This window comes from Papio anubis, chromosome 7 (assembly GCF_008728515.1).
Source record: "Papio anubis isolate 15944 chromosome 7, Panubis1.0, whole genome shotgun sequence".
Lineage (NCBI taxonomy): Eukaryota > Metazoa > Chordata > Mammalia > Primates > Cercopithecidae > Papio > Papio anubis.
This window is the reverse complement of record NC_044982.1, coordinates 49,328,198-49,400,286: the sequence shown is the minus strand read 5'-3', so window position 1 is coordinate 49,400,286 and position 72,089 is coordinate 49,328,198. Positions and strand designations below refer to the sequence as shown.

Below are 72,089 nucleotides of genomic sequence, written 5' to 3'. Positions count from 1 at the left end.
AATATCTTGTTAGTTTCCTTTAGAAATCCATCTGACTTCTGTATGCAGAAGAAGCCTGACATGTTGTTCTTTATCAAAACAAAAGTCTCTGAAGATGATCGTATTTGCTATGTGACTTCATTTTATTGATTGTTTTAATTACTATATTGAAACAGTGATAAACACGGAGCTAATAAATATTTTTGAAGCCAGTTGATGTCTATGTGACACCCAATGCAGTTTATTGCAAAAACTTCAGGACGTACTTTTCTTAGGTTGTCTATAAACCTTTATGTTTTCCAGTCATGGAATTAGCTCCACCAGAAGCACAAGACACCTAAGTCTCCAACGGTACTTGTATTTCATTCATCACACCAAATTTTTAGAGTAGCAAAAGTAGTTGCTCTAATAGAGTTACTTTCTAAAGATTTTACAAACAACATCTCATCTTGCAATCTACACTCACCATTGAAATAAACATATGTCATTAGAAGGGCCTTACTGTCATTAACTGCGATTTTGCCAATCTGAAAAAGAAATTCTTGTTTTTAGTTTGCCAATTCGCTAGTTTTCAGTAACATCTTTGTATTGAATCATTGCTCAATGGTGATGTTCTTCAAGCACTGGAAGGATTTTGCTGCATCATTTTTGAAATTTCAATCTCTCTGTTCATAGGACAGTCTCAGCCACTGTTTGAATACTACCAATTTTTGCAATGATGTCTGCAGTTTTCTAAGACTAAATCATTCCATTGTCATTTGTTGGCTTAAATAAGGAAATTGTCATTTGTCTTTAAATAAGGAAGTAACAGTGTTACATTGCTCAAAATTCTGTTTAGCTAAGAAACTTTTGCCTACACTCAGGTTGCAAAATATTATACTATAATTCTTGAAAATTTTAAAAGTTCTAACTTTTACAATCAGGTTTACTCTTTATCTTGAATTGATTTTTGTGTGTGTTGCGATGTAGAATCAAGATTCTTATTTTTCTCCCATAAGAATATCCAGTTATTTCAGCACCATTTGTTGAAAAGACTTTCTTTCTCCCATTGGACTGCTTTGGTGCCTTTATCAAAAATCAAATGATGACAAATGTGAGGCTTTCTCTTCTGTTCCACTGTCTATTTATCTGTCCAAATGCCAATACCATACTGTCTTGATCACTGTAGCTTTGTAGTAAGTCATGAAAACAGATGACGAAGTCTTACAAATTTGTTCTTCCTTTCCAAGATCTTATTAGATATTCTAGGTTTTTTACATTTTCACACAAATTTTAGAATAAAAATCTCTTCATATACTCTTAAAACCTGAAGTTTAAATGGCTCGATATAACCATGCATCCAAGTAGAGTTCCATGCATCCTAGCCGAGTTTTATGTATTCATGTCCCTGTGCAGATTAAGATACTAATTTCCTGGGATCACATATTCCATCATGGAAATCAATTTTTCTTACCATTTGTATAACTACCTTAAAATCATGTGTTATATTGCCTCTACCAGTGAGCCATTTGTTCTTAGCCAGCAGTTCTGCACTCTTAGGACTGGATTGACTAACCGGGTCCTATCATATCATAAACACAACCAACCACCACAAAGTAATTCATTATTTTGACTAAAACCAAGTGAACTCAAATATCAAAATTTTCACTACTGTATAAAAAGATAATGGCTTGTTTATTTCAAATAAATGATATTGAACAAGTTCAAACAGTATTTGTAATTTCTAAAACATTCAAAAACATTGATTCAACTATTCTCTGAACTAAACCGTCAGAACAAAATTTTGTTTAGATTGCTGAATTGAGTTTTAAATAAAGATTTTCATGAAGAACAGCTTATCACGATTTAAATATTCTTTCTGCAAGGTGTCATAGAGTGATAGTTTGCAAAGCCAACTTATTCTACTCATCCCATGGTAATTAATAACAAAGGGGTAGCAGGGCTTCTCTTTTTAAATTCTAGTCAATTCTACCCTTTCCCAAAGAGTTTTTTCTATCTTGAGAAAATGGTTTTTGAAAAAAAAATAACTGGAGGAAGGGAAAAGAGGGGGAAAAAGTCTCTTACACAATTAAATCTTTCTTTAGCAGAGACTGGCATGTTCTTAACATATTCACAGAAGTATCCCCTCCAGTTATGTTGCAAAGGCATGCAAATAATAATTGTGGCTAAGTGCACTGCATTGACCGTCAATATTGTATTTTCCAAGCTTGTACTCATTATTCTTTATAGTAGTCATGTATTATGTGAAAGATCAAAAGATTTACATATCATATGGAGTGCTTTAGGGAATAACTTGCTGAGTACTTTAAATGCACAATGTTCCACAGCCTTTTAAATACAAATTTCACTTCTCTCTTCTTTGTGATAAAGAAATAACAAGATAGAGCTAGATGTTTTTTCTTAATAAAACGTCTATTTTAAAATATAAGATAAAAGTTTGATATTTTTATCTGTAGTTCTAAACACAAGTTTTTGATCCAAAATAATAAATTGTAACTTTCCTTTAATATGTGTGTTGAAAAAAAATACATACGACTTGCCTCCAACGGATTCTCAAGAAATCCATGACAAAAACATGCAGCGACTTTCATTGAAGTTACTAAGTGATAGGACTGAGTCATCTGCCTGAAGACACTGATAGTGTAGCCTTTCTGGACACTTAGAACAGGACTCCATGGCCTTTATTCCACAAAGCTGTAATATAAAAATATGGTGGGAGGGGCTAGCAACAGTCATTTTTACACTTAGCATGGATGTAAAAATGTAAGGAAGAAAATTATTAAGAGAGAAGGAATCTGGTTTCTTGCCTCCAAATTTTCCTTACCTGAGAGGGACCAAATTAGAGGTTGAAAGGCTTAGCATTCCAGGACTCTCCATTTGCTGATTGATATTTCTTCCACTAATCAGATTATGACCAATAGTAACATGAACAACAGGCATTTATTGACACAAACAAGACCAGCTGAAAGACACTGCTGCTCAAACAACTGCTTTTAAGAAAAAACATTATTTATCTCTGAAAAGTCTGTGAAAAAAAAAAAGAAAAAACATCATCTATGCCAATGTCAAACACATCAGAAATACAAGTTATCCAACACCCTTAAAAATGTTAGTGATCAAGTACCATGCATGCATATGTTCATTGCAGCACTATTCACAATAGCAAAGACATGGAATCAACGTAAATGCTCATCAGTGATAGTCTGGATAAAGACAATGTATATACCATAGAATACTATGCAGCCATGAAAAAGAATGCAATCATGTCCTTTGCAGGGACATGGATGGAGCTGAGGCCATCATCCTTAGCAAACTAACACAGGAACAGAAAACCAAATATCACATATTCTTACTTATAAGTGGGAGCTAAATGATGAGAACACATGGATACATAGAGGGGAACAACACACACTGGGGACTTTTGGAGGGTAGAAGGTGAGAGGAGGGAGAGGATTAAGAAAAACAACCAATGGGTACTAGGCTTAATACCTGGGCGATGAAATAATCTGTACAACAAACCCCCATGACACGTGTTTACCTAGGTAACAAACCTTTACTTGTACCCCTGAACTTAAAATAAAGGTTAAAAAAAAGTTAGTGATTAAATACTTTAGGAACACTTCTTAGAGTTTTTGCATTAATTCACACCAGTTTATTAGACCAACACAGCTTATTCATATCAATAATTTCAATAGCCAAGTTTTTTTTTTTTTTTACAGTCTTTTTACACCTGGTGCTCTCTATACCATGTACATGTTCCATGTACATTCAGCTAAGGAGTAAATAGGAACAACCAAGGTAGAAGAAAGAAGGAAAGACTCTATGACTTACTATCAGAGTCTTGGCACTATATTGCCTTAGAATACTGCACAGATGTACTCTACTTTTATGCTTTCTAATCCAGTCAAATAGCCAAATACGTCTGCAGCATAAGAAAGCACATAAGGTGGAAGTTGAGTGTTGAGTGGCCAATCCAAAGTATATGCTTTGGCAAATGGTAGAATAATGTCACTCATATTTAACCACCTTGTGTAAGTGTGTACACAAACTACACTGCTATACTACCTTTCAGACACAGTGTTTTACTGCCACAGACCAAATTCTGATAGAGGGGCATGGATAAGAGATGAGAACTTATCATCATAAAACCTTTCTTCCTGAGAAGCCCTTGTCTTCCTACTGTGGAAAAAAAATGCTGGGGAACACCGGAGAGTACATTTATTTGGAGCATTTCACTTTACTTCAGAACAAACTGAATGAAAACTCTTTTTTAATGAAGCATAACAGTGTAGAGAATTCTGCTTAAATATTTGCTCAGATAATATTTTCTTACTCTGGAGCTATGAATCTGGCAACAGAGACAGATTAATAATAGCAATGAGCCCTGTGGTTGTTTGAAGAGAGACTTCGTGTATCCAGATGTAGCAATCAAATAAGCTCTGATAACTTATAGCGCAGACACAGACCATATGCAGATTGCCAGGGAGCAGCCATCCATGAGCCACGTTTAAGGGTGTGACGCTAGCCCCTTCTATTTCTAAGAGTGTCACTATAGCAAATGCTACAGAAATTACAGTCAAAACATACCTGAAACGCACCATCTGATTCAGTTTCAGCCTCAGAAACATCTCAAAACACTTGAAGAATAACTACAGCTTGAAACTTTTTTTTTTTTAGATTCAGGGGGTACATGTGCAGGTTTGTTACATGGATACATTGCATGATGCTGAAGTTTGGGCTTCTATTGATCTCATCACCCAAATAGTGAACATAGTACCCAAGAGGTAGCTTTTCCCCACTTCTTTTGAAATTCCCGGTGTCTATTGTTTCCATTTTTGTGTCTGTGTGTAGCCAGTGTTTAGCTCTCACTTATAAGTGAGAACATGTGGTATATTGTTTCTGTGTCAGTTCACTTAGGATAATGGTCTCCAGCTGCATCCATGTTGCTGCAAAGGACATAATTTTTTTCCTTTTAAGGCTAACTGCAGCTTTAAATCCATATTTACATTTAACACCATGATAAGGAACATGTGTGGATAATAATCCTGAACTAAAGAAACCAAAAGAATAAAATAGTAATCTTTTGGGTGAAGATAAAATATATATATATATATATATTTTATATATATATGTGTGTGTGTGTATATATATACACACAACTAAAACAATAGTTTGGGTAGGCTTTGTTTTCTTGTTTTCTTGTCTTTTTGTTTTGTGTGTTAGTTCATTTTCATTAACTCATTTGTGTTGTTGTAACAGAATACCTGAGACTGGGTAATTTATAATAAGTAGAAATTTACTGGCTCATTGTTTTGGAGACTGGAAAATCTGAGATCAAGGAGCCAAAATTGGTGAGGGCCTTCTTGCTGTGTTATCCCACAGTAGAAGGTGAGAGGGTGGGAGAAGGGGAGAGAGGGCCAAACTCCTCCCTTAATAATGGCATCAATCCCACCCATAGGGTTGAGCCGCCTTCATACTGTTACAATGGCAATTAAATTTTAACATGAGTTTTGGAGGGGGCAAACATTCAAACCATAGCAGTTTGTTTGCTTATTTTAATGAGAAGGAAAAGGAGAGGAAGAGAAGAACAACACAAAATGAGATACTGGGTTTCCCCATCAGATTATTGGGACCATTTTACATACAGAGTTGCTGACATGCAACGTAAGGGACACTAGCATGGCTGCTGGTGACCTTGACCACACCTACAATCTTTGCCAGGGACAATCTGGCAATACATACCAAAAACCTTGGAAGTGGACTTAGAAATTCTGCTACTATAAATTTACACTAACAAAATAAGTCAAAAAAGCAAGAATATTTATAAAAATGTTTATTTTGGCTTTGTCCATACCAGGTGAAAATTAATACAACTTGCATATTCAATATAGGGGATAAGCTATAAATATAAATATGATATATTCATAATATCAGGTGAAAAGTATATTGCAGAGCAATATTTTTATTTTCTTTTATTTTCTAAAATATGTGCATTATAAATGTCCAGGCATAGAAAAAGAATGGAGATTATCTCAGGTAAACGGTTTGTAAATAAACTTTTGCCTTCCTTCTTATTCCTTTTTTTTTGACATTTTTATTATGAGCCCAAGTTTATTTCATTTTAAAAACAAAAGCTATAAATCTGTTTCCGTTTTGAATGAAGAAAAAAGTAGTACATTTTATTTTTGAGTGCTTAGTATGCAATTCTATTTTTACCACATAAATTCATACTTAAGTGATATTATTATATTGAAAAAATAAAATCCAGAAACTTTGTCCAAAGGTAGCTATGTTGGTCAGAGTTTAGTTACAGGGAACAGAATCTACTCCGGTTCCTTGAGGTAGAAAAGGATTTATTACACTGCACAGAATGGCCTATAGAATAGAAGTGCTAAGGAAACAGATTCTAGATGGAATTCTTAGGGACAGAACCAAAGCAGCGGAGCTCTTATTTCTTCTTAACTCGTTTTATATTAATGTCTTTGGCAAACAGATCTCATTGGTGAAACCAAATTACATTTCAGTCTCTAGCTTAAAGAGAGTCTAGGAAATGTACAGCTTTCAGATGTTTAGTTTCCATAATACAGGAAAACACACAAGAAGGAGGTTGAAGATTGAGGGGCCCAATTCCAAGTATATGCTTCTGCAAGGGAGGAGAATGTTACTTAACGTTTTGAAAGATTCTTATTATTATTTTGCCAACTGACTATTGTAAACCCTTTGTGCAGAGTTTCTATTCACATACCAAGGCTAACAGAGGGAAAGAAACATGGTGGACCACATATGTCCAAAACCCAAACAGGTCAAAAAGAAGAGTTGATAAACTCATTAATTATCCTTCTCTTTATACTTCAGCTTGTTTTTATATAAATCTTTTAAGTTTTAATGAGTTTCTAAAAGTAATTTAAACTCCTTAATACAATATGTATATTTAATAAAATTTGAACATGCTTTTCAAATTCAAACATAATTTCATTTGTTAATAGCCTTTAATCAAAGTGAGTATTCTTAGCTAAATAATTATCTTTCTTTTTTAACATTATTTTTTAATTTTTATTTTTTGGAGACAGAGTTTTACGCTGTCACCCAGGCTGGAGTGCAATGACACAATCTCAGCTCACTGCAACCTCTGCCTCCCAGGTTCAAGCGATTCTCCTGCCTCAGCTACTCAAGTAGCTGGGATTACAGGTTTATGCCACCACACCTGGATAATTTTTGTATTATTAATAGAGATGGGGTTTTGCCATCTTGGCCAGGCTGGTCTCAAACTCCTGACCTCAGGTGATCCACCTGCCTCGGCCTCCCAAAGTGCTGGGACTACAAGCGTGAGCCACTGTGCCTGGCCAAATAATTATCTTTCTAAATTGAGTAGCACTAGATGGTTAGTTTATGGATTTTTCTGACTTTCAGGGTAATTTCAGACCACGGCACACATAATCTTCATGTTTTTCCATATGTCTTTTAACATATGGATGTGGGTATCTGTTCTTAATCTTTCACTGGCAGTAATAATGACTTACTGTCCTCTCCATTTTCTCCACTAGAAGAAATTACTCAGCCTTCAAGAGTCAACCTAAATATCACTTTCTGGGGAAGGCTTTCCAACTTCCTTGTCAGAATCTTATTATTTTCACTCTCATTCTTCATACTATCACCACTAGAAGACTTAACATAGTATACTGTAGTGAGTATAATACCTGACTCCACTCCTGCCTCTGCACTCTCACATGGAGAGGAAATTGAGAACAGGTCTTGGTCATGTGACCATCCCAGGAGAATGGGGTTGTGGGTATGTTCATGAGTAGACTGAGAATGGAGAAAGAGGGATCCTCCAGAGGAAAATTAGGATGCTTTTATCAAAAGGAGAAGGAAAACCAGTGAATGTCTACATTGCACAATAAAGAAAGGATCCTAACTGGATCTCAAAGGTATTATACTGAATGAAAAAAAAACCCAAAAACCTGAAACCTTGCATACTGTGTGATTCCATTTATATAAATTTTTGAAATTTATTCTCAAAATGACAAAATTATAGAGATGGAGAATAGTCTAGTGGCTGTCAGGGGTTAGGGATGGAGGTGGAAAAGAAATATGGGTATGACCATGAAGAGCCAGCACAAACGGGATCTTTGATGATGATGTAGTTCTATATCTATATGGCAGTGGTTACACAAATCTGCTCATACAGATCAAAGTTCCGAAGAAAAGAAAATGCAATCTAAGAAAATCATCTCTAAGGAGCCAAATGTTCTTGTATGAAAGCTACCAGTAGATATTCTCAAACTAGAAAAAAAAAAATCCTCAGAAATGCAGCATTCATACACCCTTGTTAGAAAAAAACTACTTGACAATTCAATCTATCCTATTATGAGATTAATCAAAATGTATAACTTAGAGTGGAGATGCTGTTGTAAAAGGACTGAAGTGAGCATAATATTTATTTGCATGTATTAAATGAATTAATATGATGCATTCTCAAAGATCAGAATCTCAATATTATAAACATGGGCTTTGTACCAATAAAAACATAAAGATTGGGAGGTGAAAGAAGAGATGAGAGTACATGTAAGAGTGCTAATATCCTCTTATTTCACAGCAAAAGTTTAATTGATAATATCTGATACTAAAACATACATAACTCCGATTCGAAGTTTGTTATAACCATTTCTGAAAATATTAAACCTTTTTTTTTTTTTGAGTCACCTAGGCTGGTGCGTAGTGGTGCAATCTCAGCTCACTGCAACCCTCCCAGGTTCAAGCAATTCTCCTGCCTCAGCCTTCAGAGTAGCTGAGACTACAGGGTGCACCACCACGCCCAGCTAATTTTTGTATTTTTAGTAGAGATGAGGTTTCACCATGTTGGCCAGGCTGGTCTTGAACTCCTGACCTCAAGTGATCAATCTGCCTCAGCCTTCCAAAATGCTGGGATTACAGGCCTGAGCCACTGTGCCTGGCTGCAAAATATTAAATCTTAAAGTGAAAAAACAGGTTCAATAATTCCTGAAGTCTCTTTTTTCTTCCATTAAATAAAGGGAAAATTACATGTAGTTTGTTTTTATTTTATTAAAAATAAATTCTAGATATAGTCCCAGTTATCTGAAAGCATTTCACTCTCTCTCTGTCTTCCTCTCTCTGTATGTTGTGTGTATATACAGAAAGATATCTGAAAATATTTATCCAATGTAACCTTAACACTACTACTCTTGGGTGATTGAATTTAGGGTGATTTTATATATTCAGCATTTTTTTCTTATTTAAAAATATTAATAGCAAATATGCCACTAAGTCAACAATTGCTATTTCTAGACAGTGAATTTATATATTTTTTCTTTTTGGTACTTTAGTATTGTTTAATTTTCAAAAATAAATTAAATACTATTTTAGTTTTTAAAAAGATTAGAAGGAAGTGAACAGCAATGGAAGATTTACAATGTCTAAAATTTAACATTGAAATTAAGGCTAAGGAACAATGACTGAGAACAAGAAGATGAAGAAGCTCTGGGACCCATTTTTAGGTTTTTTCTCTGCACTGCTCCAAATCACTTAACATTTTTCATTTCTCAGTAGTCAGAACTTCATGCTGACAGATTGACCATGTGACTACCATCTCAATGATCTGGATTTTCAACAAGCAATGTGGTGCTGGAGAGTTTTTCAACCTTATTGATTTGAGGGGTGTCTGTGAGTGCTTCAGTTCACATGGTATCACTTCATGCCCTGGAGAGGGACTGGGCAGATCTCCCATCCAAATAGAAGCCCCTCCAGGATTGGGAGATGAGCAAGAAGATGTGGAAAGAGCTGAAAATATCATGGAGATCTTACTACAGAAAAATGATTTGAGAGTAGGATTCAGAGCAAGAAAATTTACCTCAGACATCACCTAAGGGGAGTAGGCATCAAAGCCCTTTGGTGTAAAATGCTCTGATTTCTTTTTTTAAATTATTATTATACTTTAAGTTCCAGGGTACATGTGCACAACATGCAGGTTTGTTACATATGTATACATGTGCCATGTTGGTGTGCTGCACCCGTTAACTCACCATTTACATTAGGTATATCTCCTAATGCCAACCCTCCCCACTCCCCCCACCCCACAACAGAAAATATGGCACAAAAACACCATGGAATACTATGCAGCCATAAAAAAGGATGAGTTCATGTCCTTTGTAGGGACATGGATGAAGCTGGAAACCATCATTCTGAGCAAACTATCGCAAGGACAGAAAACCAAACACCGCATGTTCTCACTCATAGGTGGGAATTGAACAATGAGATCACTTGGACACAGGGTGGGGAACAAAATGTTCTGATTTCTAAGAAAGTCCCATGGCTTGAAACCCAAGCTTCACATTACAATGAGCCTCCTGCTAAATGCTGTTGCTACTCAAACACAACCCACTATTAGATTTCTTGCAAGTACAGTTGGCCGCTTGCATCTGCTAGCCCTGCAACTGCAGATTCAACAAACAGTGGATCAAAAATATTGGGGAAAAATGATTTAAAAATACAACGACAAAAAATAATACAAATTTTAAAAGAATACAGTATAACAACTATTTACATAGCACTTACATTGTATTGAGTATTATAAGTAATCTAGAAGCCTGCCCAACATGGTGAAACCCCGTCTCTACCAAAAAATACAAAAAATTAGCCAGTCTGAGGCACGAGAATTGCTTGAACCTGGGAAGCAGAGGTTGCAGTGAGCCAAGATCACGCCACTGTACTCTGGCCTGGGTGATAGAGCAAAACTCTGTTTCAAAAAAAAAAAAAAAAAAGTAATCTGGAATAATTTAAAGTATATGGGAGGATGTGAAGTAGGTTATATGCAAACACTACACCATTTTATATCAGGGACTTGAACATCCACAGGTTTTAGAGTCCACTGGGGTCCTAGAACCAATCCCCCATACAGAGGGATGCGTGCACTTCCAAAGATCCTACCTTACCATTGGTTTACATTCACGGACAGATTTGTGTGGGTTCTTCCACCAAATGAAGGTAGAGAGAATCACAGGCACACTTTCCATGATCTGTATCCAGAGAAGTGGCTAGAGTTGGAGAGCAGAGTCATCCTTTCTGGGAATCAAGTTACGACTTAGCAGAGCATCTGCTAATCAGAACAGCTAACACTTATTATTATTATTATTATTTTGAGACAGGGTCTTGCTCTGTTACCCAGGCTGGAGTGCAGTGGCACGATCTCAGCTCACTGCAACCTCCATCTCCTGGGTTCAAGTGATTCTCCTGCCTCAGCCTCCCAAGTAGCTGGGACTACAGGTGTGCGCCACCACACCCAGCTAATTTTTGTATTTTTAGTAGAGATGGGGTTTCACCATGTTGGCCAGGATGGTCTCGAACTCCTGACCTCAAGTGATCTACCCGCCTCAGCTTCCCAAAGTGCTGAGATTACAGGTGTGAGCCACTGTGCCCAGCCTATTATTATTATTATTTTTTGTAGAAACAGGGTTGCACTTTATGGCCCAGGCTGGAGTGCAGCAGTGCCATCATAGCTCACTGCAGCCTTGAACTCCTGGGCAAAATTTCTCCTCCTGCCTCAGCCTCCTGAGTGGCTGGGACTACAGGCACACACCACCAGGACCAGTTAATTTATTATTATGATTATTTTGTAGAGATGAGGTCTTACTATTTTACTCAGGCTGGTCTCAAACTCCCGGCATCAAGTGATCCTCCTTCCTCACTCTCCCAAAGTGCTAGGATTATAGGCCTGAGCCACCACAACCAGCCCAGCTAATGTTCATCAAGTATTTCCTGTGCATCCAGAAATGTACTAAGTATTTAACATTCATTATCTTACTTAATCCTCATGATCTCTATTATCTTCATTTTATAGATGAGGAAATTGAAGAATACAAAGTTAAGAAACTTGCCCAGGGTTGCGTGGTCACATAACTGGGTAGCAAAGGATTCAAACCCAGGTCTGACATCCGGTACATTGTACATCCTTGTAGAAACCTGCTGCTGGAAGAGGGGCTGGGAAGAAGATACAAGATCTGACCAACTTCAATAAAGGAAGACAGGACAACTTCCTTATGTTATAGCCAAAAGGAATAATACTAAAAGTGAAACACAAATTGAAAATAACAATAAAAATAATGCCTATTATAAAACTACATCTAGCCACCTTCAAACCCTCTGGGCCAGGCACAGTGGTTCATGCCTGTAATCTCAGCACTTTAGGAGGCCAAGGCAGGCGAATCACCTGAGGTCAGGAGTTCGAGACCAGCCTAGCCAACATGGCAAAACCCATGTCTACTAAAAACACAAAAATTGGACAGGTATGGTAGCGCATGTCTGTAGTACCAGCTACTTGGGGGGCTGAGGCAGGAGAATCACTTGAACCCAGGAGGCGGAGGTTGCAGTGAACCGAGATCACGCCACTGCACTCCAGCTTGGGAGACAGAGGGACACTCCATCTCAAAAACAACAACTACAAAACAACAATGACAAAAATCTCTCTGGATTTGCCAGACTATAATGAAAAGAATTAAAGCACTTTATAAAAATGCATAAAGCTATACCAAACCAACCAATTTCTCCTGTGAGACAAGACAATTGATTTTCTTTTTTTTTCTTCGAGACAGGGTCTCATTCTGTCACCCAGGCTGGAGTGCAGTGGCACAATCATGGCTCACTATAGCCTTGAAGTCCTGGGCTCAAGTAATCTATTTAACATTTCTAAAGTCATGGATGTTTGGAATCTATTGGGAAATATTGCATCTTCATAATGAATGTAATGATTTCTATTCTAGAACAGCAGATAATGGATAATGCAAAAACCACTTGTATTTCCTTTAATGTACATTTTGTTATTTCTGTAGCAACAGATTTACCTTCCTATTGACTGTTGCTTATTCAGTCTAGTGAATCAGTTTGTTTGCCCTGAGTGCAAACCAAAGGAGCAAGTTGGGGAGTGTTCGAACATTCAGAAGTATGAATGTGCCAAGTGACAATAAACACATACTTCCTGCATAGATTATTTAGTGCAGAAGACTGGACTTGGTATTCTCTGGGGACACTGAAGAAGTCCCAGCCCTCATGGAATTAATGGTCTAGTTATAGAGACAGAATATGCACATATAAAATACCTTACATTTTTGAGGCAACATATTAAGAAAAACAAAAAAAGATAAAATATGAAATATAAATACAAAAGCTTTAAGTATATGCAAATAACAGAATGATTAGAACGAAGATATAACTAGTAGGTGAAGATTTTTGAATCAACTTTATATGACACCTTCCTAAGATGAAAAGCTTATGAAAGATAATTCCTAACACCTAGTCTAAGTTAAATAAAGATTGCCACTTGATTTTTTTTTTCATGTTAAATATACCACGAGACATACATGGTCGTCTATCAGAAGAGTTACAAAGTGAGCTCTGCTTTTTCCTTTAGCAAGCAGAAAAGACTTTCAATAGTTCTTGGTTTCTCTTTGTGAAATAAATATTCCAATGCTTTTCTTAAACACTGCAGACTAACAATGCCATATGTAAATTGCCTTTCGGTCTATACACATTTGAATTTACTTGAGCAGAGGAGCACAGAACATAAAAAATCTTAATTTAATATGCATTTTAGGATAAATAGCTATTAATTCTATTATATTACATCAAATAAGAAGTTGGATGACTTATGGCCGGAGATGGAAATGTCATTATATAATGACATGCAAAAAAATGGAAACATACAATATAAAATAAGTTCCTTTAACTGCAGAATAAACTGAACATATCATAGTGTTTTTCAATATAGAGTGGCTTTCACTTCTTTGTACATAGAAGTTCAGAAATCAACTACTGTAACAGCCACCTGCTTTTTTTTTTTTTTTTTTTTTTTTTTTTTTTGCTGTGAGCCTCTCAACCCAGTCATTGCAAATTCTCCTGTATTTTCTATTATAAATGTCTTCAAATCCCAAACTTTGTAATCCTGGCATGATTCATAATGACCAGAGAACTGTAAAAGAAATCCCACAGGATACATTTCTGTCTCCTGAATTTCCACTCAGCTCTTTTTTTAAATATCTGTGCAAGATAGAGAGGTGGATCTAACTCATTATTATAGTGCAGCCTCAGCGTAAGGATCTCACGTCATGAGAATACTCTTCTCATTTCACTGGCCATTAATGGAAACAGTCACAAGTGAGCAGTGGAAAAGGGTCAGCCCAAGGGTGTAAGCTGACCTCCACACCCTTTAAAGAAACATGCGCGCGCCATCCCTCCCTCACTCCAGCTCCACTTTTGCCCTTTTAACATATTGGATATTTGTGTACTATTTCCTTTGAACAAAGTATTCCATCACTTAAGGAGATATATATATATATGACAGATATATATATAAATATTTTAGACATATGTAAAAATATATATATTTTAGACAGATACATATGTATTTTTAGACATATATAAATATATATTTAGACAGATATACATAAATACGTATATTTTAGACAGACATACATAAATGCGTATATTTTAGACAGATATATAAATATTCTTTTTAGACATATATAAATATATATATTTTTAGGCAGATATATATATAAATATATGTATTTTAGATGGATATATAAATATATATATTTCAGACAGATATGTATTTTTAGACAGATATAAATATACATTTTTTAGACAGATATATATATAATACATATTTTAGAACAGATATATATAAATATATATATTTTAGACAGATATATATGTATATTTTAGACAGAATTTCACTCTTGTTGCCCGGGCTGGAGTGTAATGGTGCGATCTCGGTTCACTGCAGTCTCCACCTACTGGGTTCAAGCGATTCTCCTGCCTCAGCATCCTAAGTAGCTGGGATTTCAGGCATACGCCACCACACCTGGCTAATTTGTTGTATTTAGTAGAGACGGGGTTTCACCATGTTGGTCGGCTGATCTCGAACTCCTGACCTCAGGTGATCCACTCACCTCAATCTCCCAAAGTACCGGGATTACAGGTGTGTGCCACTGCACCTGGCCAAGAAAATATTTTTTAAAACCATTGTTCTGAAAGATAGGGTATAATGACTTAGAAGCATCCTAACTCAAAACCACTGCTTTTAAAGTCAAATGTGGCCAGGAATGGTGGCTCACACCCGTAAATCCAGCTCTTTGGGAGGCTGAGGTGAGCAGAACACTTGAGTCCAGGAGCTCAAGACCAGGCTGGGCAATATGGTAAAACCCCATCTCTACTAAAAATACAAAAATTAGCCAGGTGTGGTGATACATGCCTATAGTTCCAGCTACTCAGGAGGCTGACGCAGGAGGGTCGCTTGAGTCCAAAAGGTTGAGGCTGCAGTGCGCCGAGATCAAGCCACTGCATTCCAACCTGGGCAACAGAGCGAGACCCTGTCTCAAAAAAAAAAAAAAAAATGTTAGGCAGAAAAATACTGTAGATGAAATGAGAGCAATATAAATTAGGAATTGGTGGTTTATCAAGTAAAATGCCAAACAAATGAAATTAAAGGGTGGTGTTTAATGAGTCATAAATCTTAATCTTTATTTCTGAAAAAGAAGAAAGACAATCAAGGGACTCCACTTACAACTTAATTTGCCTAAATCAAAATTGTTTGAATGAATTTAAGATTTTGAAAGCATAAAATTGTCACCTCATCAAATTTATTTGTACTTTCCAGGATTGTACCCTTGTGCACATGTAAACCCACCACAACAAGCTCAGTCCAGTTTTCTAAGCATTGTCTCCATCAAGTATCATGTTTCATTTTTCAGGCTCACTCTGATTGGATGTTACCGCGGTACCAGTTCTCTTAGGAGAAGGCCCTTGTCAAAGGCAGACATACAGATTAACTTGAAAATACTGAAACCTTTCATTCTAAGCATTGTACAGAAATTGAATTCAGCAGAAGAACTTTGAAACAATCTATTTTTTACCCAAAATATTTGTGATATTTTATAAAAATAGCTAATAGAGCATTACAGTTCCAAAGGGCTCTATCATTAGCCATTAGCTCATTTGATCCTCCCATCAGTCCCACAGATGGACAGACACCATTATATTACAAACTGAAACTAGGAGAATCAGGAGGTTAATTTGACAGAAACTCAGATTTTCTGACCCCAAATCCCCCAAAGGGAACAAGCTTACCTCTGATTTAAAGTTCCACATACTTTGATTCAAGAACAGTATTATAATTTTGATATCTTACTAACTCGATGGGCAAAACTTCCCCTCTCTCAATGTATTTATTTGACTTGCTTTCTGTGGAGTGAAAGGTGGAAGGGAGAGGGAGACAAAAGAGAGCATTTTGCTGGGAAGGTAGATAAATATGACAAGTGTGTCCCTAAGTCCATGAAAATTTTCACCAGTCCTCCCATTATTTATTAGAAATGGAGTCAGGTGGGTATATATGTATAAGAATAAGGCAAGCTGAAAGCATTAAAATGCTTTCAAAATTCAATATAAGGATTTGGAGGCCTTGTATGGTTTGGCTTCGTGTCTCCAACCAAATCTCATGTTGAATTGTAATCCCCAATGTTGGGGGAAGAATCTGGTGGGAGGTGATTGAATCATGGGGGTGGATTTCCCCTTTTCTGTTCTCATAATAGTGAGTTCTCACAAGATCTGGTTGTTTGAAAGTGTGTAGCACTTCCTCTTCACTCTCTCTCTCTATCCTGCCAGCCATGTGAAGATGTGCCTGCTTCCCCTTCACTTCCCACCATAACTGTAAGTTGTCTGAGGCCTCCCCAGAAGCAGAAGCCTGTACAGCCCACAGAACCATGAGCTAATTAAAACCTCTTTTCTTACAAGTTACCCAGTCTCAGGTATGTATGTATAGCGGTGTGAGAATGGACTAACACAGCGCCCAAATGCTATTGCAGAATTATGGCAATTAAGTCCTTAAAAGCCATCTTATTTCATTGACAGTGAGCAACAATGTATCTGAGCTGATTTATGTGACTAAGGAAAAAAAATCATCTCAATTTATGCTCAGAATGGATCTTTTGACTACAGTGGCTCGTATTTTCTAATCAGTCACCAACCAGGCAAATTCAATGAATCAAGTTACTAATATGTAGTAATAGCCAATGGTGTGTGACATCATACACAACTAGTTTAAAAACAAAAGAACTTAGAAATTAAAAATTCTAATATTCAATTTAGAGCTTAGGAATAAATTTTATTAGTTTACTTTTAAAAATTATTTTGAAAATGTGACACATTACATGGTAATAGAAAAAATTCAAACAGTACAAAAACATAAACAGTAAAATTTTGGTCTCCCACCTCCCATCACTGGGCTCGCATTCCCAGAGGTAACTGCCTATTAGGTGCTTCTTGTTCATTCTTCCAGAATGAGTCAATGTGGATATGCATAGATGTATATTTTCTTTTTATTTACATAAATATGATAGCATGCTGCACACATTATTCTACACCTTACATTTTGCCCTTAATATGTCTTGGAGGTTAGCCCATGTCTACACATATGAAACCAACTCACTCTTTTTAACCAGTTGCATAGTAGTGTTTGTATGGCTGCACTATCAATAAAAAAATATGCTCTATGGATGAGCCATAGGTTATTCTGTAGACTTTTGCGGTAGTGAACTTGAAAAAAAATACTGTCGTGAATATTCTTCAACATGTGTCTTTATATACATATATGTGTATTTGTAAGATAAATTCCTAAAATAAATATTTTACTCAAAGCATGTTGTTTATCTGACAATTTCTAACATTACTTATTTCAACTAAAAGCTACTCCAAAAATATTTACATTGAAAAAGAAAGGAATGAGGAGTAAGTGTTGATTATCTTCTTTCACAAGGACAACATAGAAATGAAAGCCTTTTTCAAGAAATGTAATTGTTTGGTTTTGGAGTTTTTTCATGGGCAAGTTTGGAAGGTCACAAAGAAGAATGGGATAATTTCTATCATTTGAGGCCTAATCACTCATTAAGACCTCTGGGAGAAAGGCTATCAGAACAGTAATCCACAAAGCTTCTCTCTTCCTCAAGGCTTTATCTCTCTCGCCACCTCTAATGCATGCTGGCATGAAGTGGCTGAAATGATATATGCTATAATATAGAGAGAGAGAGATTTCTTTTCCAAATCACAAACAGTGGTCTGTGCAGAGAAAAACTTCCTCATCCAGATATGAGACTTCTTATTCCTCTAGGGTCTCCCTGGAGCCCTGAAAAAAGATAAGAAGAAATTAGACATATCTGACACTTCTCCATCTTAGGAAACAATTTTACAGGCAGAATCAAACTTTCCCAGTAACATTCCACTGCCATTGTAAAACTCTCCCAGCTTAGCTGAGAATTCCCCAGATTTCAAGGTGTTCAAATAAAGGAAGGGTCTGGGTGAGAATAATGTTTGCATAAGATAAAATATAAAACCCCATCTATTCTTCCTTTTTCACATACACAAAAAAATTAAAATTACCTAGCATATTTTTCTAGCCAACTGCCAAAAACCTGAGATGGAGCTTTTTGTCTTACTCTCGACTACTGATGCTGGCTTCCTTCGAGGCAATTCAGGACAGCATCTGCCTAACCTCATGTTTCACTGAAATACAGGTTCTGAAAAGCAGCCTGAAGATGACATTCTGGGAAGAAGAACGATGTTGCATGCGGCGGGGGAGGGATGGGAGGCAGGAGCAAGGGAGGTGGCTGAGCGGTGTTAATGCAAATGTATTCCCTGGGCTTATTCACTGGCAAACTCAGTGGACACCCAGCCATTTGAATCTGGGCCAGCGAGTTTGGCTCCTCTTCTGCTGGCAGAGCACGAGCCCAGCACAGCATCCTGCTGCTGTTGGCATGTAGACAGCTGTCTTTCTTCATCTCACCCTCCCCACCACCGCGGCACACTCAACAGGTGTTGCCAGGGACACAGTGTGTTTGGCAGCTGTCAACTTTCAATAATCATCTCTGTAGCATATCCCTTTCTGTTCTCTCACCCCAGTTCTTCCCTTGCTCCCCACTCTCTTAAAAACCCCAGAACCATTTGGGCCTTTGCAAAGGGCAGAGTTAGGCAAAGATGCTGATCAAGGCTCAACATGATCTGGAGAGAGAAGCTCTGTCTGGGCCCCAGCCTAAGTGTGGCTGGGATTGCTACAAGATGCAGGCCTTTGGGGTTGATCCAATTATTCTTTTTTATTCCCCCTTTTGAGGTAAACTTGTTCTGTTGTTTAGTTTTGCTTTTTATTTTTTTTTATTTAAGCCGATATTCCTTGAAGTTTATTTTGCAGCCAAACACAATCCGTTGGTGATGCAGATTTTCACCTTGTGGAAATTGTATTAACCATCATCGTCATCATCATCCTCATCATCTGTATTTATGACATGCACCCAGGATATTTATATGTGTGTTCTATTCTTTTTTCTTGCAGAGGGGTTAAATTTTTACTATTATTGTTTGACAAAGATAAATTGTATATGTTTATGGTGTACATGATGTTTCAAAATATGTCTAGATTGTGGGATGGCTAAATGAAGCTAATTAATGCATGTATTACCTCTGAGGTAAACTGTTAATCCATTTTTTTCCTGACCTTAAATCCTTCAATTTTTCATTAGTAATTTTGAATTCCAGCTCCTCCCCTTATAATCCATGTGCTCTTAATCACATTCTTTAACTTTTTTCTGTGTGTCTTTCCCCACCCCCCTTTTTGTGGAGAACAAGGTCTCGCTACATTGGGGAGGTCTCAAACACCTAGGCTCAAGCCATCCTCCCACCTCTGCCTCCGTAAGTGCTGGGAGGCGTGAGCCACCACACCCAGCCCATTCTTTAACTTATCAAGCCTCAATTTTCTCATCTGAAAAATGAAGACAATATGTGCCATCTATAGCAATGAGATAAAGTAGACAAAATACTTAAGACTAAGTGCCCAGTATATGTTGATGATCCCCTTCCTCCCCCATGTCCTTTTTTTTTTTTAAATTATACTTTAAGTTCTAGAGTACATGTGCACAACGTGCAGGTTTGTTACACATGTATACATGTGCCATGTTGGTGTGCTGCACCCATTAACTCGTCATTTATATTAGGTATATCTCCTAATGCTATCCCTCCCCGCTCCCCCCACCCCATGACAGGCCCCAGTGTGTGACGTTTCCCTTCCTGTGTCCAAGTGTTCTCATTGTTCAATTCCCATCTATGAGTGAGAACATGCGGTGTTTGGTTTTCTGTCCTTGCGATAGTTTGCGTGTCCTCTTGAGCTTCATCCTTAAAAGCCCCAGGCTTTAACTACTGCCCTTGAGCTCTCAAAGACATGAGGCCCTGCTCACGTTCAGCATGTGATGGACACTTGAAATGGTCCTTGTCTGGGGCTCCTTCCGGTTCTGGTTCTTATCACAGTCAGAGCCAAAAAATATGCCTGCCCCTGTAGGTCTGCAGGAGATGCCAAATAAATGTTTTCAAAAGGCAGGAATATACAGCTATTAATTACAGTCTTGTTTATAATTCTAAATATTGAAAACCCCTGAATGTTCATCAGTGGAGAAATGGATGAGGAAATATTCATTTGATGGCACCCTATGCAGCAGGTGAAGTTAGTCAGCTAGACCATTTACTTAGGCACATATATCTCTTACTATGTATAAGAAACTTCATAAATATTAATGCATTTCAACCTCTCAACAGCTCAGTGTGGTAGAGACCATTATTTTCATCACATTTGTTGATGAAGAAACTGAGACACAGAGAAGACGAGCCCTTTAATGTGTGCAACATGGGTAGGTCTCACAAACATGTTGCCAGAATAATACATGTGTCACAGAGAATTAATGTAAATTTCAAAAATCCACAAGAAAATAAGTTATTCATGTATATCGATGTATAGTAAAATTATAAAAACAAGGACAGGAAGATTACACTCCAAGTTCATGCTGTAGTTGCTTTGAATGAGGGGGAAGGAGGATGGGTCAAGGGAATGCATGGAGAAGAACTCATTGCATCTGTAGAATCCCATTTATTTTATTTTATTCTTTGTTTGTTTAGTTTTCATTTGTTTGTTTGTTTGTTTGAGATGGAGTCTCACTCTGTCACCCAGACTGGAGTGCAGTTGGCACAATTTCAGCTCACTGCAACCTCCACCTCCTGGGTTCAAGTGATTCTCCTGCCTCAGCCTCTTGAGTAGCTGGGAATACAGGCAGTCGCTACCATGCCCAGCTAATTTTTGTATTTTTAGTAGAGACAGAGTTTCACCATGTTGGCCAGGCTGGTCTCAAACTCCTGATCTCAACTGATTTGCCTGCCTCGGCTTCCCAAAGTGCTGGGATTACAGGCGTGAGTCACCGTGCCTGGCTCTATTTATTTTATTTTTAAAAGAACATGTTAAAATGAGATAGTTCTGGGTAACACAATACTCTGTTTTTAAGTATATTTTTCTCTATACCTCTCTTTTTTTACATTGTAAAACAATAGCCATACAGAAAAATATACACAATATATTTATAATATTGATAAAACAGTTATTAAACAAACAGCATGTAACCACCATCCAGGTCAAGAAAGAGAATGTGAGTGGGGGCCCTTCCCCAGTCGTAACCTCCTTCTGCACCATCCAGAAGCAAGCGTGCAAGTGTCGTCCTGAGTTCTGTGATGCTTATTTTCTTGTTTCTCCCTAGAGTCTCTCATGTCTCCATTCTAAACAATATAGTCCAGTATAGTTAAAAAAATTTTTTTTTATATTTTATGTATACTTAAAAAATGTTTTTTTGAGACAGGGTCTTTCTCCGTTGCCCAGGCTGGAGTGCAGTGACACTATCATAGCTCACTGCAAGCTTGAACTCCTGGCCTCAAGTGATCCTCCTATTTCAGCCTCCTGAGAAGCTGGGAACATGGGCACCTGCCCCCAGGCCCAGCTAATTTTTAAATTTTTTGTAGAGATGACATCTTGCTGTGTTGACCAGGCTGGTCTTGAACTCCTAGGCTCAAGCAATTCACCCACCTTGACCTCTCAACGTGCTGGAATTACAAGCATGAGCCACCAAAGGTAACCCATATAATATGTATGTGTGTATTTTTTGTGTTCTTTTTTTGAGACATGGTCTCACTCTGTTACCAAGGCTGGAGTGCAGTGAGGTGACCATGGCTCACTGCAGCCTCAACTTTCCAAGCTCAACTGATCCTCCCATCTCAGCCTCCTGAGTATCTGGAACTACAAGTGTACACCACCATCTCCAACTAACTTTGCATTTTTTGCAGAAATGGGGTTTCACCATGTTCCCCACGTTGTTCTTGAACTCATGGGCTCAAGCGATCCACCCTCCTCAGCCTCCCAAAGTTCTGGGATTACAGGCAGGAGCCACTGTGCCCAGCTCATATGGTGTGTATGTGTGTATTCTTTTGTGTCTTTCTTTTGCTCAACATTGTGAGATTTATCTGCATTGTTCCCTGCTCATTTTCATTGCCAAATAGATTTTCACATTTAGTTATCCTTGCCACTCTTCATTGACAGTTGAGTTGTCTGCTCTGTAATTTTCAAGCTTAAAAGAAAGGCAGGTATTTCCTCTAGCAGATACCCGGGAACAAATATCTTCAGATGACTCCTCAGCTCAGCTCTCAGAAATGATGAGAACAGCCTTAATTGTTTCGCCATGAAAAGAATTTGTGTTTGGACTTACCATTGATGTATTCTGTTTCTTATTCACTTCCCTGAGTCAACAGCTTGCTTTTCTCTGTTACTTTATTTGCCTTTACACAGTGAAGCTGTAGTTCAGAAAGGGATCCTCAAGGCTCTCATCTGGTTCACGCCCTGTGTCTTACACATAAGGAAACACACGTTGTGTCTTGCGGCTGACTTTTAAATACATTTTAGTAGCTCTGAGACCTATAGATGGTAACTTGGCGATTGGAATAGGAGTTTTAAATGTTCTGTTGTCTCTGGCAGCTGGTTAATCGTATGTTTAAGAATAAAGTGTTGCTAGCGTTTCTCTGCAGGGCAAATCTACTCCATATGAGACCCATACTGAGTGTCACAGAGATGTTGTCAAACGTCTAAATGAATTTTTCCCCTCCTCATTATTAATCTCTGTACAGCATTGCATTTAAAAAACCACCCCAGGCCTCAGTAGTGAGGAGGGAAGAGCCCACAAAGCAGCGTTATTCTCCCCAGCACATGCTAGTAATCAGGCCAAGCAGCAGAGACATTTCTGCATTGGAAGGACCTCAGCAATGCTGTAAAAGGCATCTTCCCACTCTCCAATGTTGCCATTAATATGTAAAAGCTTAAGCTTGCTAAAAGGATTACTGCACATTCTATCTGATGGTAAACTGGCACTGCAATGATTACATGTATCTTTTTGTCATTTTCTCGTAAAACATCTTACTCTTGAAGAGTATAATTGGCCTTTTATTAATGTTAAAGATTAAATTGGCATAAACGTAACACATTGCTTTAAATGAAAGGCATATTTGCAATCTTTAGGGTCTCGAATTCATGCTTTACAGCATGGCCATTATATATATATACACACACACACACTATATATATACACACACACACATTATATATACACACATTATATATATACACACACATATATAACATACACATATACATATTACATGTATAAATTATATATAATATATAATACAGTCAGTCCTCTGTATTCGCAGGTTCCACATCTGCAGATTCAACCAACTATGGTTCCAAAGTGTTCAGAAAAAGCAATAAAACATAACAATACAATAATGAAATAGTATAATTTTTAAAATACAGTATAACAACTATTTATATCACATTTACGTAGTATTAGGCATTGTAAGTAAGCTAGACATGACTTAAAGTATACAGGAAGGTGTGAGTAGATTATGTACAAATGCTACACCATTTTGTATAAGGGATGAACACCGTGGATTCTGGTATCCTTGGGTATCCAGGAATTGAGGGACAGCTGTATATGTCATATGTTCTGCTAACAAGAACACAAATTTCACAAGAGGGTCATTAAGTGTGGCCCTAGTGGAAATGCCCCAACCTCCACCCTTACTTCTCATATATTCTAGCTATTGGAGATAAAGTACCATATACCATCCCATTGTTCAATATATATACCATTTCCCAGAAGACAGTGCCACAACCATGCAAAGTATCCCCAGTTTAACCCACACCTTAGATGAACCTTCCAAAGATTCATCTACCATTTAATCACAGACTCTGTGATTAAAGAAACGCTGGCAACACTTTATTCTGTATTTCTGGGTGATGAGGCATACCATTATTCTTTGGTCATGAGTCTATTTTCATATCTCTTTTGCCAGAAAATGGGTCACTTGGCCTAAGACCATTTATGGGAGAAATGACAACATTCAAAGTATGTACTCATTACAATAAGGCTGAATTCCACCCCTCCCAGGTAAAGAGGTCAAATGCAGGTAACCTACCACCAAGTGGCTGGCTGGTTTCTCTGAGGAATAGTGGCAGATGGAGGGCTCATTGTCTGTCTCCATTGCTGGCAGTTTGGACTCAGCAGTGGCAGCAGCTAGATGAGCTTTAATGAGAGAGACTCATGTTACTGGGCCAGGTACAACTTCAATTCCTTCTACGATGGCCACTGAATTCACGGGGCCACTAAGCAAGCATGAAGATGGCTAGGGGAAAAGGCTAGCTGGCCTCTACTGGATGGGTAGACTCCTCACCTGTTTGTGAAGAGCCTCCTCCATGATAGGTGCCCTCTGGATGATATTCACAAGGACTCGAAGGTACACACACTTTGTGCCACTTCCACAGGGTTTTCACCTGCCTCTTACCCAGACTGACCTATTGCCAGTCTTCCAGTCCTGTTCCTTCTGGACCACTCACTAGTCAACCAAACTATTTTCCATGGCCCATGAGCCTATGTACATACCCTGAATATATGTCAGGTTACTCCTCCCCTAACACAGAGTGCAATTAGGAGGCCATAACTACTACGTATCATCCCCTTCTTCCATCATCCATTTTGAATTCCCTTCACCTTTCTGTTGATCTAGGCACACCACGCCCCTCACCAATTCTGTTGGCCTAAGCAGTTGTCTGGTGAGATGATCCCGACTCTCATCTTTAAGGCTACAACTACTGTATTTGTCTATTTATTGTTAAAATTAGGCATAGAAGCATCCAGAGCCAGGGCCAGGTAGGTGCCTCATGCCTATCATCCAGCACTTTGGGAAGCCAAGGTGGGTATATCGCTTGAGCCCAGGAATCCAAGACCAGCCTGGGCAACATCAGGAATCCACTCCCCCCACACACCATCTCTACAAAAAATACAAAAAAATTAGCTGGGCATGGTGGTGCATGCCTGTGGTCTCAGCTACTTGGGAGGCTGAAGTGGGAGGATCGCCTGATCGTGCTGAGATCATGCCATTGCACTCCCGCCTGGGTGACGGAGTGAGATCCCACTTCGGAAAAAAAAAAAAAAAAATCCAGAGCCACACCAGTGGTTATACTGAGCACCAACCATATTTTTCCCTTGCACGATTATATGCAACAGTGCCACCTGCTCCTGCTATTTAGCTATCTCATAGCTTCCTGCAAGTTAGACCTCCCTTGGCACGACTCTGGCCTTACCGCTAATTTCAGTAAGTGCACCTCCCTTGCTTCTGATGTTTAACCACTGCTAACCAAAACTGCATTGCTTGCAGACAGCCTGGTTCTGTAATAGCATGTCCACCATCATCCCTGACCCAAGCTGGGTAAGAGGATAGTCACCACTGAGTATCTCAAGGATTCTGATGCCCCTTACCTTCCAGTGGAAGGTAACATAAATATGTTAGTGGGAGTTTTTAAACTTATGGTGTATCCATTTCAGCATTCTCCCTTATTTATGTCCTTCAGTTCTTTCCTCCACTACCTACCATGGCACCTCTGGTACTTCTTCACTTAGTGTGGCCATCGAGATTCCAGGAAGCTTCCAGGAGCTCTCATTAGCACCAGTTCTGGGGTTCTTGACAGGTTATTAAATCCTGAATCACAAAAAGATTGCTACCATTTCAATAAACTATCTATTTTTCAACTTTGTGTTCTATCCCCTTGATTTAGCACACTCAGGAACCAATCCCAAGCATACTCTCCAAGCCATATCTTCCCTTCTGTATTTAGTCTCCTTCCTTAGCTGGCCTAGCACATTCCCAGTGTGCTATGCTGAGATTTGATCTTTAATATTGGTATGGTTATAGAAAGGGAGGTTGCGGGTGGGGTAGGTGGGCAGGTAAGAGATAAGCTTGGTCTTTAAAGGCACCTGCATGATCTAAGTTTTCATCATGCCCTTCAATAAAGGGGTTCCATTATCTTCTGACAAAAAGGAGGGATCCCTTCTGTCAATCCAGTAGTTTCAGGGAATTTGGGAGTTCAAGGTTTTTATATACATACACCCAGATAGTCTCATCTCAAATCATGGGGCTCCACATTGATTTTGACTGGAAGTTTCACTGCTTTTATGATTAAGTCTTGAACCTGGTCCTCCTTTCTGTCTGGGCTTTGGCTGCAAGACATTAGGATCTCCTTAAATGCTATCCAGCAGGCCCTCTGGCTTTCATATTTTGCTTTGAATTGGTCATTAATTGCTCAAGCCTGACATTTCCTCTTCAACTAATCAATAATACTCCACAGTAGCCACACAACTCCATTGTCCTCGTAGGATAATCTCTCTCACGCCTTCTAGGCAACAGAGATAGGACACCCAACAGTGCATCCCCACCCACCATCTCCCTTCCCACTTCACCACTGGCGAATTTTTTTTAAATTGCTTTGTGACAGCATGCTGGGGACTAACCATACTTCACCTATTATCAGTGATGGTGTTCGCATTGCCAGGTAGCTGGCGAATCATCCAGCCCCCAAATCTCATATTAGAATCTGGTTCTTAGGACACTTGTGGAACCAATTGTCTTCTATTGTGTCCCCTGGAAACACACTCTGTGATGAAAAGCTGCATACGGAAGACCTGTTGGGAGTGCTTTCAGGAGATGCACCTGAGGGAAATTAAGAGGGCAGAGTCGGTGAGGATGACACTAACTTACAATGCGGTTGTCACTGAGGCCTCAGTTAATTCAACAGAGAGCTCTAGAACCAATATGGCACTTCAGAGTCGCACAAAATTAAGGCAAGGGGGACAGACCTTTGTACATCCAGTTATCAGCCTCAGACCAATGCCTAGCAAACTGTATGAGGCTTTTCCAGTGAAAGACACATCCGTGGGCTGTTAACCAATATTCTCAATAGCAAGGTGCATTGGCTCTGGACAAAGGATCTGGGCAGAGCACCAGGGTATCCATTATACCCAGTTCAGAGTTACCACTTGGTCTCTGCCATTCCCCAGTCCCATTAACCCTATTTGTCAGTAAAGAATTCAATGTCATGGCAATATTACCCAGTCTGAGCCTCAGCTTACAAAATATAGCTACTACCAAGTATGTCAAAGATGTGACTGTCCCATTAACCAGTGCATTTATTTTTACCAAAATGAAAAGTGTTCTCTAGACTCTGCTAGGGTATATAGTCAGGCGATGGGCTGTGAGTTTATACATCATAAATGTATTCTAACATTCTCACACCCTTGAGCTTTCTGACCCCTTCTTGTACGCCAGGGGAGTTCTGATATCTTCACGTTATTTCAGAAGCCATCTTCAAATTCAGGTGTTAAAGAACTATCCCAGTAAACTCTTAGACTAGCTCCATAAGTACTTGGCATAATATTGAGCCCAGATCCATGGGTGAGTATCACCATGTGAATGAATGTAGCCTTATATTTCACCTTATATTCACAAGCTCTCAAGGTTTTTTCTACTTGTGTTCCCCTCTCCCCCTTTCCTGTCACTATTTAGTAGGCAGATCTTATGATTCCTTTGCAGATCTTACAGGAACTAAGCTACTAGGGAGTTATCAAGACTAAGGAAAAAGCATAGTCACTGGAATTGGGAATAAGGTGGGGATTTGTTCACAAGGAAAAGGTAGAAGCAGAAGCTGAAGTGGAGCTAGATTTTGCTATTGAGAGAGGAAACACAAACTATGTTACCACCCTGGGACAACCTTCTTTCAATGTTTGCAAAGGCTGCCTTGTAATGAGTGTTCTCATCAGCCCTAGTTCTCCTAGTGTCTTCTCAGTAACATTACTGGGCAAAAGTCCATTTAGTGTGAATCCAGCACAAAATCAGAGCTGGTCTAGCAACAACAGTGATTTCAGATGCTGGGCTAGAGGGCCTTAATTTTCCTTAACTCAGAACTGGATTGATTCCAGAGCCAAAGGACAGACTGAGTTAGAGGTGGGTAGCTCAGAGATGTAGAGGCATAACACAGAGTGGTTTAAAGCCTGGGACGGGAAATAAGGTAGAGCCCCAATTCAGTTCTCAGCTCTACTATTTAGCAGTTGAATATCCTTGGGAAGTTACTGAGCTTCTCGAAGTTTCACTTAATTATACTCATTTGTGGACTGGGGATGATAACACTTATTTCAATGCGTTGCAGTAAGATCTAAATGAAATATTACCTGTGGAGTACTTAGAATCACACTCAGTACAGAACTACAGCTCAATCAGTAGTAGTTGTAGCAGCAGTAGTGACTGTTCTTACTATTAGTGGTGAGGACAGAAGATGTTGGAAGCAGAGAATCAAGCTATTAATTTATAAAGAGGGTAAAGAGAACTGTAATCTCTGACCTAACAACAGGGAAATTCACAGGCCAATTCCTAGAAAATCAGGGAAAGGTTCTAAATGCCTCACAGACCTGATAGCCCCCTAGCAGAAGGCAGCATGGTGCAGAGGGATGAGCACACCACACCAAGTCACAGATGTCAAGAATCCCAGAAAAGCAACTTCAACTTCAATTGTTGCCTATACATTTTAAGATATATGCGAAATTGCCAAGGGGTTGATGAAATAGGTAATTTAATACATGATTGGAGTATAAATTGATATAATCCATTGGAAAACAGCTGAGTCATCTATTAAGAGTCTTAAAATGTTCACGACCCAATAAATCCACTTCTCATAATCTAGCCTAAGGAAATAATCCCAAATATGAAAAAAATCTCTATATGTAAAATGTAGTTTCCTCTTATTTATTTATTTATTTATTTTTGAGACAGAGTCTGGCTCTGTCGCCCAGGCTGGAGTGCAGTGGCCGGATCTCAGCTCACTGCAAGCTCCGCCTCCCGGGTTTACGCCATTCTCCTGCCTCAGCCTCCCGAGTAGCTGGTACTACAGGCGCCCGCCACGTCGCCCAGCTAGTTTTTTGTATTTTTTTGAGTAGAGACGGGGTTTCAACGTGTTAGCCAGGATGGTCTCAATCTCCTGACCTTGTGATCCACCCATCTCGGCTTCCCAAAGTACTGGGATTACAGGCTTGAGCCACCGCGCCCGGCCATTTCCTCATATTTATAACATATTATTTATAATAGAAAAAAATCCAAAGGAAACTAAATATTCAAAATGAGGAAATAGTTAAGTAAATAATAATCAAATTATATGTAATATTATACATGCCTTTAATGTTATGTGTATCAAGTGCTTATAATATTGAAATATGCTTCTCATGTTAAATTAATATTGGTACCTACATATCACAACTATGTAAAACAGAAACAAAAACTTTAGTCAGAAAAAATACTGAGAGGAAAATCCACATGTCCTGTAAATCTTTCCAGGCCTTCTAGATGCATGGCTAATTGAATTGATGTAGGTGAAGGACTTGATGCCTTAAACTAGGAGTGGAAAATGGATCTCTTCTCTTGCCCAGCACTAAAGGATAGATGGTAGCAGCATAGAGAACAGTCTGAGTAAGGTTTCTAAGGCCCTGGGGCTGGGCTCTGCTGGAAAGAGGATCAAGATTCATTGATAATGTCTGTCATGAGCAAATTAGAGGACAGTAACAGCGATTGCTTGGAATATTTGACATCCTTATATGACTCCTCTTTTAGATAATTACAGTTTAAGAAATCTGGGTAACTGCATGAAACTGTTATAGAGGAGATTCCCTTCCCTGAGAAGAAAGTAGAAGTACATGACCTCAGAGGTTCCTTCCAACCCTGAGAGTTGTCAAAGTATTTCAGAGCCTCACAGGATTAGAAAGGAAGATGTTTTGCAGGGACTTGGAACCAAAACGAAGTTTCAGAGCCCCTCAAAAGTCACAACGCAGTCACTTACTTCACAGACGTCATCCACAAACAGAACAGCATGATTATTGATTTATCACTCAGTCCATCATCCCAAAAGAAAAGTAGACAAAAGCCATTTCACACAACAGTTCTGAAGAAGTAATTTGTTTGTAGAGATTATGCCTCGAGTCTCCCTATCAAATTGCAGACATGTGTATATATGAGGTTTCCTGGCCTCCTGACTGGGTAGTAATCATCTTGTACACTTGACCCAACCTGAGAATTTCTGAAACTAAAACACAGAGCCCTCCAGCATCATTCAAATTCTTCACAGGTCAATGATATTCTCAGCTCTCTAGCCAGCATCAAGTTACTCAATTGAGTATAAATTTTTCCCTCCACGTTCAGTCAACGGCTAAGTTCTTCAAAGGAAATTGTCGAAAGCTGACATCATGTTTGGTTTGTAATGCAATGGCGACACTAAACAGCCCAATATGCTCCTCTCACTGAGTCTTCATGTCATGGCGGAATCAACACGTGTTTGGGTTCCAAGCAAAAGCTGGCCTGTGGCAGCTTGCATGGGAAGTGAGGCTCACCCCAGCAGGTAAAACATAACAAACAAATGTGGCTTAAAATAATTAGTACCCATGCAGAGCAATCCCTGCAGAGTGTTTTCTTAGACTAGTTGCTTGAAGCCTTCTTTTAGATAAAGAAATGGGCTGATGGGCAGGAAGAGGAGGCTTGAGATACAAGGCAAAAACGGAAGCTGGAATTTTAAGACATAAAGCAGGGCTAAGAAAAGCAAAAATTGGCCTCAAGGCCCCAGGCACCCTGAAAGGTCATAGGAAGTCAAAAGTTCCTCTGAATAATTAAAATGTTTTCACTCCATCTGAATGTCTTTTTGTGGTCCAACCACTTTCAATTTTCATTAAAAATTTTGTTTTATTTGCTAGTATTCTCCAACTGGGGAAACTTGCTGTGATCTTTCTTTTTTAAAGCGAGCATTTATTTTGATACTAAGGATAAATAAAGTATTGGCAAAAGTTTCCCCAGGCCAGGAGCTCTTGGGGGATTTTAGCTTTTGCCCATTGAGCGTATTTGCCAGAAACATTTGGATGGGTGGGATGGGCATGGCAGCCAGAAGTATTTTTGGCTCACAAGAGATTTTAACCAAGAGCTGTCAGGCCCAAACACATTCGAAATCCAAACAATGGAGTGCAAGCATATCTGGAGAACTGTCATAATCCACATATCTTAAATTTATGGAAAATACTTAATGGAAGAGCAATGATGCAAGTTGAATTTTAGGTTCACCAGATCTCAAGCCTTATTTTTGCTTTCTTATTTATAAAATAGGTATCTTTGGACGAAGGAGTATTATTCTTTCACACATCTCAACCTGGATCTATTTATGAGTATGTTGGAAATTGTTTTCTCTGCTTTCAAACATACTTATTACATAGAAACAGAATTAATCTAGGTCTCTCTTTTCATTTAATAGAGCTTGGGAGCCCTGATATCCATTCAATTAATTAATAGTGGAAGAAGAGTCCAAATAGACATTTCTAAAAGCTCTTCAGTATGATGAGCAGAGGAAGATAAGCATTTCATTAGTGCAATGACCACTTGCATCTAATTCTTTGATGTGCCCTAGATAAGCAACTCTAAATGTAATTACAAGGGCATACTTGGGAGATAGTTTCCAGCTGTCATAAATAGAGATGGCTCTTACGAGTTTTTTATTCTAATAACTTAATTCAAATTGATTCCCACGAAATTGACTCCATCTTCACATAAGAAAATATTTAGAAACCAATTAGCAGCAATTATGTGTCAGATACATTTTTTGAACTACTTTACTGCCCAGAGGTTAAAATATTCAGAATTTCATGTTCCAAAATTTGCTCTTGTGAAATTCCTTCTATAATAACAGAAAATTTCATAAAACCTGGAAGAGTGGAGAACATTGAAGCCCACTCTCCATTTCAGTTCATTTGATGCTTGTTTTCACTGTGTTGTCTCCCCCAACAAAACTTTTGAACACCTCCAATAAAGAGCACCATAATATGCTGCCTAAAAGCTCTGCTCTATTTTGGAGAGTTGGAAATTTTAGCAAATTTTTACACAGGCATCCCTCAGTATCTGCGGGGTATTGTTATTTTTCATTGATTTTACCCCAATTTTTTTTTTTTTTTTTTTTCTGAGATGGAGTCTCGCTCCGTCACCCAGACTGGAGTGCAGTGGCATGATCTTGGCTCACTGCAAACTCCAACTCCCAGGTTCAAGCGATTCTCCTGCCTTAGCCTTCCGAGTAGCTGGGGCTACAGGCATGTCCCACCACGTCCGGCTGATTTTTTTTTTTTTTTTGTATTTTCAGTAGAGACGGGGTTTCACCGTGTTGGTCAGGATGGTCTTGATATCCTGACCTCGTGATCCGCCCATCTTGGCCTTCCAAAGTGCTGGGATTACAGGTGTGAGCCATGGCACCTGGCCTCCCCCAATATTTTTGATCCATAGTTGGTTGAATTCCCAGATATGGAACCCATGGATACAAAGGGCCAACAGCATATTAGTTTCCTGGGGCTGCTATAACAAAGTGCCACAAGCTGTGTGGCTGACAATATCAGAAATGTATTGTCTCACAGTTCTGGAGGCTACACATCCAAAATCAAAGTGCCGGCAGGGCCATGCTTCCTCTGAGATCTGGGCCGAATCCTTCCTTGCCACTCTCTAGCTTCTGGTGGCTGTCAATCCCCATTGCTCCTTGACTTGCTGCTGCATCGGTCCAGTCTCTGCCTCCATCATTTCATGGCTGCCTTCACATTGTCATCCCTCTGTGAGGAACCTGCAGATATGAAGGATCAACTATATATATTAATTCCAAACCTTCTTCCCTGTAATTTCCACCAATTCATCTATGCACTGTCTTCTGGAGTCATAGTAAATGGGCCTATTGAAATTCCCTTTTGCCAAAATAATCATCCAATATCTTCAACCTTTCTTCATAGTTTCTCTTTTCAATAAGACCCCATATTCCCATCATTCTTTTTTGGGGGGTTCAAACCCCAGCTTCTCCACTCACTTAGCTGGCTAACCTGGCAAGATACCCAGGGTGATTTTAGGTAACAGATTACTCACTAAGTTTTTCAAGTGGGACCTATAATACCGACAATGTACAGGGTTGTCATGAGGATTAAATAAGATACCATAGGTAGGATATGCTCAATGTTTATTTTCCCTTCCCATTTTCAAGTGAGGGACCCATAGTCAAATGAGATAAGATACAGTGTTCAGAGCACCATTCTTCTGCTAACATAATAATATATCAATGCTTTAAATGTGAGTTTGTGTTTTCTGTAGCTATGTCACACTGATGACTATCATGTTGTGTGTTATGAATGGAATTGTGTCCCCCTCCAAGGGCATACCCTTGTTGAAGCTCTAACACCCAATGTGACTGATTTTGAGATAGGACCTACAAGGATGAAGTTTAAACGAGGTCATAAGGGTAGGACCCTAACTTAATAGGACTGGTGCCTTTATAAGGAGAGGAAGAGAGAGCAGAGCTTTCTCTCTACCTGTGCGTAATGCACTCAGGAAGAAGGTGTGGCCCTCTGCAAGCCAGGAAGAGAGCCACTACCAGAAACCAAATTTTCTGGCCCCCTGATTATAGACTTCTAGCCTCCAGAACTGTGAGAAAATAAGTGTCTGCTGTTTAAGTCATCTAGTCTGTGGTATTCGGTTATGGCAGAGTGAGCAGGCTGATTCAGAGTGTGGTACTGTGAAGTATGGGGACTGCTATAACAAAAACCTAAAAATATGGAAGTGGCTTTGGAACTGGGTTATGGGACTATACCAAAGAGTTTTGAGGTGGTGTTAAAAAAAGGCTAGATTGCCTTGAAGGGATTATTGGTTTAAATATATATATATATAATATATAACATATCCATATATATGCATACTAAAATATATATATCCATATACATATGGATACTATATATATGGATACTAAAGGTGATATTACAGGCCTCTAATGAGGCCTCAGAAAGAAAAGAAGAGAGCTATAGGAAAATCCTCTATTATCTTAGAAAGTACAGCTGACCCCCGAATAACACAGGTTTTATTTGTTTGTGTCCACTTCTATGCAGATGTTCTTCTGCCTCTGCCACTCCTGAGACAGTAAGACCAATCCCTCCTCTTCCTCCTCCTCCACAGCCTACTCGGTGGGAAGATGACGAGGATAAAAACCTTTATGATGATCTACTTTCACGAATGAATAGTAAATACAGCTTCTCTTCCTTATGATTTTCTTAACATTTTCTTTTCTCTACATTACTTTATTGTAAGAATACAAGTATATAATACATTTAACTTACAAAATATGTGTCAATCAACTGCTTATGTTATTGGTAAGGCTTCTGGTCAACAGTAGGCTATTAGCAAAGTTTTGGGAGAGTGAAAAGTTATACAGAGTTTTGACTATATGGCGGGTGGGGGTGTCGGTGCCCCAACCCCTGCATTGTTCAAGGTTCATTCAACTTTACATATATCATTGTGAACAGGACGTTGGTAGATATATGGATGTTAAAGGCCATTCTGGTGAGGTCTCAGACCAAAATGAAAAATAGGTTATTAGAAACTGAGAAAAGGTGATTGTTGTTATAAAGTGTTAAAGAACTCGGCTGAAATGTGTTCTGGAGTAGGGGTTCCCAGTCCCTGGGCTGCAGACTGGTACCAGTCTGTGGCCTGTTAGGAACCAGGCTGCACAGCGGGAGGTGAGTGGCAGGCAAGTAAGCATTGCTACCTGAGCTCTGCCTCTTGCCAGATCAGAGTGGTATCAGGTTCTCATAGGAGCACAGACCCTACTGTGACCTGCGAATGTGAGGGATTTAGTCGTACACTCCTTATGAGAATCTAATCAGTGCCTGATGATCTGAGATGAAACAGTTTCATCCCAAAACCTCCCCAACCCCTCAGTCTGTGGAAAAAGTGTCTTCATGAACCTGGTTCCTGGTGCCAAAAACGTCAGGGCTGTTGTTCTAGGGTTTTGTGGGAGGTAGAACTTGTGGGTGATGAAACTGATATTTAACTAAGATGCCTAAGCAAAGTTTTGAAGTAGCAGCATGGTTTCCCCTTATCACTTATAGTAAAATATGAGAGGGGAGAGATACATTGAAGGAATTGTTAAGCAAAAAGAAACCAGACTTGGAGATTTGGAAAATGCTCAGCCTCCTCATATTGAAAAAAAAAAAAAAAAAAAAACCCAAAAAACAAAAAACGGAGAACTTAGGAAGAGAAGATAACTTTTGAAGAGAACATTGCAAGTGAGGCTGAGCAACCCTTTGATAGGAAATTGGTTTGGATGTGAAGCACAGATTTAATCAGTCATCTCAACAAAAGTCAGAGATGTAGATGGGATGATAACAGCAGAAACATTGCAAGCTGAGACTAAAGCAGACAGAGAGAAAAACAGGATGGAATGAAGGACGGCTGTTGAACTTCTGGGATCCTACAGGATGAGATAATAAAGTTATTTGGGTTTTGTTTTCTTTCGTTTGTTTTGAGACAGAGTCTTGCTCTGTCACCCAGGCTGGAGTGCAGTGGTGCAATCTCAGCTCACTGTAACCTCTGCCTCTCTCCCAGGTTCAAGCAATTCTCCTGCCTCTGCCTCCCAGGAATTACAAGAGTGTGCCACCACACCTGGCTAATTTTTGTATTTTTAAGAGAGACAAGATTTTACCATGTTGGCTAGGCCGATCTCAAACTACTAACCTCAAGTGATCCACCTGCCTTGGTCTCCCAAAGTGCTGGGATTACAGGCATGAGCCTCCGCGCCTGGCCCATAAAGCTATTTAACTGCAAACATACTTTATCCTTCAAGAAAAGAGAGAAACGACCCCAAAAGTGATCCAGATATCATCAAGGCTGCCACTGTCATCACAGGCCCATGGGGCAAGAGTGCTTCCTCCATGGTTTCAGAGGGTGAGGCCTCTCCATTTCAGCAGGCCAGACGGCCCCCACAGAAAGCCTCAGGGGTGGGAGCAGACCACTGCCTGGGGCCATGGGGGTGACATCACTGTCCCAGTGGCCTGGAAGGCAGAGTATCCAGCCAGAGGATTGTTCTCCAGCCTGAATATCTAATGAGATTTGCCTTCCTAAATTTTAGACTTGCTTGGAACTTGTCATCCTTTCCTTCTTTTCAATGTCTCTCTTTTAGAATGCAAATGGCTATCTTCTGACTATTCTACTATTGTATTAAAAAGCACACAACTTACTTGGTTTCACAGGTTTACATCTGGAGAGAAATATTGCCTCAGGACTGATCATACCTCAAGTCTCACCCATACCTGATTTAGATGATCTCTGGATAACACTTTGGACTTGAAATTGATGTCAGAATGGGTTAAGACTTTGGGGGCTGTTGGAATGAGGTGGCTGTATTTTGCATGTGAGCAGGACATGAATTTTGTGGGACTAGAAGTGGAATATTATGAACTAAATTATGTCCCTCCAAAATTCATAGGTTGAAGTCCTATCCCCCAACGTGACTGTATTTTGGGACAGGTTCTACATGAAGGTAATTAAGATTAAATAAAGACATTAGGGTTGGGCCATAATCCAATAGGATTGCTATTCTTATAAAAAGAAGCTCTCTTTTTCTCTTTCTCTCTACATGTGCACAAAGGAAAGGATATGTGAAGATGCAACAAGAAGCTGGCCATCTGTGGCCGGGTGCGGTGGCTCACGCCTGTAATCCCAGCACTTTGGGAGGCCGAGGCAGGTGGATCATGAGGTCAGGAGATTGAGACCATCCTGGTTAACACGGTGAACCCCGTCTCTACTAAAAACACAAAAAATTAGCCGGGCGTGGTGGCAGGTGCCTGTAGTCCCAGCTAGTCAGGAGGCTGAGGCAGGAGAATGGCATGAACTCAGGAGGCGGAGCTTGCAGTGAGCCGAGATCACACCACTGCACTCCAGCCTGGGCGACAGAGCGAGACTCCATCTCAAAAAAAAAAAAAGGAAGTTGGCCATCTGCAAGCCAAGAGAATAGCCCTTGCCAGAAACCAAACTCTCCAACACCTTGATGATGGACTTCTAGAACTGTGAGAAAATAAATGTCTGTCGTTTAATTCACCCAGTCTGAGATTTTTTTTATGACAAGCCAAGCAGACTAAATACATTGTGTCTATTGTCAAACGAAATCCCTATGGTTTACTTTATATGCTGCTATTAAGACATATCTACCTCACATATTTAATGCAATGTGAGAAAGAATTAGAGGAGAGAACTTGCTCTTTGTGAATGCAAGTGTCCTACACTACCTTTTTAATGACTCACAAATAATTCTTTCAACCACCTGTAATAGAATCTTACCCAGTACCTATGTCAGCTCATCAGATTACAGTTGGTAGAATCATACACTTATTAAAAATGGAACCAAATTTGCTTATCTCCAGGCTTCTGGAACGTCTCCATTCTCCTACCTTTTTCCTCAATAATAATAATAATAATAATGGCACCCATCATTTGGCATGATGCTAAGTGTTCTGAGGGATTAATCTCTCTGTGCCTCAGTTGTCTCACCTATAAAATGTGGATCAGAATAGACCCTATCTTATAAGGTTGTTGTAAAGATTAAGTAACTTGGCCAAGGCTGCACAGTTATTAGTGGCACAGTCCAGGTTCGAACTAGCTATTGAACCTTGAGTAAGTTATTTGTCCTCTTTGTGCCACATTTTTCTTATCAATAAAACAAAGACAATGATAGTACTTACCACATAGGGCTATCACAAGGATTAAATAACATAATACATGTGAAATGCCTAGAACTCATACACTGTCCTACACATCACCAAATTCAGGCCGGCCTAGGATAGAACCGTTAGCTCCATGAGGGCAGGGAGCTGTTTCTGTCTTATTCACTGTTGTGTCTCTGCTCCTTGTGTAGTGTCTGACACACAACAGTCATCCCGTGGATATTTGCTGAATGAGCTAAAGGCACGTACCACTCAGTTCAAAGCTGTGGAAAAAAAGGTCAAGAATAGGAAAACAGATTCTGGGGAAGATGTTGGAGGAGTCTTTTATCTCCACCTACGATGCCTCTAGTTTTTCACATTTCTTGTTTTCATTATACAGCCCGAGGTTTTTCCTGAGAAATTCTCCCTCCCCTGGGGGGAGCAGTGTCCCAGTTGTGTACTTCTATGGTTTCCCAAACTTCCTTATCAACATCCATGTCATACCACACTTGCCTACTTTTGTCTTCCCTGTTGAACTGTAAATACTAGGAGGACAAGGACCCTACTCAGCCTACTCACCAAAGGATCTCCTGTGTTCTGTGCATGAAAGTTGAACAATAAATATTTACAAAAGAAAGAAATGAAGGCGGGATGGAGGAGCAGGAGGGGAAAGGAACCTAAAGAGGGAAGGAGGGAAGGAGTTTCTGGGAATTTTGTCCAGCAGGTAGGACACCATGGTGGGAAAAGCAAGGAAGGAAACGACTCAGAAAACAGAGCAATTGATATAGAATTCATCTAGGCTGGGGGACTTGAACTTATTGCAAACAGCCACCTATTCTTTTACACTCACCTCAGTATTAGGGGTCTCAGCTCATCACTGACAATATTTGATCTCAATTTTCAACCTGACGATGAGCAACTCACCTTATACTGGATACACCAAAAACACACATGTGGCATGATGACTAATGATGCAACACAGAAGGCAAGCTCTGGCACCCAGGAGAAAAGTCCTATAGGAGTGCAGAGATGGGAAAGATGGCTGTATGGTGGTGGCGTCAGGGAGTCTCCACCAAGGAGGGTGGAAGAGAGAGCTCAAGAAGAGGTCATGATAAAGAGTGAGCAAAGATAAGAAGACTGGAACCTTCATTGTCAGCCTCATAGAGGAAGACACTTGAGGACACCTTGGTGATTATGGAAATGAAATGATATTAATAATGGCTAACATTGGGCACTTACTTTGAGCCAAGAATAGGGTTAAGTGTTTATCAACATATTAACTTCCGTTAATATATATTATAACTATATATACACACATACTTATTTCATGTGTATATATAGCAATAATATGTACATTATAGGTATAGCATGTATAATATATGTCAGTTATATATATAATACACGATTATTATTATGACCATTTTACAAGAACAAACCATATCACAGAGGGGTGAGGTAATTTGCCTAGGAGCACTTGGTGGATAAATTCTCCAGCCGGGATATGGAGCCCGATAGTCTAGTAGACAATGAGTACACAGATTGTCCTGGAAGAGTGCAGACTCTGTAGCCAGATATGTCACAAAATAAAAAACTAGCTGGCTCACTTCTGTAATCCCAGCTACTTGGGAGGCTGAGGTTTGAGGATTGCTTGAGCCCAAGGGTTTGAGGCTGCAGTGAGCTATGAATGTGCCACTGCACTCCAGCTCTGGGAGACAGAGGTGGACCTCATCTCTAAACAAACAAACTAGAAATGTCAAGGCCTTGGGGCTTATATTGGAAAACTGGGAGAAGCAGGAAAAGCTGCTTCCACAAAATGAGGATAAGAGGTAGTGGGTAAAAGAGATTAATGTTTACTGTGTGTCCACCTGACCTTACACCCCATGTTCCTGGGGTGTAAACTGACACAGAGACAGAACTAGTTACTCAAATTTCCCTCCTTCTCTCCAGGTTGAGAGAATTTTCCAGTTGTGTGTGCATTTGTCTAGAGAGAGTAACACACAATGAAAGTAATGTCCAATTATGGAGGCACCTGGAAGCATTGTCCCATCACCCCACCTAGCGGAACTGGCAATGCCTTGGATGTGTGCAATGAGAATTTTTAAAGACCAAGCTTCTTTTTGCCTTGAATCCCTTTGGCTGGTCATAGCCCTGTTTTACAGCACAGGTCATGCTCTCTTCTTGTTTAATAAATTGATGAATATAACCAGATAGAGGAACCTATCTAGATAGGCTCAACATTTTGGGTAGGATTCATCTTCAAAAAATGTGAAGTTTGTGGAATAGTGACATGGAGTTTGGTTCAGCCTGAGCAAGGATCTGAATTGGATGCTGTGATGTACCAGCCCAGATCCTCCTTCAGCACTGAAGAACCTCTTCTCCCAGCTGCTGGGGGTTTTGTTGGCACAGTGCCCTTGGCTGTCAGCCTCTCTGGGAAGATCCTGGCTGAAGAGAGCTTCTCTACACAGGACACCTCATATCAAATTGATTGATGTGTGGTTCATAGGTCCTGGCCCATCTAAGCACCACTCTGAAGAACCATCTTCACTCCAGAGCTCCTAGGAGGTCATCTGAGACATTGATGCAGACTGTATCACAGCCTAACTTCTCCCACTTGCCCAGTCCTCACCCTTCCCTTTCCACGGTTGTTGATCCCCAAAGCATTCCTAATAAACATGCCGTGTATTCATCTCCATTTCAGAGTCTGCTCCTCAAAGGACCTTACTTGTGACAGGATCTGATCGAATTATCTTTATAGAAGATATGTTTTAGCTGCCTCTCCACTCCCCCAGCCTGGGAAGAGTGTTTTAGAAGAAATATTTGACAACTGGGGTAGGGAGGGGGGACCTAGTTGCTGGCTTACCCCATTAGAAATAGATCTCACTTTGCTTTCCCCCCGTATCTCTGGTTCTGATGCCTGTTCATTGTATTGCATTGTGAATTGTTGAAGGACAGGGCCATCTCTTAGACATCTTTGTGGTACCCATGGCTAGCAGAGATCAGAAGTGCTTAACACTAGACTCAGTACCCATGTGTCCTCTTACCTCATTAAATTTCAAAGGCATTCATGTCTTATTCCTGCTACTTTCCAATGGGTCCTCATAAACAAGGTAGAGGCTAAGGTGATTTGGTGGTAAATCATATGAGAATAATTTATATATGCCTTTAATAACTAGAGCCAGACTTTCTATGCTACTGTTTAGAACTCTTGGGACAGAGATTAGGTGTACAGAGCTGAATGATGCCCCTAAACAGATACGTCCACATCCAAATCCCTGGCACCTGTGAATCTTACCCTACTAAGATTGAAAAAGGGATCTTTGCAGGTGTAGTTAAGTTAAAGATCTTGAGAGGAGATCATACTAGATTACCAAAGTGGGCCCTAAATCCAATAAGTATTCTGGTAAGAAGAGAAGACACAGAAAGGCAGAAGAGGAGGCAGTGAGTGACCACGTCAACAGAGATGGTAGTGATACAGCTGTAAGCCATAGAACGCCTGGAGCCACAGAAGCTGGGAGACGCCAGGAACAGAATCTCACCTGAGCTTTTAAAGAAAGCATGGCCCTGCTGCCCCCTTGACTTCAGACATCTAGCCTCCAGAATTGAGAAAGAATGTTTCTGTTAGACAGAATAAGTTTCTATACCATCCAATTTGTGGTCATTTACACAGAAGCTCTAGGGAACATTAGGATTGGAGGGCTAGAGAATCCAGAGTGAGTTCCACCTATACTATGAGATCCATATGTTGGGACTTGGATTTCTACTCTGACACCCCCCAGACACCACCCTGTGCCTCTCCCATCGCAGAACAGACCTCTGCAGTATGTTCATAGGTAGGACATTGAGATCACCCAGAAGTCTAGAGTAGTGACTCTGAGACCTGTGGCTCAGCACTGGCTATGCCAGGGCCTGAAGAAAGGCCACAGCCCTAAACACACCAGAGGAGGGAGATGGAGCCTCATTTGAGCAACTTTCCAAACGTTTAACAAAGATGTCCTTGAATTCATGATCCAACTGCTCAAAAAACTCTCAAGCAAATGCAGTACTATGAGATAATGTAGGATTTGCTGGAGTAAAAAGGAATTTTTAGCACTCATAGAATAACTTTCAGTTTAGATGAGAAAACTAAGGCAGCAATGTTTTAATGTGACCTATGGCCATAGTCAGAGGCGGAGTCTGAAGTCGAATTCAGGACATTCTTCCACCATGCCATACCAATATACGTTCTTAGAACATCTCTGTTTTTGGTTGTTCCAACATTTTTAAATTACCGAAGAGAATTGCTTATCTATGCATTTTAAATGAGTTATATAAAAGTCAAGTATTAGTCCTAATTTTAAAATAGCTGTGTTTTGGACAGATATTTAGAATTCCAAACCAGTTTGCATCCTGGTGACATTCAGCTAGATGGAAATAGAAGCAAACAAACAAAAGGAAGGCTTAGAGAACTGACCTCCCAGCTGCACGGAAAAATGGCTTTGAGGCTGTTCACCCCAGCTAGGAAGAGCTGCGGTGAAACAGCGTGTCTACACCATACACATACATATTCAGACGCTTTGTCAAAAAAGCCCAGTGCTAGAGCATTTCAATTAACAAAGTGGGATGGTTTACCTGATAAAATGCTCCCTGTGTGAGTGTAATTACATATTTATACCCCACAGAGATTTTTTAATTTCTGTTTGGTTTGTTTGCCTTGAAAGTGTTTGTCACTGGGAGTGTTCTTGATGTGCAATTTTAAAGCAGTGTTGGCCAACTGTGTGGCTTTTCATTTTAGATTCATTACAATTTGAAGATGATGCTTTTCCCCCTGTATACACACAATATTGATACTTCCACAAGAAGACAATACATCAAGGGACAGGAAAAGCATTAAAGGAAATCTGTCAAGTACCTGTTTTTTGGTTCTCCCCTTGTTGCTTTCTCTTGTTTAACTCAACCAGAGGCTACTAATTGAATCTGAAATGCTTGAAAACATGTTTTCTTTCTTTGCAAGTATGCTTGTTTCTCATCTTCTGCACATAAAACTTTTCCTTCACTTCACCTCCCCGTCATCAATACAGCAAATAAAGCTGGAGAAACAGAGGTCATTTCTGTGGTTCTTCACCCTGTCCTTCCCTGATGAGTACAGAGACACGTGGATCTACATTGCTGATTAATTGGGGCTGCTTTCATTCCATCAGTAAGAATCAGAGTCCCTGCTGTGTCCTAGGTACCACTGTCCAGCTTTGGGTATGCAGAGATAAGTTGTAGCCCCTGATCTCAGGGAGCTTGTGTGCTAGCAGAGAAGCCATGCATGGAGAGAAGCACTTACAGTCCAGCAAGGCAAGTGCTGTAACCGAGGTGTACCTGAGGCATGGGGGGAGGCACTGTGGAGGTGGAAATCAATTCGGCCCAAGGCAGGCTTTATGGAGGAAGAGGGGGCTCTGGAGGTGGGTCTTAAAGAGATCACTCACACACTTGAGAACTCATCAGTTGCTCAGACCAGAGATAAAGCCCTGAGTAAGACCATAGTAAATGCTAAGATTTACTGCATTAAACCTGTAGACTTACAGATCACCTAACATGCAGCAAAGTTTAATGGCCACTATTCTCCTTCCACCCTGGGTTACACAATTTGTGTTCATGTCAGATAATCAGATCTTAGCTGATCTTTCTCATTGTTCCGCCTCAGACTGCAACACACTCCAATGCATTCTTCACAGTTGCCAATCAGGTCATGTTGGGCCATGATCAGAATCCTTCACCAGGACTGCCTGGAGAATAAACTCTCCAGATAAATTCTCCTCCTTCCTCTCTGTCCCATGCTCTGGGTATCAAATGACCTAGGATTCCCTATTTCAACTGTCTGTGCTTTGCACAGTCATTTCTACCTGAATGTCCTTCCCTCCGTGAGATGTTTTTCAACTGTTTGCTCTTTAGCGTGCCTGCCAATGCCATCCCCCAAAGGAGACTTGCTGGGTTCTTCCTTCCAGCCACCGTGATGTCTTGTATACAATCAAACTTGTCTTAGTTGGCTCAGGTTGCTATAGCAAATATGTCATAGACTATGTGGCTTAAACAACAAACAATTATTTTTTACAGTTCTGGAGGTTGGAAATCCCAAGATTAAGATGCCAGCAGATTCACTGTCACTCATAATCCATATATCTCCTTTACATTTTGCTCACTTTAGGGCTTCATTTTAGGAATGTGATTGAGTAGAAATTAAATATCCACATTTATTCTCTTTAGATGTTCTATTTCCCTAACACAATTGTAAAGCTTAGAAACCTACAGCCCTCCAGAAATGAAAGTCCACGTTCTGTGCATGTGCATTTCTTTCACATTTTCACTGGCTCTAGGTGTAGGATTTTCTCCCACTGACTCCAATTTAAGGAAATGTTCAGTGGTCCCCTGGCTATTGTGAAAAATCAACTTAAGGTCTCTCCTATTGGTATGCAGGCAATGACGTCATTTTACCTGGTAGTGTATGAAGTTCAAATGCTTGGGAAGTTTGCCGTATAAATCAATAAATAACAATAGTAATTGCATATTTATCCACTAGGCCACCTGGAATATAGTCGTGTGATTTTACTCAGCATTCAGGGAAATGCAAGGTTTTCATTTTCTCTCTCTTTTTGGAAGGAAGCATACTGCTGAGACTATTAGAGAAAATGCAAATCTCCTTGCTGTTTGGGAAAGCTCCAAAAGAGTGAAAGTGAGCAGTTGTTACCAGCAGTGTTTGGATGAAAATGTAAACTCTTTGTCTTTAAAAGTGTTTATTTAACTGCGGAGAGTTTACACAGCTTGTGGAGCATTACAGTGGAAGAAATTACATTTCATTTCCACCATCGTCAGTTTTCTCCACCTGCCAATGGTCCCCACTTCAGTGTGCTGGGGCATTAGTAATGCTTAAAATGATTACAAAGAAATACCAACATTTCCTATTAAGATGAGGAAGAATGCAGTGGGCTCAAAATGAGGAATTTGCATCCCTCCTGGTCCCTACACACTGAGAATAATTTCTTCTAAAATAAGTTTTCCTATCAGATTTATGTTCTACTTTCTCCTCACCCTGTTGCTAATGAGTAGGACAGAGAAAGTTGCTAAAACCACTGACCCCTTGGCAAACAGAACTCTGCTCCATAAATACATGCTGAGTAAATATTTTTAAAGTGAACGATTACATGCATTAGTGATCGATTAATGATTACTGATTAATTAATGGATTTATTCAAGTTATTTTTGAGAGGGAAGATATTCCATTTGAGGCAGAGATAAGGTAGGGAATGTTTAGATTTCCTGTCTCCTCCTACCTAAACTCTTTCCCTACTTTCTGCCAACCCTAAACATGGGTGCCACAAGTAGATGCCAATTAATAATGGGTGAGCTGACGATCACCAAAATGACCTCCCTGTCATAATCTAAGTCATAATACTCACATTAACACTTTGTTTTTCTCCTATTAACATAGAAATTATAAATCTCAGAAAAGCATATCCACTCCTTATCCTATTGAGATGATGATGATGTGGCCAAAAGGAAACATGCAATCATACCACATCATGTTTTCAAATTGCAATGAGTGAGGCCTCTGATGGTTCCTAAACCAGATGGTCAATTCATGTGGGGAAGCTTTAAAGAAAAAACAAAAAACCTCATAATTCTTGGGGCTACCCTCAAAAAATCCGATAAAATGGATCTTCATGAAACCTAGAGACCTATATTTTTTAAAACTTCCCCAGATGATTCTTGCGATCAGCCATGCCTGGGAATTGTTTCTTCACACTGCAACAGTGTGGTCCCCAGCAAACATTCAAACATGTGTGATATTTGGATGACAAATACAAAATGAAAGATATGGACATGTTATAAGAATATATTTGGTTTCCTGTGCAGCAGATGCTTGGCCGACTAAAATGCTGATGATGAGATTCTTGATTTCATTCACCTTATGTTGATTATTCTGCAATGGCCTGGAAAATCACTGAGTTGTTTTGAAATAAGCACCTTTACACTCTATCAAGGTCAAACCTTTTACTTGATGTACTTAACTAACCATGTAAAATATTACATCAGCAAGCCTACGAGGCACTTAGAGATATATTCACATTTGCATAATGTCCTCTGTAAGTTAGTCTTTGGTCCTTAAGGGTGTTTAGAATAACTGCATGCAAGAATATATTTAATCCAATCTCATTTTAGCTTTTGCTCTTTTAAGATTTCAAAATTAATAAATCCTCCTGATACTCCAAATTACCATGAGCTTTTATAAGCATAACTTTGTAACTTTAACCCATTTATGAACATACCCCACAGGCAAATGTACTAATGAATAAGAAATAACATTAGAAGTTTAAAAGATGGTCTCTTTATGAAGTAATGTAAGAAAATCCTGTTAGCTGGATCAAGTACAAAAGTGCGATTTCTTAAAAAATAGAAAATCCGTCACAAAATTACATGTAATTACAATAACCAAAGGATAGAAAGTAAGAATAGTTGAAGTACCATGCATTATTTAACTTAGTACATGTTATCACTTGCTTGCATATGGATGAAAGCAGGGGAAAAAAGGAACTGACATAAACTCTCCGCCTGCAGCTAAAGAAATTGTGGTATTTTGTACCTGACTTCCTTGTATGTGAATTCTTGGCCAAAACCATCAACACACCTGATAGGTAGAATATGCTTCAGGTTTCTTCAGTCATTACCTGCTGGCTGCTTCTCTTCTTTAACTCCCTTCTCACTGTCTACCTTATTCTAAGGTTACACTACAAAATAAAGTCAGTGTTCAGAGCTGAAGAAAATACTAAAATCAGCTTGGTCAACAAACTAGGCCACTCCTTCAATCTGGGCAACAAAATTACGAGCCATATCTTATTATCATAGGCACACTTACATGTGAATTTATATCTTCCAAATTATTTCATGGTGTTTTTATTCCATTTGTTGGTACTAACTACCATACTGCAAAACAGCCTCTCTCACACCCTCTAGTCCACTGAGTAGGACACTGTCGCATACAAGGGATAAATTGCTTGCCCAATGTCACATGCTAGTGCCTGCCTGGGCAGAAAAGAGAATTTAGATTCACTGAGATGCTAATCTTACATGGTTCACTAAGGAGATGTCTGAAAAAAGGATGAAAAAATGCCTTAAAGCATTTGAAAAGAAGATTGTGAAGAGCAGGAAATGATATTATGTGATAAGCTGCGAATACGGAGAGAGTCTTGCATGTGGGCCAGCGGAGTCTTCACGGCAGAATGTCTAGTATGTTATCTGCAGCCGAGGGCATGAGGAGAGGGTGGGGAAGCAGTGATGGGTGGGATGTTTCCAGATGGGAAAAGTGGAGCTGACTTCTGCAAGCCATTCCTGGAATGGGTGCTCTCTGATGTCGCTGGCAATCTTCCTGGAAAGCGCCACAGCATCAAAAGTTTCTATTCTTCCTGTGTTAAGTAGAACTGAAATGTTAGCAAAATCCTATGTTCAAAAATTAGATACAGACTTATGTTTATGATGAAAAATTAGGAATAACTTAAATAACCAACAAATGGAAAACAGGAAATGATGGTATATTTATGTGATAAAATATTTAATGTCATGGGCAAGTGCTTTTTCTATAATATTATATTTAAAAACATAAGTGTATCAAGTAAAATAATCCCCAATGAAACACATTAAATTGTTAGCAATGATTTTATCTCTAAAGGGTAGGGTTAGGACAGGGTTTAGTTTTTTTGTCATTTTTTATGTTTTTCAAATTCTTTATAATAAGCATGTATTACTTTATAATCAGAAACACAACTTTTTCTTTTTTTGAGACAGGATCTCACTCTCGCCTGGGCTGGAGTGCAGTAATGCAATCATGGCTCACTATAGCCTCAACCTCCTGGGCTCAAGTGATCCTCCCATCTCAGCATCCCAAGTAGTTAGCACCACAGGTGTGCACCATCATGCCTTGCTAATTTTTATACTTTTGTAGAGATGGGGTTTTGCCGTTGCCAAGACTAGTTTCAAACTCCTGGCCTCAAGTGATCCTCCTGACTCAGACTCCTGAAGTGTTGGGGTTATAGGCATGAGCCACCATCCTCTGGCCACATTTTTAAATTACCATACAAGATTCTTTCACACAGTTGGTGGAAGGATGAATTAGTATCATCACTCAGTGTGCAAAGATATATGTAAGGATGTTTATTTTAGCATTAATTGTAAAAATAACAAATTGGAGAAAACAAATGTCTACCAGCAAGGAAACAGATAAATAATCACTATAAATATTATAATTGTTATTATTATTAAATAAGTAACATTTATTGGTTCTTATTAAGTGCTAGACATAGTTCTAGGTATTTAAAGTGTCTTAATCTTTTTCATCTCCACCATAATTTTTTGAAATATACACTATTATTATCCTCATTTACAGATGAGATATTACAGACATAATATTCATTACATCTAGCTTTTAAAGCTTGAGATTCTGATGCACTGGCATGGATGCCCATGATAAAGCAAATCACAAAAGACAATATTTCAGATAATTATCTTTTTGTTTTTAAAAAACATGTATACAAAAATGTAAGCATTTGTGCATTTAAACAGGTCTGAATAAACAAATCAGATTCTTGATAGGGCCTTCTGGGAAATAAGTGTAGAAGTGATGAAGGAAGTTTTACATGTTAGTTCATATAGTTCTCAATGTTTTATATTGATTCTTATAATTAATATATTATGTTTTTAAAAGAACAATGGCTTGGCAATGCCTGTAATCCCAGAACTTTGGGAGGCTGAGGTGGCAGATCACCTGAGGTCAGGAGTTCGAGACAATCCTGACCAATAAGACAAAAACCCATCTCTACTAAAAATACAAAAATTAGCCAGACGTGGTGGCAGCCGCCTGTGATTTCAGCTACTCAGGAGGCTGAGGCAGAAGAATCGCTTGAACCTGGGAGGCTGGAGGTTGCAGTGAGCCAAGATTGGGCTGCTGCACTCCAGCCTGGACAACAGAGTGAGACTCCATTTCAAAAAAAAGAAAAAGGAAAAGAAAATTACACTATCTTTAGACAACTTACATTGAGGAAAACAAAATGCAAACCAGCTAGAAGAATTCACAAACCACCAAACAGAACTTGAGCGTGCAAACTACAGGATGGTTGATATTATCTTAGCCAAGACTACATGGATAAAAATAGTAGGGGCACATTTGAGCAAAGTTACTCAGAGAATAATAAGAACTACAAGTTTGGGGTCACAAAGGAAATGGCTTAGTTAAGCAAAGGGTATATATTAGGCAACCAGCAAAATGAACTTGGTAAGGTAATATAGTCTGTTAATGGAGATCCCTGAATAGCAGGTTCACAATGTGGGGCTTGATCCAGTAAGAGGTAGTAACTACTGTAAGTTCTAAGGCAAAGAAATAACACGTAGGACACAGAATATTTTCAGATTCATCTTACAGGTGATTCAGATGGATTAGCAAGAGACAAATCCATAGGTAGTTAGGGCTAGATTAAAATCAAGGCATAAAATAAGAAAGATCCAGGACTAAGGCAGAGACCTGGGGAAAGGAGAGGAAGAGCCATCTCAAAACAGCTCCACCCTTAGCCCAGGCAAGAAGGTCCCCGCCTGGGATCCAAGGTTTTAGAAGCCTCCACATATTGCAAAAATTCAAACAACTAAATTTAGTCAATTTAGTAATAAGCACATGGACATGTCTTTCTGGGTTGAACGTTCTCTAAAAATCCACTCTGTAGGCCTCGGGGAAATGCTTTTCCACCCTTTTTGTCCTATTCCCTTAAGGTGAATGAAATGCAGTGATGTTCAGGCATCAACCATGAAGGTTTGCGGTTTGCGCTTCTGCCAACATTAGAAACATACTGCTTTGCAGTACAAGAGGGCCTGAGCAGCAGAAGTGCTTGCCATCAAGAAAATGCAGTCACTTCCTGGCCACACAGAAGACACAGATTTTTGCATAACAAAATATTTTGCTCAGCAGCATTGAGCGTGCGTTTTTGTGCTTCTCTTTGTGTTTCCATCCATGGTTTCAGAGTCCTCATGATTAGTGAGAGCTGAGGAATATTTTGTATTAAATAATTTACATAACTCTCACATTTGAGGATCTAGATATAATATCTATGTAATACACTAAAGATTTTGTGCACAGTTTCATTCTTACAAAATTATTTAATAAACTTGTTACAAATGTAAATAAAAATTGAATTAACCTGTCAGTTTTATCTAAATAATTTTGCTTTAAAATATTTATATTTACTATTTGTATTTTAGCTTTTAACTTTAATAAATTTAAATATTTTAGAAAAAACCTTTTTTGAAAACACATTGATAAATAATTTTTATTTTTGGTAAAAATATCTTAATTTGTCAATGTCTACCTTAAGTTATACTTTTTCTGAAAATGCATTCAAATGTATTCTTGAATACAACTTCATTTTATTTTTAATCTTTCAGGTAGTTACTATTAATACAAATTGCATGAAAATCTTGATTATAACAAAATAATTGGTGATTTGACTGAAAAGAAGCCAAGAAAAATTAATTGTATTAAATTCACACATAATGACTTATGAAATATGTATATCTTTACTTTATCACTCATCTAAACAGTGCCAGCCCATCAACAGAACACCCAGACATGTATAACTACAATTAAATTCTATTGCCTTTGACATTTGGCCAACTTTCAGTCATATGTAAATTATAGCTTTACCCAAACCATGTTATCATGAAGGTATTTTTCAAGGGAAAAAGGAATGTAATTTAGTCAATGGTTTGTAAGCTTGATTTTTTATAACTTTCAAATGCTTAGATATGGAGTATACACACCACTATTATATTCTTGCCCTAGGTCTCTAAGATGACACAGACAGTCCTGGATTAAAGAGACATTAAAAAGAAATGTCTAATAAAGGACATGGGAGCAAAGGAAATGGAGGCATTAAGGATAAAAAGATGACTAATCTGGTGTCCCCACTGACAGAAGGAGGGAAGTTGGAGAGCGCAGCTTGAATCCACCTGTCCTTTCGTAAAGCCTGGTGAGTATGAGTGGTTGTAATCAGTCATAAACCTCAGGCGTCAGCTGAGGAACCACAAACTCAGAATCAATAGTATCAGTCAGGAGTAGGAGGGTCAGCTGACCCACATCTGACCCAGCCCTGTGAGGACAGCAGCTGTGGAGTAGTCCCTGAGCGTGGTGGCTGGAATGGACAGCACTCTGCTGGATGGAATCAGATTTCAGTACTTCTACTATGGACAATCTCACAGTGGATTTTAAACTGAGATTCAGAAACCAGTATTATTTCAGAACACCTAATCACATCATAAGGTTGCCAGAAGCAAATTTTATTAAATAAAATCTCTAGATCTTTTGTGTTACTGTTCTCTAAAAATCACTTCCTTCTCTCTCAGTTGGCCTACACATCTGGGCATTGCCTCACACTGTGGTGCTCTGCTGACCTCGTCTTCATGTTCTTTAGGCTTTGTGTTAAGGTTACCTTTTTCTTTTAGGTTATCTAACACTTTAAAGGACCAATCACTCTCTCCTCTTGGCCTCAGGCTACTTTTTCCTCCTTGTCACATTCACCACCCACATAGGCATTGCCAGTGGCAGCGGGGCCAGCACACTGACCCTTCTCACGGCCTATATGACTGTTCTAACTCATCTCAGTCTCCTCTGGCTCTGCCCTACATGGAGCAGGTCTGAATATGACCCTCTCAGATTTGAGTGAAAAAAAGATTAGGATTTTAGCAAAGAGCCATGAGAAAGGCTAACCCCCACCCTAACAGCTGATTTCAGCTTTTCCTTCCTTTCAAATTCCTTCCCTTCCACCTCAGCCACTACTACCACCTAAGGCATTAGGAATCTTCTGGGGTCAAAGCAGTGCTTTCCATAACTGACACACACACAGTCTTTAAATAAGACTTTCAGGCTGGGCGTGGTGGCTCACGCCTGTAATCCCAGCACTTTGGGAGGCTGAGGCGGGCGAATCACCTGAGATCAGGAGTTAGAGAGCAGCCTGGCCAACATGGTGAAATCCCATCTCTACTACAAATACAAAAATTAGTTGGGTGTGGTGGTGCACACCTGTAATCCCAGCTACTTGGGAGGCTGAAGTAGAAGAATCGCTTGAACCCAAGAGGTGGAGGTTGCAGTGAGCCAAGATCATGCCACTGCACTCCAGCCTGGGAGACAGAGCAAGAATCTATCTCAAAAAAAAAAAAAAAAAGACTTTCAAAAGGTCTTTCAATACATTTGAACATTTTGTAGACTGTCTTACTCATTTTATGAGGTTAAGATGTAGTGACACTCACCCCTACCCACATTCAATTCATGCTATTTTAAAAATTCAGTTCAAGTCAATTAATCATGCATAGGATAAGACTTACTAATGTATTCCCAGTCTCCATTCACCACCAACCCCCCACCCATCCACACACACATATCACCCCCTTACCAGCTAAGAGAATGTTGTCCATTTCTCCTCATTCTGTCATCCTCTAAGCACATTTTGGCATTTGCCAAACCAGTTTGGGCTCTTTTGGGACAGAATTTGAGGAATGAGTAGACAGAAAAAAGACCTGAGAAAGAGAAAAACGGGAAAAAAATCTTGCTAGCTGAGCCACTTCCCTTGTTCTCCTTTGTTGTTAAAAATTGAGGGGATAGGTAAAGCTGAAAAGGAATTAAAAAAAAAAAAAAAAAAAAAAAGGCCTGAGCTATTTATTTTCTCACTTTTCCAAATGGAAAGATAGAATTTCAAAAGCCTTTTCTTACATGAAAAATTTACTATAGAGAGGCTTCCAATATTCTATTTCTTGGCTTGCTGGTGGATCCACAAATATTCTTTGTGATGGATCACTGAGCTAAATATTTTTTATTTTTGCATTTTTCTGATATGAGAAAAAAGTTAAAAGTTATTAAAAGCATGACTTTCTGCTGTGTTGTTCACTAATAACTGAAACTCAAAATGTTGGGAAAAGTGTAAAATGATCTTTTATTCTTTTTGATAGTCTCAGAGTTGGGGAACAGCTCCTAAATTTGGAAGCATCTAGATTTGCACATTCACTATTACTGTCTCACCCATTAAGAAAAGACTGACTCATTTAAAAGCTACTTTTTACACATTTAGAATTTAGGGAAATCCTGGAAATAATTTACCAAACACTACCCTGCTCCTCACTTTACTATTGAAATGTATTTACATTTTAAACATAATACTATCCAGATATTTGCTCATAATTCTGCCATGCTTATTGTTTCAAGAAATGTGGATTTCCATCCATCAGAGAGTTTGAAATCAGGTTCCAAAACAAGGAGCCTAACTCTGAACAAGAACCCATCATTTATCATGAGGATATAATTCACCTCAAGAAGTTGCCACAGTTTAAGTATGCCAGATTTAGGGATAAAATCCCTTTGGGTCTGTGGAGAGGGTGGAAATTTTAATCAACTATTTTCTAGCTCATAGAATCCCATATGGTGTTGGGTCATTGTGAACATGGGAATGCTTTGACATTGCACACCGCTTTTGTTTCTTCCCCTAAAGTAAAGCCACAACATCCTCTGTTTGAGGAGCTGCATTGGGTGGAAGTTACTCCCAAGAGCCTGTTGATATGTGCTGGCAAAGCTACCCAAGCAAGTCAAGCGTGAGTAGTCTTCTTGCTAATGTTTTGGCATGTCATGATTATGCACTGCTAAGTCTTTGTCAGGAATAAACCTGTTGCCAATATTTGTTGTTCATGCCTGTTGTTATTAATTTTCTTTCTTCCCCATCCTTATAGCAATCACGCTCTATTGCAAAGGGGAAGGAGAAAAAGGAAGGAAGATGAAGATTGCTGTCCTTCCCAATTGCTTGCAAGAGCACAGGGAGATGAAGTCTGGGAGAAGGAGAGGAGGGTGTATCAAACAACCTCCAGAAAGGAAGGTCATTGGCATGAATTCCTAAGCCTAAAGCAGTTGTACTCTACCTTGGCTGCACATTGGAATCACCAGGGGAAATTTTAAAAGGTTGATGTCTGGGCCCCTCCCCCATGTTTAAATGTGTCTGGAGATGGGCTAGAGCATCAGGACTTTACTTAACTTCCTGAGGTGATGCTGATGTGGAATCAAGATTGAGAGCCACTGCTCTTAACTCAGTGAGCAATCCCTGCCAGGATCTACTCTTCAATGGTTCCTTGTCTTCCATTCTGACTCATGAAATTATCCCCTTTCAGATGTTGTAGGATCACGTGATATTAGAGCCATCCAAGATCTGCAAGACCAGTTCATCTTGCCCTCGCTTTTGAAGTAGCTATGATGTGCCTGGATCTGGGTCACTCTTCTGCCTCTTACTTAAATGAGCTATGACAAGTCCCGATGTCTCTCCCAGCCTCTTTTATCTAAGATACTGGACATTTGAGAAATTCAGTGGCCATTATAAAGGCATCAGATTCAGTTTCAGGCATAGTTGGTTAGTAAATGATCCCTGTTTCTGTTTTTATAGATGGCAGTATACCCCAAAGGGGTAATTGTCTGGAGCTCTTTCTATTATCACTGATGCTGTCAGCAGTTTCTTGCTCAAGTGCTGATTTTTTGTTTTTTGGTGTTGTTGTTGTTGTTGTTGATGACAGAGTCTCCCTCTGTCATCCAGGCTGGAGTTCAGTGGTGTGATCTCAGCTCACTGCTGCCTCTGCCTCCCTGGTTCAAGCAACATTTGTGCCTCAGCCTCTCAAGTAGCTGGGATTACAGGCATGCACCACCACACCCATTCAAATTTCGTGTTTTTAGTAGAGACAGGATTTTGCCGTGTTGGCCAGGCTGGTCTCGAACTCCTGGCCTCAAGTGATCCACCCGCCTTGGCCTCACAAAGTGCTGGGATTACAGGTGTGAGCCACCGCACCTGGCCTGTTTCTGTTTTTTAATAGGACCAAGTGAAAACACATCATTTGAACTCTATCCATTGGTCATCTCTCATCCCCTTCTCCCATCACCAAACAAACACACATACCCACAAACTTGGTTCAAGAAGATTTATAATACAGGGGCAAACAGAAATGTTAATACTGCCTTGGGATTTCTAGGGCTGGGACTGCTCACTGACTCCAGCTCTGAAAATATTTCCACTTTGGAGTTCCAGACAATCTATCCACACCTTCTCTGTTATCTCCTCCATCGACAAAATGGAAAAATTCCACCAGAGATTAATTCTTGCCTGCATGGCACTTTAAAGATTAAAATGCACTACATTAAAAAAGCAAAGCATAAACCATAGGGAGGAGTAGACAAAATCACCAAGGGAAGAGGTAATAACAAGTGAATCAACCAGAAGGTAAGCCTTTACTAAAAATGAGTTACACAATTGCTATAAACTTAGATTTCCTGTCTTGATCCCTTGAGTATCTGTAGTTTGCCTGATTGAGACTTAACTGAAATCAAAATTCCAGGCAAAGCTGTTGTGCTTATATAAAAGGAAAAGCCTGGTTTTTTAAATTAAAAAATCCAAGATAAGTTAGTTCTTAGGTGAATATTGGGGTTCTCTCTCTCTCTCTCTCTTTCTGTGTGTGTGTGCGTGTGTGTGTATGTGTCTTTCTCTCATTTGTTGGGCCTTACATCCAAACGTGTCACAGTTGATGGTGTCTTAAGTCATGGATGGTACAGCTAAATAACTACCCGTGAAAAGCTTTTTCTCTACTGCCAAAAATTCTAAAACACTATCAGGTACCAATATAGACTCTTGTCTATATTGGAATCACTGCATCTTTCCTGGAAGTCCTGCCCACCACAGGACCCAGAAGCTTTCCATGTATCTTTAAGCTGGAATGGACACGTGCCACCAGGTGACACTAAACTGTGGCCAGGATCAGGACGGAGGTAGATGGCACAGACCGCTGCAACTCCCAGATGGTTGGCTAGTTGGGCAACCTCATTCTAGTTATTTCATTAATCTTGCATATAACATCAGATTTTAAGCCAGTGAATTTTCTGGATTATGCTTTTCTTATTATGGAGAGAGTTTTACTCTACTTCTTCTTCTCAATTCTATGCAGTATTATTTTTAAATTTGTATGTTTTAACCTTCAACCAAATTGCAAGTCCACTGAGAGGAAGAATCATACATTCTATGGCTCCTGCATACCTCAAGCCCAAAGCATCTAGTGTGGTATGGATAAAGGAGAGACACTCAACAGCTGCTGGTTTCGTTGCTTGTTGAAGCTTTAGTGCACTATGCAGTATCTCCACACAGATTTCTTTAACCGTCTGGAAATAAACCTGTCTGCCACAGATACTCCTCTCTGAAATATACCCCTGTATACACAGGAGGCTCTTGCAGTTAGCTCTATTATTGGCCAGACTTTCAGAATACAAGTAGTACATTCCTTTATCAGAGAAGTAAACAAAAGTACAAAATATCTTTGTGATTCAATTGCTTGGTTATAAATACAGGTCTCAACTTTTTCTGATTATCTGGTTTTCCACATAGCTACTTATGAAACCTCTATTTATTTTTCCTGCCGATGCTAAGGTACTAGGGAAATAGAACGTCCCCCACAACACACCTCCCCAACACACACACTAGCAGTGTGTCCTTCTCAGGGGGAGCCACCAGCATAAAAGTCTGGAATGTGCTTGGCTTTGCACCCATCACAGCAAGGCATTAGAAATATTGGATTTAGTGTTGTGCGTCCACAGATATAAAATTAGGCCGACAGAAGTCTGGATCTGGGCCTTGCTCCATACTGCTAACTTGTAGAGCACCAGTAGCCAAAAGGGTTTGGAACGGTTGTCTCTCTACAGATGCTGCCATTCATTTCTGTGGGAACAAGACCACTTACATCTAATTACAGTTTCTGCTTAAATTAACAGGACAGATATGACAGCAAAAACTTCTTCAGACTAACTGGTGGGGAGACCTTTAGCTGACACAGCTTATGATGTAGTTGGCTTGCAGCAAAGCAATGTCAATTTTTAAAAGTAATTCAGAATTCATATGATTCCACCCAGCAATTTGTGGCAGCAAAATACTTGGGGTGGGGAGGTGGGGCGGTAGGTGGGCAGGCAGGCACACACAACCTTTTAGAAAGAATAGACTATCTTACAGAGTAGATGATTTGAGAAAGATTGGGTTATTTTATACATTACCATTACACACTAATAAGTGGTGGAGCTGCCATTTGAACCCTGAGAGCCAAATGGCAGAGCTCTTGCTTTTAACCTTGACTGCCTCCAGGGATACCTCAACCCCTAATACATGTTGAAAATGCCACTAACAAACAATTAAAGGAGATTTTGTGCTTAATACTGGTTTGATGACAGTTTTACCAGTGTTCATTCTGGCCAGTCCACTTTATTCTATGGAATCCGAGGTGAACTGGATCCCTCAGGAACCTACAAATCCCTAGAATGGGTCACTGCATAACCCTCAGGATAGTCCTTATGAAAGCCTGCCTCCAGTCAGGAAATGGTGCCAGGACAACTTTGCAAAGTGATATCCCAAAAGACATGAAATTCAGGGTTCACAGAATTTGCCTCTGAACTGCTCTCTTATCAGTATTACACCTTGCTCCATCTTCCTTCTTTCAGTTTGCTAAACCTCTCTTATCCATCTACCTAACTTGTCCATCTGATAGCCCTTACCAGACTCCAGTTCTTGCATTCATGACCTGAGCTCTGACTACCATCTCTTTACTTTGATCAAACAACTGAGCAAATGACCACTTTGGCAGGGGGCAGTCTTAGCATAACAGATACCCACATACTGCCCTGTGGACAGCTCTCACCTGGAGCAGACCAACTCTGGAATCAGACATATGCTGGATTTGGGATGTCTGTTTCACTTGGTGCCTAGAGAAGGACAAGGAGGAACCCAGTCTTGTTATTTGTGAATGCAACTAACAAAAATAAAGTTTGCAGCAGTCATTATAGAGTTTCCAGCACATTAGACAGGTATATTTTAGAAGCATAGATAACTGTATACAATGGAGATATACATATAAACATGTACATATGTGATACATTTTTTATGAGAAACAAACCCCATTTAAAAGTTGTATTTTTAAATGAATCACTTAAAATTCTCTTAATCACTCATTCTAATTCCTAATTCAAGAGCAGGAAGTCTCTCTTGTTAAAGCATAGTTCTGGAGACTGAATCACAGAAGTCAGAGTTGTGAAGTGATAGCTTCTTGTCTATAGCTGACTGACCTTCATATTTTTCCTCCAAAGCAGAATAATATAACAAATTTACCCGAAAAAATTCTTAGATTAGAAGTCAGCAAACCATGGCCCTTGGGCCAAAATCTAGCCCACTATTTTTCTTTGTAAATGTTGTATTGGAACACAGCCATGCTCCTTTATTTATACATTGTCTACAGCTACTTTTGCACCACAGTGACTGAGTTGAGCAGTTGTGACAGAGACCTTATGGCCCACAAAACCTAATATATTTACTATCTGGCCTTTTATAGAAAAAATTTGCTGACCTGTGTCCTAGATGAAAAATACAGGACACAGCTTGCAACATGGATTTTTATTATCAAAAAGAAGTTTCTTAGTAGGTCTACTCTAAGCCTAAGAAAAACACTACACTTGATGTACAGAACTCAGGACACACTGTTCTAAACAGTTGATTTTTTATTCCTATACTTTAAAGTCAAATCATTGAAAACTCAACCTTGAACTCAGATACTAAGATATTTTTACCAGTTTACTTTCTGCAGAGTGTACTCAAGTTATAAGATCAAATCATTCATTCTTTATTCCCATAGTCTCAGACTAGAAAGATTAATATTTGCCTGGTTGATTTAAATAATAAAGAATAAGTGAAGAAGAGCAATTAACAGGTTAATATAAAATCTTGGCTAGGCGCAGTAGCTTGTAATCCAAGTACTTTGAGAAGGCGAGGTGGGAGGATCATTTGAGCCCAGGAATTCAAGATCAGCCTAAGCAACATGGTGAGGCCCAGTCTCTACGAAAAATAAAAAAAAATTAGCCAGGCATGGTGGTACACACCTGTAGTCCCAGCTACTCAGGAGGCTGAGGTGGGAAGATTGCTTGAGCCTGGGAGGTCAATGCTGCAAGGAGCCCTGGCCGTGCCACTGCATTCCAGCCTGGATGACAGAGTGAGACTTCAACTTAAAAAAATATATAAATCTCCATTTCTTTGAAGGTGAAGATAAAAGAACTGGGGAAATAAATAGTAATAAAATTGATTCTTCCTTAGAGGAAAAAAAATACTGCTTTGGACTACTTTAAATAATTGCTCATTTAAATAGCATTTGGCTATGTGATAATGAGACAGGTTAATGTTTTCCAATCCATTCCAATCTCTCCTAGACACAAAATAATTTCAAAACATTCTCAGTAAACAAAATGAAACACAGCTTTACCTATGAACTTAAAGAAGGTAACAAGGGGGACTTCTTGAGGTTGAAGCACACTGGGGTTGAAGAAGCAGAGCTTGGGAATTACAAAAGCATGTGCTGGACTCATGACCGTGAATAAAACCATCTCTGAAACTTTGGGCACATACATAAAAATTTGTCACCTTTTGAGTCCAATTCACATTTGTTATTTTAACAAAGTGTTTCTGTTTTTATTAATGCTAGACCATTGTTTGGACTACTTCTTTGTGTGGGGGAGGAGAAAAAAATGGTCAGCATCTCAGATATATAACTGACATGCTACCTGACATTCATTGCTTCAAAGTACAGGTGGAAAAGGATTTGGGCTAATTGCAAGCAGTTACTCTCATCTCATCTCCACTGCTGTCTTGCTGTGTTATCTTGGACAAGCCATTTGCCTATTCTGTGCCTCAGGTTCCTCATCTGAAAAAAAGGAGATCATGAAAACGGCCACAACCTACCATCATGTAAAGCTGCAACAAGAAAATGAGATAGAGAATAAATTAAAGGTTTAATTAAAATTAGAATTTTTCTTTCAGGAGTATGTTACTTGTATTTGCAACTCAATTTAAACATAACTGAAGCATTTTCTTACCTCTAGTTGTGCTAGCAGTCTAAATAGAGAAAACCCTCATTAGTTCGAATATACCAAGATTGGCAATGAGGTCCTGTCTTCCCCCAGCCCTCATGCTCAGATGGGCCTGGGCAAAGTTCTTATCTTCCCTAGGAAAAGGGTGAGGCCTCAGGGAAAACTCTGGGAAGCAGGGACATAAAGAGTGGGACCCCACCTTCCAGGAGCCTCCCAGGCCAATCTCGAAACCGGTCAAAGAAAGGAGAGGTAATTATCTGGGAGAATTTTGGAACTGCTGTCATTGTCCTGTCAGTCCTACACAGTCACCAGACCTAAAATTATTCCTATTGATAACATAAGTCAGAGTGAAAAAATCACCACGGGTGGTGCCAACCAAAGTTGGCAAAGGGATGGATGTGGATGGTTCATTTTTAGTACTCAGCAGCTAGTCGAACAAGCTTGCTCTGGCCATTTTCTTGTAACCCTGTGACCCATATTTTAGCCAATTTACTGTTTTCAGCCCCCACTTGTCACATTATGATGGATAATGATGACAAAAGAAAGGCTTAAAATGGGGTGAAAGCCAGGGATCACTGTCTCTCTCCCTTAAGTATTTGTTGGCGAAGAAATGAAAGAATCTAGTATTTTCACTTTACCATTAAAGTTTTGATACAGGGCTTGTTACCACACAGCAGAGTCTTGAATTCATTATTAAATGAAGAGGGAAATCTTACTTAGTCCTGGACTTATCTCATAGAATCTTAGAGTTGAGTAACATTCAGAAACTGCCTTTGAATTTGTAGGTCTTGAATTTCTCTTTGTCTTATCAATTAGAACCTGAGAAATAATCTTTTAGGACTCAAGAATAATAATAAAGTAAGAAAAGTGTTTTTCCTATGTCTCCCTAATGTGACTAGTCGGATGTTAATATCAGAGGGGTGATCATATGCAAAACAAGAAAATATACATTATTAGCTATTGCTAAAAAGTGCCATTTTACACAGATCTCTAGCACATTCTGAAAGCTGAAACTGACACAGAGCCCTACTTAGAGAATATGACCAGCAGTCCTTCAGATAGCCACTCCAGTGAGTAAAGTGATAGAAATGGAAATTTTAGCCTTTAGCACACTGGTACTATCCTCCTTGAGGCCACCAATATGCGTTATGATCAAAGGAAAGGCAATTTAAATTTGTTGGGCTGAATTCTTTTTCCCAGCCTATGGGCAAACCTGTTTTATTTGCTTGACCCTCTCTACTCCTAAAACTATTTATGGTCAGATATTACCAAACGTGTGAAGAGCCACAGAACAAAATTACATTTCTTTTAACCAAGGGTAGGGGAAAGAAGTTAATTTCATGCTATTTCTTGAGGTCAGATAACAAAATGCACATTTACCCAGGAAGAGAAATGACAGGCTTTTCTTCCCAAAATTGTGAGTCCTGAAAGTAAAAGCAGCTGAACCCAGGAAGTTGATGAAACTACACTTTGGGAGAACAGCTCCTCAGATGGAGAATCCTATGGCAGCCATTAAGTTTGTGCCATTAAGAGGGAAGCAGACAACTGAGATGAGTACCAAGTACTTTTGGGACATGGAGGAATTAATCCATGAACTTCAGAGCTGGAAGAGAGACCTGAGGGATTGTGGAGTCAAACTCCTTTTTACAATTGTGGGAACAAAGGTCCGGAGAGCTGCCTTGCCCATTATACACAGCAAGCTGGTAGGAAGGCAGGACTAGAACACATGGCTCTGCACACAGGTCAGTCTTCTTTCTATCAAGTTACATTGTCTCTAGTTCAGGAAGGTTAAAGTGACCTTAAAAATAAAGGAAATGCTTTCTACTTATATAACATTCTGATCAGAAATTAAACTCAACTAGGCAGGCTGTCCTAACCTCTGTTCTTTACATGTCTAAACCTTGGAACTGAATCAAAATTATCACTCTATTGGTGGGAATGTAAACTGCTAAAGCCATCATGGAAAACTGTATAGATACTCCTCAAAAAAATTAAAAATAAAATAATCATGCAATCCAGCATTTACCCAAAAGATTTTAAATCAGTATGTGGAAGAGATGCTTGCATCCCATATTCACTGTAGCACTACTCACAATAGCCACGTTATGGAATCAACCTAAGTGTCTGTCAACAGATGAATGGATAAAGAAAATGTAGCATATACAGACCATGCAATGCTATTCAGCCTTAAAAAAGAGAAATGTTATCATTTGCAACAAAATAGATGAAATTGGAGAACATTATGCTAAATGAAAAGAGCCAGGCACAGAAAGCTAAATGCCACATGTTCTCACTTACACATGGAGTCTAAAACAATCAAACTCATAGAAGCAGAGAGTAGAATGGTGGTTACCAGGGGTGATGGGATGGGGGAAATGTGGAGCTAATGGTCAAAGGGCACAAAGCCTCAGTTAGATATGATGAATAAGTTATTTTCTTTTGAGAGCTATTGCACAGTGTGGTGAATTTCAAAATTGCTCAGAGTAAATTTCAAATGTTCTCATCACAAAAATAATAAGTATTTGAAGTGCTGGATATGTTACTTAGCTTCGCTTAATGATTCCACATTGTATTCATAAATCACGACATTACTTTGTACCGCATACATACAACTATAAATTAGATCCATTTATAATAAAAATAAATTAACTAACTTAAAAAAAATTTTCTTTTTTGAAACAGAGTCTCGCTCTGTCCCTCCCAGTTCAAGCAGTTCTCCTGCCTCAGCCTCCCAAGTAGTTGGGATTACAGGTGCGTGCCACCATGCCCAGCTAATTTTTGTATTTTTAGCAGACACAGGGTTTCACCATGTTGGCCAGACTGGTCTCAAACTCCTGACCTCTGGTGATCCACCTGCCTCAGTCTCTCAAAGTGCTGGGATTACAGGCCTGAGCAACCATGCCTGGCCTAAAAAAACAATTTATGACTCTAATCAAAGCCATGCTTTGTCACAGACAACTATCCAGGTAAACAGGACCCACAACTTCTTACTTCTCTGGCATCCCAATCATCCTCCCACTCCTCAGTGGATTCATTTGTGAACTACAGAATTCCAGACAATGCCTCACTTTTTCCTCCTAATCCTGTCTTCTTCTCCCACTACTACCAACCAGGATGAAAGTTTTGCCCTGGGATTTACTAGATTAAAAGAATTGAGGCATACTCTAAGAAAAGACACAGTTTGCAAATTCAAGTCGTTTACAACTTTTTATCAATATAGTAGACAGCAACCAGTACATTTCAAATAAAGCTCAATTCCCCAAGGGGGTGACTACAACGAAGGTACCTGAGAGAATACCCTGAAGATCATCATCTCTACTTCTAAAGAACCAAGAGAAAACACAGGTGGCCACAGCTTCTAGATCAGTGGTTCTCAAACTTTAATAAGCATCAGCATCACCTGGACGGTTTGCTGAACACAGCTGAGCCTCACCCTCAGTGTTTGTAATTCAAGAGATCTGGGGGTGGGGCCAGTGATTTATTTGCATTTCTAACACATTATCTTGATGTTGGTGCTGATGTTGATGCTGATACTGCTGGCCTGGGCATCATACTTTGAGAATCACTGCTGTTTCAGATCAACACTAGGAAAGCCTTCGAATGGAAAAATATAAACTCCTGTTTCCTCCTGAATCGTATTTACGTGTCAGATTCCATCATATAATATTGATGAACAACCTCAAATCCTAACAATAAAGCTCTTGCTTGAAGTTTGCTTTGTATTGAAGCCTTGGTAGACTCTCACATCCCCAGGGAGTTATATATCAAGAATGGGGTCCTTTAACGGCTGAGAGACAGGTAGACTACAGCTAAGATGTTGATTCTAAGAGGAAACTCTAGTCTGACATCCTCAAAATCTACACAGCTCCCTGTCTGATTATCACAAGCTAGAGTGACTTAATCTAGAGCCCTACCTAAAGTCAGATCAACAAAACCCAGTAGCCCATACAAATCTGATGCCAGATTCTGGGGCAGAGCATCCAATGGATGATGTTCCCAGAGGCTGGTGCCAAGGACCCTTGAGCTGTGACCTCAGGCAGGCTAGACGATGATCTCAGTAATTCTGTTCTGAAATGATGCACAGACCAGGAGCTGATGCTGTAAAAATATCCCCAAACAATCCAGGCTTTTTTCATGTGCTTCTGAAGAACTTTTAACAGTTCTTCCCTGTGGGATGGGCCAATGAAGGGGGAGAAAAATCCCTTGCACAGCATGCTATGGTTGACAGAGTAATTTTCACATGTATTCTCATTCAATTCTTACGATTCTGTGAGTGTTAGTGTTAGTATCATTCCCATTTTACGGATGAGGAAATAGAAATCCAATAAAGTTTGCCCAAGGTCAAAGATCCGAGATTCAAACCCAGGCCGCACAAGCTCGATGCATGATGCCACACTGCCTCTCAGAGGCCGAGGAACAGATGTACAACAGCAGCCCTGAGAAATGGTTCTGAACAAGTCAGGAGAGCAACCAACAAAACTCATTAAAATTCTTCACGCCAAGCAAAGTAACAAGACAATAGGGCCAGGGGCAAGCTGTTTGGCCAGCAAATGATGGAGAAGTAAACAAAAACAAGATATAACTGGAATGCTTTAAAAAAAAAAAAAAAAGACAGATGTTTACATAGTCATTTCACAATAATAGATTGAGACTTATTTCTCTGAGAGCACACTTAAAGGTTCTTACATAAACTATCCCGAGAGATCCGTAAGCAGAATGCTCACCACTCTCCCAGAGACATACTTTAATTCTCCATTTTGCTAAAATTTTTTAGAGTTATCCAGGAAGAACAAGTGCTATAGGAACTAAAACTGCTGTAGTTGAAGGTGGTCAGTTTCCAGTGCTGGAAACTCAAAGAATAATTAAAAGAATACTTATTGAGACAGATTTAAATATGTATTCATGGCTGGGAGCAGTGGGTCACTCCTGTAATCCCAGCACTTTGGGAGGCCGAAGGAGGCAGATCACCTGAGGTCAGGAGTTTGAGACCAGCCTGGCCAACCTGGAAACCTCATCTCTACCAAAATTACAAAAATTAGCTGGGCATGGTGGCGAGTGCCTGTAATCCCAGCTATTCGGGAGGCTGAGGCAGGACAATCACTTGAACCCAGGAGGTGGATGTCGCAGTGAACCGAGATCACACTACTGCACTCCAGCCTGGGCGACAGAATGAGACTCCCTCTCAAAAAAGAAAAAAAAAAAATGTATTCATGAAGATGCACTTTTCTCATAAGCTCATTCTCCTCCTTGCTTCTTATCACTATTATGTCCTGAGTCGAGCCAGCCCTAGGCAAAACTGACAAACAAAAGTTTATTTTCAGCACTACCTCTCTTCCTAATCTCCACTTTCCCCATCTCTTATAAAAATCCCAGGTACTTCTTCCTACCTCCTTTTGGCTAAAGACTCAGTTTTCTTTCCTTCCCAGTCAAAATCTGCCCTCCAGGAAGAATATGATGTTTTTCACACTCTAGACCAATGGGTCCCAACTTTGGCTGCATATTAAAAATCACCTAAAAACAACAACAACAACAATTTGTTGTTGTTCTCCACCCTAAACTAGTTAAATCAGAATCTCTGACAGTGAAGCTCTAGCATTGGTATTTAAAAACTAACAAACAAAAAAACAACTCCTCTCTTCCAAGTGATTCTAACATGCGGCCAGGGTTGGAAATCACTATACGTACATTGATAAGAAGGCTTATTATATTACTCTTTCCCAAAATATTTGTATTTTATATCATAACAAAGTCTTAGTAGTGGGACATTTAGGCAAGCTACATGATCAATGAAGAAAAGAGGAAGAGTTAGAGAAGAGAAGACTCCTTTGTTGAAATTACTCCCTGCAGGCCGGGCGTGGTGGCTCACGCCTGTAATCCCAGCACTTTGGGAGGCCAAGGCGGGCAGATCACAAGGTCAGGAGATCGAGACCATCCTGGCTAACACGGTGAAACCCCGTCTCTACTAAACAAAATACAAAAATCAACCGGGCATGGTGGCGGGCGTGTGTAGTCCCAGCTACTCGGGAAGCTGAGGCAGGAGAATGGTGTGAACCCAGGAGGTGGAACTTGCAGTGAGCCGAGATTGCGCCACTGCACTCCAGCCTGGGCGATAGAGCAAGACTCTATCTCAAAAAAAAAAAAAAGAAAAGAAAAAAAAAGAAATTACTCCCTGCAGAGGTGGATGTCATCTTAATTAGTGAGCTTCATGAGTTCAGCAATGAGGTCATTCAGACACCTGCATTTGGTTTAGAATCATTCTGTCTCATGGTTTCCCTCTCAGACACACCATCCTTTGACTGGTGTTCATGTTGGTGGCAAATAGACCGTTCAGTTATTTCTTTTTTCTCTCCATGATGGCAGGCTGTTTTCCTTCTTAGGTCTGACCAAATCCCTGTCTATAACTTTTAGCATTCAGCTAAGGGAGTAAAGTGCCCTGATTTATTTAACATAGTAAATGCTTTGGAGATGGTTCCCAGGTCATTCTCTAGAAGAGATGATCTGAGGTGGCTGTCCTTTTCTTGACAAGCCTCATAGGATAGCAATTTGTTAGGATCACTGAGAAAGCAAGGTGTGGTTCTCAGTTTTGCAGGCTCTGAACCAGAGTTTTACTATTGCACCAGAGGGTGATCAGGCCCTCGTGAGCTGGCTCATACCAATATACCACATAAGTCATAACCCTGCTGTACTCCCTTTTACTGAGATCTCTGACTGTCAAATGGACTATTCCTCTTGGTCAGCCTAACAAAGTCAGGAGCTTACAAAGTCAGGAGCTCTCTTTGTGAGAATAAGGATGGAGCAAAGGTACATTTAAAAAAGTGCCTCCACAAAATCTTCCAGAGGTCCCATCTAGAACTTCTACAAAACCAGAGAGTCCAACATTTTAGCCGTACTCACTGCACTCCTTTCTTCTTGCCTTTGAAACAGAGGCCTGCTTACTGAGAGTTAGGCTTCGAGAGTGGCAGAAAGAGCAATCCAAGAAGATACCTTTGTTGAAAGGAAATTGCCAAAAAGAGTCAGTTATTCCAGGTCTAATGCAGTCTCTTCAACCAGACCGGTGGTTCTTAAACTCTTCTGCACATTAGAATCACCTGGGAGCTTTCAAGAATCCTGATACCTGGGCCACGCCCCCAATCAATTGGATCAGAATCCCCAGAGATGGGAGCCCGTGGCATCAATATCTTAGGGATGCTAAAAATACTACAGAAATGTGTTGCCAATGCACTCAGATTATGGTTTTTGTGGATTTTTTTAACTACCACAGGTGATTCCAAAAAAAAGCCAAATTTGTGAAACCACTGAATTATGTCTGTGCAAATGATTTGCATAGCCCCAGTCAGATTCCCCTCTCCCCCAGACAAGGCTGGAAATAAATCCTTACTGTCTTTTTCTATCTGCCATCCTACTTAGGGGGTTCAAGGTAAGGAAGGTTTGTATTTATATTTATATGCCAGACACAGAAGAGGCCTCTATGTACTTTGTCTCCTTAGTTCTGGACACAGTCTTCTCATCCCGATTCATAGGACTGAGTTACTTTAAAGTACATGTGTCAACCGCAACCCTCCAGTTCTCCTTAATCAGAAACTCTGAGATTGGGTGCTGGGAATCTGAAGATTTTTTAAATTCCCCAAATGAGCTGATTCAAAACTAGGGCTGAGAATCTCTGAGCCAAGTAGATCACCTGGCATTTGAGACATTTTTTGGCACTTGTCATAATATCATTTTTTATTCAAGGCCAGATTATAGGGTGGTTCAATCAGACAAATGCCTGTGGCACTTATATATTAGGAATGCTAAAAAAAAAAAAAAAAAACACAAAAAACAAAACAAAACAAAAACATGGAAATATGTTGCCAGTGAACTCAGTTCTTTATGCATCCTAACACAAAGGACAAAATATAGCATGGTCCCATTTCTACTGAAGTAGATCACCTTTCAGAAGAGATTAAAATGGAGAAGGGAAAAGAAAGGAAAACAGGCCAGGCACGGTGGCTCACGCCTGTAATCCCAGCACTTTGGGAGGCCAAGGTGGGTGGATCACGAGGTCAGGAGATCGAGACCATCCTGGCTAACATGGTGAAACCCCGTCTCTACTAAAAATACCAAAAAATTAGCCGGGCGTGGTGGCGGGCACCTGTAGTCTCAGCTACTCGGTAGGCTGAGGCAGGAGAATGGCGTGAACCTGGGAGGCAGAGCTTGCAGTGAGCTGAGATCGTGCCACTGCACTCCAGCCCGGGCAACAGAGTAAGACTCCTTCTCAAGAAAGAAAAAAAAAAAAAAAAAAAGGCAAGACAAAACATCCTTGCTAGTATTGATCACTTCTCACTAAATAAATGTTGAACCATGATTTTCAACATAATTGGTGCTTACATATCTCAATCCAGCCCTAATACCATGTCTGATTTTCAATGATGCTATTTAGACTGGTTGTTCTGAGGGAGACCATACAATAAAATAACAAAGCCAATAGCACTGCCATTTATTGAGCACTTGCTATGCACCTGGTGGTAGATGCTTACTGTAACTTCTTACTTACCATAGCTTCTTTAATAGAGGGGAAGCATTCATCACTCATTCATTTAAGTATTGACTGCCTCCTGTAGAAAAAGGCAGTAGAATGTTTAATATTGCCTAGTACCTAAGCTTTGGAATAAGACAGCATGGGTTTGAGTGCCCGCCCTGTGAGCTATTGGTTGTTACCTCTTCTGTAAAATATGGATAGCAATAAGATGACCATAAATGAGTAATTCATTAAAGCACTGAATGCAATGTCTGGTAACTATTCAGTAAAAGTAACAGCATCAGAGATGGTCATTGCTCCTATGTGTACTATGTGCTAGACACATGCTGGGTGGTGGGTACCCTTATCTCATGAGCAAATTCAACCATCCGTTTGTTTATTCATCTATTTTAGTAAGTCATTCAGTCAACAAACCATTTTTTAATGCTGTGCTAGACTGTGAGAGCTCACAGGTAAGGAGGAGACAGACAGTAAACAAATCATGGAAACCAGAGGTGATGAGAGCTGTGTGGAGGGGGGTGTGTGTGTGTGTGTGTAGTGCCCTGGCAGTGGAGAGGAAGGGGCCAGGACCTTGGGGAGGGGGTAGTAGCCAAAAGCTTCATGGAGACACTTGAGCAGTTTCTGGAAGGAAGAGCTGCAGTGTGAGACCTGAGGGTGGGAAGTAGGTAGGAGAAGAGCATTCTAGGCAAAGGAAAAACCAGGCAACAGTGTAGGTTTCTAGGATGATGGCCATCGCTGGCTGGAGAGAAAGGGCCTTGACTTTTCTCTGGATTTGGCAGTCTAAGGGGTTGGGATTTGATTTTTGAGCTGTAGATTTAGATCCAACTACTATACTCCTCTATATCCAATCTTCATTAAGATTTAATGAATTACCTATGTTGTCATTATGAATTAATTAAGCAAAGCTGAGGCAAGCAGTGTTTTCACTGTAGCAATCACCCAGTCATTTACTGGCACGAAACTATGAGTACAAAGGCAAAAACAAAATTTGGTTTGAAGAACATTTTGCAATGAATATATCAATAACATTTTCTTACTATCACTTGGATTTATTAGCTTTTAAATATCAAATGCATGATACTACAGCAAAACGGGCTTTTGAAATGTTAACAGAAAGAGGTATTATCAACATGCACTTATTAGGTTAGAGTATATTCTAAACACAAAGGATCCCATCACTGGGGTTTTAATAGAAAGCTCTGCTGACGCAGCTTACAAAACACAGACCAAACCTGTAGCAGGTTGTGTCACTCACGTCAACTCCAGAGGAACCCATTTTGAATGCTTCTACACACTCCTAGCAGCCAGGACGTCTCCTGGGAAGTACATTTTAGCCCTGAAATCTAAATATTTGCAACAAAATATAAGAAAAATAAATAGAAGATGATTCACAATAGTGACTGTTGGGAATGAAGGTAATGTTTATTTTCTTTTCATACTTTTCTGTATTTTTCAAATTTTTCTGTAATGAATGCATTTAACTTCTTAAACATTTTCCAAAAACTACATAATTTAAAACATCATGAGAATACAGGAAAGACACTGTATCACTTGGGCTTCACATGTAGTCTATTTCGCTTTGTCGAATGGAACTGTGACAAAGACATTGAACGCAGAGCTTAAGTGCCTCAAAAAAAAAAAAATCACTCCTGTTAATTGCTGTAAAATTTGTCTGTTAACTTTCATTCCTGTATATTTTCCTTTCTTAATGATATCTTGTTTTGGAGTTTATGATTTAACTAATTTTATTTTAATGTGTGATCAAATTATTGTCACAGCTGATAAAACAATTGTAATATAATGGCTTAACATTGATCTGTTCCTTAGAAAAGCTTTGCTAGAAACCTAATAGAAGCAAGAGACTTGGAGGTAATTCATTAAAATTTCTCCAAAGAACTTATAACAAACAAACCACATGAAGTCAATAATGACAACATTTTAATCATTTATAAATACCAATAGCTAATATCATAGTTTGATAATCAAATCAGGATTAATATAATCTTATAGACTGCTTCTTTTCTCAAGAAATTAAATTATACAGAAAAAAGTCATCTCCTAGTCATACTCTTACACAGCAAGAAATATTTTAATTGTAAATGTGCCTTTTAGAACCTTTAAATTTCAAAAAGATGAGGAGGAGGACAGATCCTGTGTACTTACTAATCTGTAAATAGAGTACCAGGCCAAGAATCAATTCTGAAATGCGGCATCAATTGCACAGGCTTCCACTTAGTTTTAGTTGAATAAAAGCCCTACTAGATACGCAAATAACATCAAACTTGCCGGATTAAAGAGCGGCCCCTCATACTCTAAATCATGATTGTCAATCATCACCCAGGATTAAGGGATATATTTTTAAAACCTAAAAGCAAGCGCTTCCTTTTAACTTCTGCCTACTGCGCATTTTGGATTATCGCCCAGAAATAGTATTACTTGAAACAAGACTGCCTCCCTCCTACCATCTATGAGAAGTGCATTGTTACCATCTGCTGTTGTCTATTTGGAATAAAACTCAGCAAGGCATGCAGCTTAATGTTCAGAGCCCTTCAGCAGACTATGCTTGTGTTTAGAACGCAGCTTCACATTTAAATGGAGCCGATTTTCGGTTTAGTCAGTGTTTTCTCAACATTGCTATCCTCCCCACCAGAAAGAAGCAAATTAGTCTAAGAACTAAGACGACCACAACATATTTACATTGTAAAGTGGAAACTTCCTTTAAACCCTGCAGTGACCAGTGAAGCTTTACTTGTAAACTCTCCAGGTTTATTCAGGTGAATAATTTCCCCATTTTGTATTTTCTCATTAGCATTACCCTCTCCAGGCATCCATATTACTTTCACTATTAGGAAATATTCTTTTAAAAAGCATGTGTTCTTAGCAAATAAAACTCAAAAGAAGTAATCATCAAAGGGCCTTGAAATAGTTGAGGCCCTTGTAGGCCAATAGTTAAGTGCAAATAATATCTCTAAAGTATCCACAACAAACTGATAACAGGTTTCTTCATCTAGAGGTAGAAGGAGACTGAAAGTTTGGAGGGGGAAAGACATTTTACTTGTCTATTATTTTCTTGTGCTTTTTATTAACATGTAAATGTATTAATATTTTAAATGTATTAAATATTTTTTAGTCATAACCAATAAGAATATTTAAAATTGTGAAAAAGAAAGAAAATATATACTGGTTCTTTAAATTAAAAACAAAAAAATCACATTCCAGGACTAATCTTATCAAGAAATAACCTTTTAATAAGATTATTAAAACAAAGTATTAATTTCTGAAAAGTTCAGCATTCTATTAAAATACTAACAAAAAACTGAATTACAACCCAACAGTTTGCTTCATTGAATTCATTCATCTGCTCCTGGCAAAGACATTCCAAATTTGAACTTAATTAATATTCCTTCTCCTAGTTTCCATAGTTTCTTTTTAAACATGAGTACCAGCAGAAACTGGTGGCAACTTTACCCATATTCTCAATAATAACCCCCTCTGGCTGTCAATACGTAGGAAAAGGAAAATTTTTTCCATACCCAGAAGAGCCGCCATTTTCATGTCTTTTGTTTGAAAATATGCTGGTAACATTTCTTTCTCTGTTATTTCACATATGCAGTTTGACATACTTAATTCTTTCCCTGCCTGTGGTTCACTCAATGCTCAGCTGAACAATAAATACTTAAGAGTAGTGTTGCAATTCCTGGATCTGAACAACACCCTCCCATTCTACCTCTCCATACTGTCAAATCTGCAGTGGTCTACAAAACTGGGGCCTGATAATTAAATGTCCTGGTTGGAATCAATATTATGGCTTGAAAGTTTGTTGGGT

The 72,089-nt window shown here is 39.4% G+C and overlaps 1 long non-coding RNA gene across 2 annotated transcripts; it reads right to left on the bottom strand.

Annotated features, from left to right (window-relative positions):
• Positions 1-37,038: 37,038 nt before the first annotated feature.
• LOC103886269 lies at positions 37,039-71,414 on the bottom strand. 2 transcript variants are annotated; one of them, XR_004184895.1, is made up of 7 exons: positions 69,519-71,414; positions 68,279-69,224; positions 66,640-66,729; positions 59,440-59,579; positions 57,534-57,597; positions 52,235-52,358; positions 37,039-47,212 (listed from the first exon to the last, which is right to left on the bottom strand). It is a non-coding gene; the product is annotated as an uncharacterized LOC103886269 (long non-coding RNA). The 2 variants fall into 2 exon arrangements; XR_649765.4 differs by having other exon boundaries at positions 68,279-71,413.
• Between the last annotated feature and the right edge of the window lie 675 nt (positions 71,415-72,089).